The 70,366-nt window shown below is 34.4% G+C and overlaps 7 protein-coding genes across 11 annotated transcripts in view; 4 read left to right on the forward strand and 3 right to left on the reverse strand.

Annotated features, from left to right (window-relative positions):
- Positions 1-7,514: 7,514 nt before the first annotated feature.
- On the forward strand, positions 7,515-18,334 carry LOC121266884 (transcription factor TGA2.3-like). 3 transcript variants are annotated; one of them, XM_041170728.1, is made up of 11 exons: positions 7,515-8,456; positions 9,599-9,696; positions 10,444-10,517; positions 10,674-10,817; positions 11,076-11,153; positions 11,238-11,297; positions 11,452-11,529; positions 11,643-11,694; positions 13,564-13,835; positions 17,346-17,531; positions 17,802-18,334. In XM_041170728.1, exons 1-11 carry the CDS (start codon positions 8,359-8,361, stop codon positions 17,946-17,948), a joined length of 1,287 nt encoding a protein of 428 aa, XP_041026662.1. In that variant the 5' UTR covers positions 7,515-8,358; the 3' UTR covers positions 17,949-18,334. The 3 variants fall into 3 exon arrangements, with proteins under 3 accessions (XP_041026662.1, XP_041026660.1, XP_041026663.1); XM_041170726.1 differs by having other exon boundaries at positions 7,517-8,456; positions 17,283-17,531; XM_041170729.1 differs by having other exon boundaries at positions 8,412-8,456; positions 10,461-10,517; positions 17,283-17,531.
- A 273-nt stretch (positions 18,335-18,607) lies between these two features.
- Positions 18,608-23,438, reverse strand: LOC121266883 (sulfoquinovosidase-like). The gene is made up of 8 exons (XM_041170725.1): positions 21,797-23,438; positions 21,568-21,700; positions 20,952-21,167; positions 20,627-20,782; positions 20,105-20,357; positions 19,503-19,903; positions 19,267-19,383; positions 18,608-19,166 (listed from the first exon to the last, which is right to left on the reverse strand). The coding sequence occupies exons 1-8, from the start codon at positions 22,810-22,812 to the stop codon at positions 18,831-18,833; spliced, it is 2,628 nt and encodes an 875-aa protein (XP_041026659.1). The 5' UTR covers positions 22,813-23,438; the 3' UTR covers positions 18,608-18,830.
- A 13,879-nt stretch (positions 23,439-37,317) lies between these two features.
- Positions 37,318-40,441, forward strand: LOC121268028. 2 transcript variants are annotated; one of them, XM_041172132.1, is made up of 4 exons: positions 37,318-38,929; positions 39,025-39,159; positions 39,274-39,903; positions 40,394-40,441. In XM_041172132.1, exons 1-3 carry the CDS (start codon positions 38,704-38,706, stop codon positions 39,300-39,302), a joined length of 390 nt encoding a protein of 129 aa, XP_041028066.1. In that variant the 5' UTR covers positions 37,318-38,703; the 3' UTR covers positions 39,303-39,903; positions 40,394-40,441. The 2 variants fall into 2 exon arrangements, with proteins under 2 accessions (XP_041028066.1, XP_041028064.1); XM_041172130.1 differs by having other exon boundaries at positions 37,320-38,929; positions 39,730-39,903.
- A 4,761-nt stretch (positions 40,442-45,202) lies between these two features.
- On the forward strand, positions 45,203-47,903 carry LOC121266724 (F-box protein At2g32560-like). Its single transcript, XM_041170526.1, has 5 exons — positions 45,203-46,255; positions 46,432-46,511; positions 46,740-46,912; positions 47,011-47,085; positions 47,398-47,903. Exons 1-5 carry the CDS (start codon positions 45,572-45,574, stop codon positions 47,580-47,582), a joined length of 1,197 nt encoding a protein of 398 aa, XP_041026460.1. The 5' UTR covers positions 45,203-45,571; the 3' UTR covers positions 47,583-47,903.
- Positions 47,904-51,236: 3,333 nt separating this feature from the next.
- On the forward strand, positions 51,237-62,155 carry LOC121268054 (rhomboid-like protein 20). The gene is made up of 8 exons (XM_041172169.1): positions 51,237-51,422; positions 51,546-51,646; positions 56,377-56,517; positions 58,111-58,177; positions 59,246-59,397; positions 59,528-59,629; positions 60,040-60,162; positions 61,689-62,155. Exons 1-8 carry the CDS (start codon positions 51,398-51,400, stop codon positions 61,854-61,856), a joined length of 879 nt encoding a protein of 292 aa, XP_041028103.1. The 5' UTR covers positions 51,237-51,397; the 3' UTR covers positions 61,857-62,155.
- A 1,065-nt stretch (positions 62,156-63,220) lies between these two features.
- Positions 63,221-67,587, reverse strand: LOC121266740 (dual specificity protein phosphatase 12-like). Of its 2 annotated transcripts, none has more exons than XM_041170546.1 (7): positions 67,507-67,586; positions 66,429-66,928; positions 65,519-65,571; positions 65,235-65,299; positions 65,057-65,135; positions 63,831-64,136; positions 63,221-63,523 (listed from the first exon to the last, which is right to left on the reverse strand). In XM_041170546.1, exons 2-7 carry the CDS (start codon positions 66,881-66,883, stop codon positions 63,369-63,371), a joined length of 1,113 nt encoding a protein of 370 aa, XP_041026480.1. In that variant the 5' UTR covers positions 66,884-66,928; positions 67,507-67,586; the 3' UTR covers positions 63,221-63,368. The 2 variants fall into 2 exon arrangements, with proteins under 2 accessions (XP_041026480.1, XP_041026481.1); XM_041170547.1 differs by lacking the exon at positions 63,221-63,523 and adding an exon at positions 63,537-63,734 and having other exon boundaries at positions 67,507-67,587.
- A 1,198-nt stretch (positions 67,588-68,785) lies between these two features.
- LOC121266739 overlaps positions 68,786-70,366 on the reverse strand; it is a 4,741-nt gene continuing 3,160 nt past the window's right edge. Inside the window, exons 5-6 of the mRNA XM_041170545.1 lie at positions 69,750-69,979; positions 68,786-69,120 (exon numbers count right to left, since the gene is read on the reverse strand). Coding sequence (XP_041026479.1) covers positions 68,898-69,120; positions 69,750-69,979 — 453 coding nt within the window. The 3' untranslated portion in view covers positions 68,786-68,897. The remainder of the gene's footprint in view (positions 69,121-69,749; positions 69,980-70,366) is intronic.

A 70,366-nucleotide genomic window follows, 5' to 3' on the forward strand; every position in this document is an offset into this window, starting at 1 on the left:
TGAGTCAGAAAGCCTGACACCTCTACTGGCCGAAAATCCATGTACACAAAGTGAGGGACAACCTTGATCCCTGGACACCAACGGTTGGACAAATCTAGAAAGTGGGCACGCCATGTCGAGATCACGCCGCATTTAATGAAGGTTGGAGACGGACAAGCCACGACTTGAACCCTGGACTATTAGCGGTTGTCCTAATCAAGCATGGATGACATGTTGTGTGGCACAAGGTTGGAAGAGGGCACGACCTAAGTACAGAGTGACATCGCCATGATCGGCTTGCCCAGGGGACCATCCCTACCTGGTATATACATCCCCTTCGCAGGCAGAGGGGGGGGGACTCTCTAAGCACTTTTATTTGAGTTCCTTTAAATCATATACTAAAAATCCAAACTGACTTAGTCATCAGAGTTGTTTCTCACCACCCCAAGCTCTCATTCTTCCATATTAGCAAAAATGGATCAACCTATTGCGGAGTTGCTTGGATTGCGAAACACGACATCAATAATACCTATTATATTTTTCAAGATTCACGAGTGCCAAATTTTCCGGTAATTTTTTAGAATTATTTTTATAAAACTCAAGCAAATCGTTCACATTTTGAAAACAATGATAAGTATTGAAAAATCTATGCACAAGTTTGGAGCTTAAGAAAATTCTCAATTTTTTTCGCTACAAATTTTCTAAAATGTAGTGTCCGCTAAGAATTGCATCTTAATATATATATATATATAACATTAGAATTAAAATTGAATAATTGAAAAATAATTAGAAAGGTAAAAGCAACACCGACAAATCTTGGAAAAAAAAACGTGTTAGAAACGTATAAGCAAGCCAATATGAAGAAATAGTGTATGTCTGAGATTGTGGTGAAAAATATAGCTTATAACTTAAATAATAAATTCTATACTTCAAAAGTTATTTACTGTTTAATAAATATGTATCTAAAATACTTTTAAAGTTACTTACATTAATTTTTTTAAATATACAATTATCTGTAAGAAATTTTCGATAAAAGTTTCAATTTAGTACTTTTTAAAAAAGTATATTTTCAATTTTTTTAGGTGATTAAAGCATTTTATACAAATTTACCAAATATATAATTTTTTCTTTAAATGAAGTTTTAAACAGTTAAAAACATTTTTTAAGCTTCCAAACCCAATCTCAAACATGCTCGTAAAGTGCTCACTTACAAAATTGTCCATGAAAAATAAGCCCTTTGTTTGAAAAAATAAACAATCTCATTTGATTTTAAAATTTCTTTTGTAGATATCATTCAAATATAAATATTTTTTAATTTAAAATATTCAACTTTTTCATCTACTAAGTACCTAATTATTACAATTTTTCTAAACTTTTAAATAAATTACAAAAAATAATACAATTTTTTCAAATTTCAAAATAAAAATTATATTAAAAATTAAAAGGAGAAATAATGTAGTGATGGAGCTTCAAATGCATTATTTTGGTTTATGATATCATGTTTGATAAGGAGACATTTCAGAATGTATCCGGTCATAAATATAAGTTTCTCTTATGAATAAATGATGACATTTTTTTAAAAAAAAAGAAACATTAATTTCCATTAATGCTTCCTCCATATTATATATATATCAGTACTAAACTAGCCAGTTGGCCGTAGCTATATAGGTAGCTTGATCCATGCTCTTAAAGATTATATATGTACAGCTGCACCTATATATGCATATTAATTTGTGGGCTTTAATTCTAATATTGTTACTACTAATTTCGCTACAACAAGCCAATTAAATACTACATATGTTAATAATATATGTCACGCTTTTCTCCACTGAGCTATATATTTTACCCTATTGCTTTCCCTGTTTGCCACTATCTACTAACTAGTGGAATGGTCCATGCTCGCTCTTGTCTAGAGATGTAATGTGGGGAAAGCGACTCCATGAATATGAAGGTTGGAAAAATCATACACATTTAATTCTTTACATAACTATATTATAAGTGATAGGTATTTTTATAAAATAATTTATAAAATAACATCAATTTATAAAAATATCTTAATTTAAAATATGGTTGTATAATAATATGTAAAAAGGATTGCACGTTTATCAATACTATCTGATCTTAAACAAATATACATCAATCATATATAAAGTAATGCTAGATATAATCATTCATGAATCGTACAAATATCGTATACTACTTTTAAAACGGTGTAGAGCTGTCATTAAAAAATTAATTTTTTTATATAGATATTATATTTATATTTTTTTCTTAAAATAAATACGCGACAGTTTTGTATATTATAATTATAAATATTATTTATATATATATATATATAATATCATTTACATATATATAATATATGCAGCTGGTTGTTCGATTGTCTAATGCTGCAACCTGCATTAGTAACAGGCTATAATTGTGATTTGACTCTGTATATATAATGGAAAGTGATTTTTATTTCTTTAAAGTACCATTTCCCATTATCAAATTCCTATTTCCATCCATTTTTGTACAAAAACAGAGAGGAGAACGACCTCCGATCGTGGATCTGCATGATGATTCTTTCCAATTTTAACAATTTGGAATATATATATATATATATATATATAGGCATAATATGTAAACTTATAGTAATTAATCTTGATAGTCACATTTAATTTCATAAGATTACAAAATTATATCTGGGGCCTTTTTAAATCATAAAAAATATTTCAAAAAAAGAGAAATACTTTATCCACAAAGGTGATTATAAAAAATAATCTCATAAACTGAAGTAGATTGTCAGATTGTAAAATTATTTTTATTATAAAATAAATATGAAAGATCACATAAAATTATATTAATTTATAAGATTATTTTTATATAATTTCTGTATCACTCCTCCAATAAAAAAGTTGCAAGAAAATCTTAATCCGTGGGTTTAGAACAAGTGTATAATCTGAAAAGCCCATCCTCAAATTCCCAAGCAAGAAACTGTTGTGGAGGTGAAATGAATGAACATGGCATAGCCTGGGCCAGGCCCAGTTTTGATACTTTCCTCCCTCACCTTTTCTTTTCTTTTTATTTTTCCACCCAATTAATCAACGGCTGGAAACTCAGCCAACCTCTACCGATTCCATCAAATAAAACTGAGTATCATTTTTGGAATAAAAGGGAATAAATAAAGAAATAAAACGGGCTGATTTAGATTTAGAAATGGGATGGAATAGTTTTAGATGAAATATAAAAATTGAAAAAAAAATATTATTTTTTAATATTATTATTATTTTAAAATTTAAAAAAATTAAATTGAGATTTGAAAAAATTGAATTATTTATTATATTTTATATAAAAATTTAAAAAAATTACAATTATAAAATGGAGTGAAATGAAATAGTTCTAAATACTAAACACAAACTGTACCTATAATTACAAAAACAATTATATTTATATATATAGTGAGACCAAACAAAAATTATAAAGATAAAGTGAAAAGAGGACTGGTTGGAGCAAAAGATCAACTGACAAGTTGTCGGGCACCATAATTTATTTATATATTTTTTGTTAAAAAAAAAAAAAAATGCAAAACAGCCAAGAGATTAGTGCCAAATGTGTAATAAGATAAGTAAGCGGGTTTTAGGATGAATTAAAAACTCTATTGATAATTTCTAAGAATTAAAGAATACTTTTCTGAAATATATTTTATAATTTAATGGCTTTTGAAAAAAGTGATTGAGTCTGTTGATTTAACTTATTTTCAAAATACTTTATTATTATTTACTATTTACTATTTATTATTATTTAATATTTTATTATTATTTTTCATTTTTTTTACTATTATTTAAATAATACTTGAAAATACTTCATTACTCAAACGCAATTTTAATGTCGAGAGAAATAAAATTTTGTATTTTTCTAATCACAAGAATTGTTTTTAATTGCTAGACAAAAGTTTTTTTAGAAATTAGAAAGGAAAATTGTCATGGTTTATAAAAAGATTAGATTTAAATAATACTTGAAAATACTTTATTACTCAAACGCAATTTTAATGTCGAGAGAAATAAAATTTTGCATTTTTCTAATCACAAGAATTATTTTTAATTGCTAGACAAAGGTTTTTTTAGAAATTAGAAAGGAAAATTGTCATGGTTTATAAAAAGATTAGATTTTCCTCTAAATCTGTTAATTTGGTCTCAAGTGATCCTTGTTTTGTGAAAATGTTCATGACTGTTTTGATGAGTTTCATGGCCACATGCCCACACCTAATATTTTCTAGACGAATCCAAATACCATCCGATTGATATATATATATATATATATATATATATATATATATATATATATTTATTTTTTGTTGGTTTATTATATTTGATGGGCTCAACAGCTCAATCATTCAATGAGAATCATTGAGAATTGACCATTAAATGAAACAAAAGTGTGATTAGATCAAGTGTTTGATAACATGTCCTTTCATGATTGACCATTGCTTAATCCTTTTTGTTTTTTACTTCTTTTTTCCCCTAGCCTGACCCCCTTATATTAAGGACTAGTTTGACGGTGAAACCATTTTAATTTATTTTATTATTATAATTTTTTTAAAATATAATAAATAATTTAATTTTTTTAATATTATAATAAATAATAATAATAATAAAATATTATAATAATATTTTATTTAACTTTCATTTCATCTCATCTCAATTCATTATCAAAATCAAATTTAATTATTAAGTATTAAATAGAGAATAATATTAAATCTAGTTTTAAGATATATAATATTTTTTAAAATAAAGATACGCCAAATATCAATAGTGTATATAAAGTTACAAGTATGTATAAATACTTTTTAAAAAATATTTAAAATTAAAAAGAGTAGATATACCGTTTTTTAATAAATAAATTCTTCTATAATTATTTTAATAATATCATTCTTTATTTTAAATCTTTCAGTTTTGATCTTATTATATCTTATTTAAATAATTGACGTATTTGAAATTTATTTGAAACTTACTCTATTACGATAACACGACTTTTTAGATCCGGAGTTACCAATTTTGACTTTTGCTCTCAAGGGCCATTAGCGTCATTTCGCTGTTCACATGAAAATGAGTTTCTCCAACCTTCTAAGCGGGCGGTGCTGGCAAAATGAAGGCGGCTATTGGATCGACGACGATGAGCTTGCACGTAAGCTACCGCAAGTGTTCCCATAACAACGAATTCACCCATCTATATGACTGAAATCACAGAGCTGCCATTACGCACCATGAGACAAGGATTGGTGCATGGCTGTCTTGCGCAGTGGTCCATCTTGTAATTCAATTAAAATGAAACGAAGGGTCTATTTGGAAGTGAACGGTTTTACTATAGTAGAATAGTAGAATAAAAGTTAAATTATTTATTATATTTTATGTAAAAATTTGAAAAAATTATTTTAAGATTTAAAAAAATTAAATTGTTTATTACATTTTGTATGAAACTTTGAAAAAATTATAATAATGAATTGATATTAGTTGAGATAGATTTTGAATGTAAACAAGACCTAAAGCTATGTTTGTATGGTTAGTGAGTTCATGGTATCATTTCAGACTACCTCACTATTATTTATAAACTATTTATTAATTATTTATTACTATTTATTAATTTTTTATTACTATTTACTGATCATCTGAGATTATCTCAATATTTAAATGTAACCTAAGTGTTTCTATCGTAATTTTTTTTTTATAAAAATGAATTCATAAATTGATGTAATTTTACGGGAGGTTTGAATAGTGACTTGAGATGAGATGAAAGTTTAAAGCAGGTTTGGAGGGTGGGATGAGACACAAAATTCTCATTTCATCTCATCTCATCATTATACATTTTTCAAATTCTCATACAAAATATAATAAACAATTCAATCTTTTCAAATCTCAATTCAATTTTTTCAAATTTCAATACAATAATAATACTAAAACATAATATTTTAAATACTAAAACAAAATACAAAATTCTCATCTCACCCTCCAACTCGTTTGGCTCCCAAACTCATCTCAACTCATTTTATCTAATCATTACAAATTTCTCAAATTTCAATACAAAATATAATAAACAATTTAACTTTTTCAAATCATAAAATAATAATAATATTAAAAAATAATATTCTAATAATATTTTATTTAATTTCAACTTTCATCTCAATTCAACTCAATTCAATTTAACATCTAAATGCATAAATAAAATATTATTATAATATTATTTTTATTTTTGAATTTAAAAAAGTTAAATTATTTATTATTTTTTGTAAGATAATTTAAAAAAATTATAATAATTATATGAGATGAGTTGAAAAACTCTCTTAATTCAAACAACCTCATATGATTTTACAATCTGTTTTGTAATAAATATAATTTTACAATTTTTGATGTACTATATTAAACTATATCATTATATAATTTTTTTTTAATTTTTAATTTTGTGATTAAATCATTCTTCTAGGCTAAAAACCAGTTGGAAGCTCAATTGCTATCATTGTCGTTGATTTATTTTTCTCTCTTCTAATTTTGTTTTTCAATTCGGTTTTTCCAATCAGGAGGAGTTTGAAAATATCGAAGACACTCCTAGATGTTTCTTTGAAATATCATAAATCCATTCCTAACATTTCGTTGAGTCCTTACCTACCCAAAAGAGAGTTGACTTGACTGCCTTGAAATAATTTATACATTTTTTGCATCATTCCTTTGTGATGGAAGGAGTGAAGTCTTGACAATAATGATAACATTAAAAGCTATTAAGACTGCGTATAGATGTTAAGTTGAATTAAATTAAATTAAGTTGAAATATTAAAATATTATTTTTTAATATTATTATTATTTTAAGATTTAAAAAAATTAAATTATTTATTATATTTTATATTAAAATTTAAAATAATAATAATAATAATTTGAGATGAATTTAATACCTAAACGTTTAATATATTTTGGAGCAGCATTCTCACTCAAGATAAACACCATAATTGTTAATTGTCTTGACAGCCCAAAACTGGGCAGCTTGAAAAAATGTAGCCAAACATGGACACGTTGTTTTGTGAGGTTACTCAATTTTCACAAGCATAATTGAGTAGATCCAACATTTGGTGGCATTTTGGGCATGCATCTTGTTGTATTAAGGAGGGTCTCGTTTGAAATTTGGACAGTTCAGTCTAATTTTAATTTAAATCTAATATCTAAATATCTGACTTTTAAATCATTAAATTTATTTTAATTCAAAATTTATTTATATGTAAAAGTTACAATTTTTTTCAATTCAATACTTTTTTACACATATAATCTATAATTTTTTTTAATTTCTTATAAATATATCTAAATTTATTTTAATATTTAAATATATCTTAAATAGATTTTATAAAACTTATTATATTATATTAATTTTTTAATATTGATAAATAACTCAAATCAACTAATTACGTTCATTGAAGGCCGTGAAATATTACATTCATTGAAAGCCGTGAAAAAGAAAAAAAAAACAAAGGAAAAGTACGTACAAAACGGGTGGCTTTGAAAATGGGAAAAAGTAACCAGAAAGAAAAGCACGGATGGAGCGGATTGGAATGGTCTGAACGTCACGCTTCTTCGTTGAAGTCTTCCTCTGTCTTTACCTTTCAAAGAAATCACCTCCCCAAAAAAAAAATTTAATAAAATAGCTCAATATTCAAGGTCGGTCTGTTGGACTTGGGAACGTCCGAACGAGAGAGAGAGAGAGAGAGAGAGAGAGAGAGAGTACCTGTATAATTGTAGTACAAAATACCGTATTCCACATAATACGATAAAAAGTCAAAGTAATATAGGAGTATTTATCTACATGAGAGACACACTGGTTAGGGTTTTCAGTTCTTCTCTGGCTCCTGTCTCAATTTCAGCTTCCGGGTATTTTGCTTAGAAATTTATAAATCAGGGTCTTTAGCACTGGGTCTTCAGCTATATGTGCTGGGATTCCGTGCGTTCTACTTCAAGTTTGGGATTTTCTACGCAGTTTGTGGTGGTTTTGGAGCTTGAAATTAAAGTTGCTGGTTTCCGGTGAATTTGGTGTTAGAAGGGTTTGTTAAGGTTTAGAGGGTCTTTTTTTGTACTTTTATTTTAACTATTTTGTATTGGTGAATTTTAAGGTTTATTTATCTTTTGGTTCGTATGTTGATTGGATTTGTGTTTTAGCTTATACTTGTTAGGTAAACTTGTAAACTTTCTCTAATTGTACGGAATGGGAGGTGATGAAATAGTAGTTTGTGTTAGCTCGAAAAACTACTAGACTCTTTTGTGATCAGGAGTTTCTGGTTACTTCTGTTTTGTGAAGGGCTTTTAGATTTTGGATTTTGTTTTTTGGGGGAAAAGGAGGCGGTGGTGATGATGATGAGGGTGATTCATGGGTAGTAGAACAGTGAAGATTGGTGCAGAAGATGATAGTAGAGTTATGACCGGGATGCCGAGCTTCGTTCCTGCAATACCCAATTCCAATTCCCTGTATATTCCTTCTTTTCCTCTCTTCACCTTTAATTTGGATTTTGCTTTGAAATTTACTTGGCGTAAATTTTCATTGTTTCCCGACGATATTTCAATATATATATAGTTTCAAAGTAAGTTCTGGGATGGTTCAACAGTTCTGGCTTAATACCTGTTATGTGATGGATGTGCTTTTGTAGTGTAAATTCTATTGGTACATAAGGAAAAGTACTGTATGCTGCGGAAATTTGAATCTTATGCTCCTTCAAGTTGATAGCAAAGTTTGGGAGAGTCGAGACCTTTTGATTTTGATTTTGTTGTTAATTAGGATATGAGCTGAAGAATCCTCCATTAACTGAATGTAATTGTGATATTTAGTTTTGTTGAGATTAGGTTACCATGTTCAGAAGCTCTTTTCTTGATTTTTCTGGAACTTTCTTGGCAACCAAATATAAATGGTTCATCTTGTTATATTGTAGGATGCATTTAGGGTCAATGTTTCTTTCTAACAACATAGGAATGCATCTGATTGCGTTGTGGTTTTAATGCTTTTATTCAGAACAATATTGTGGGGAAGGGGTTTGAATATATAGGTTAACAACTAGCATCTCTATTATTTCACTGGTCTGCAAATACAAGCATTTGAACCGACTCATCCCTTTTAAAGCATTTTATTAGAGCATTCTAATGATCAATCTTCGTCCCCCTGTTTATTTGGTGTATATTTTCACATTCAGATTCTTTTCCTTTCTGGTGGATATTTTCTAAGATGTCTGAACTCAGTCATAAATGATAATTCAACAATGAATGTCAAACTATGTTGATTGTATCATACAAACATTACATTTGAACGTTTATTTATGATTTTGTATGGATAGCTATTTTCTTTGCTACCTTTAGCTTTTAGACCTGGCTGGGTAATATGGATGTGGTATCTTTCTGGGTTATCTAATTTATTTCTCAGTAAAATGATAAAGAACACAACCTCTATTTACAACTATTTTACACCTTTGTTTTAAATGGGAGTTTTTGTAAAAATGAGTTGTAAGCATATTATTATTTTAAGAAAATGCCATTTATTAATAGGGATTTATAAAAAAGTTGTCCCTATCACTATAATTTCTCAGTATTGCTGACGGTTATGACAATCTTGTGGCTTCCAGTGGAACAGAAGGAAACACCATTCGTTCTTCTCAACTGACAGACTTTGGAACATTTGAGCAGTCCCTTGGATTTCGCATAGAGGATGCCGTTGGCCTAAGTATGTAGCTGAAATCTAGGTCTCATTCTGAAGTAGATTTTAATCTTGTCGCTGCTCTTTTTATTGCAACTTATACAAAGTCTCTTTTGTTCTAGTTTTCGAAAATAAGTCTTCTTTTTGTCTGTTTCTTTATCTATTGTTTCTTTAATTTGTACAAGTAAATAACTGGCATTGTCTGATGAAGTTTTGAATTGAAGTATTGTCTACAATATGTACTGTCTTTGCTGTGTAGCACAAGGCATTCAAGTATTTCCCTCAAATGTCCATATTGTATGTGCTGAATAAGCATGCAGATATGAGTTGCCTGATAACTTTCCTCATGAACATGCAATTGTCCAATATCCATGTTTGATAATTTTTATGGGCTTACATTGAGGTGTTGTAGGATGGTACATAACTATATTCTCTGCAATTATTCCCCTGAAGGCTAACAAATATACTCTTTATAATTCATTTGTTCCTTTTGGGTATTTCTCTCACCTTTTCTAATCTTTCTCCTGAAGTATGATCTTCAAAACCATGTAATAATTCAGGGAGTGAGGGAATTGACATTTCAGAAAATTGAGTGATGGTGTTCTGAGTTGCTAAAAATTGCATTTTGCTTATGAATGTAGTATAATTTCTAGTGTATTTCAAGAAATGTGTGAAATAACGTGATTTATGCAGTTCGGGATACATATTTTTGTTCTTGTATGTCAAATGTTTCTTTATCCCTTTTGTCCTATTTGATAATATTACATCCTTTAGATCCTGTATATAACCAGATGAAGTCAAGTAGCCAGGTGCTGGGTACAGACATTCAATTTGCCACTTTAAATAAGGTGATCTTTATATTTTCCATACAGTTGCTTCTTCAAGTTCAATAAAAATAATTCCAAAACTATGGTCTCGTGCTCTCTCTCTCCTCTCTGATTTGTGGAATTTTGTCACCCACATCATCTGATATAAATCTATTTGCTTATATTGTGGGGTCTCAGACATTACAACTACAAAAAGAACCACAAGCAAATCTGGTCTCTACATCTGGTGGCCATCGTGAAAATTGGGGAGAGTCCACTATGGCAGAAGCAAGCCCAAGGACTGATACATCGACAGATGACACAGATGACAAGAATCAAAGGGTATTGGTTATTCATCTTATTCTTCTGTTTAGAGATCAGATCACATATAAATACTTCAGTACTGCTGCTATGTGTAGATACTAAAAGTAACACGTCCTTCCATTAATGTCCTATGATAAATCTGTAACGAGAACTGTATTTGCTTTTGGAGCTGCCATATGAACATAACATTGCATTTATAAGAATATTTTCTTTCTCATTGGCAAGCTTTGCTGCTCCTTAGCAGTGGATTTAAGTTTTGGCATTTTCCTTGTGCAGCATGAAATGGGTCAATTGATTGGTGTTGCAGCCTCTGATTCTAGTGACAAATCGAAGGAGAAATCTGGGGATCAAAAGGTAACATGATTCAACTGATATATGCAGATAAGGTTATATCAACCTGATTGTTTATATATTGTGTATGAAATCAAAAATTTTCAGACCTTGCGCCGGCTTGCTCAAAATCGTGAAGCTGCCAGAAAGAGCCGATTAAGGAAAAAAGTAGGCTCTTTTGTGCCATCAATCCTTTTTTGTTCATGAACATTGTTTTCATTGTCATGTCATTGCCTTCAATGTGTAATTTCTGCATATGCTGGAATGCAACTTGCTCTTTTTTAAGATTAAATTTACGATGTTTGCCTTCTCTGTTTTATAGGCATATGTGCAACAGCTTGAGAGTAGCCGGCTAAAGCTAACCCAACTAGAGCAAGAGCTGCAGCGGGCCCGCCAGCAGGTTTGAATTTGATCCTCTACTGCGTGCACGTTCAATGCTACTTTTATCTTTTGCCTTTTCAATCTGAAGGTTTTTGACGTCTTTCTTATGCGTCTGTTAATGTTTATTTGCAGGGCATATTCATTTCAAGCTCAGGAGACCAATCCCATTCAATGAGTGGAAATGGTATCTAAACTTCTTTTCCATTTTAATTTGTGTCTGATCACTTTAGATCCTGTTTGCTTTTATATTGCATTGAGTTCCTCAAAATTGTTACCATGTCGTTATATAACAGTACTGATTTTATGAGGAAAGTAGATTGCAATTTTAGCTGCACGTGCACAAGACTTTCTATCATTGGTAGTATTTGGCAGACTACAAGAGATGAACTCAAGCCTGAATTGCAGCTTTATTTCCATAATAATTGCTCGAACAGGAGGCTGGCTTCCCCAGTTGAAATCAGTTTGACATGTAGGTTTATTTATCCTAGTTTTGGCCTAAGTGGGTGATGTAGCATAGCATCATCGGATAACACTCTAAACCCCAAAGTTGGCAAGCTTATTCTATCCTTGGCCAAACCACATTGACTGCCATGATTCTCCAAACGTCTCTCTTGATTTCCTTCTGTTCTACTTCCATGACCTTTAGGTCTTGTTCCACTGTGGTCTCTGTCAAAAAGCTCTCTTTCTAGAAATGAATTTAGTTTAGTGGCTTTAAAAAAAGTAAAATAAAAATACTTAAGAAAAGAGAAATCATAGTTAATCAAAATAATTCTACAAAAAGAGAAATCATAGCTGTTAAAGGCTTTTTAGCCAGTATAATGAAGCCTTGATTCGTCTTGCTAGTCATTTATGTTTATTGCATCCTGGACAAACATTCCATATGTTTTGTATGGGTCAGATTTTGTGAGCGAGCAAACTTCAAAAAGTTGCAGTGAAATATATGCACTTTTTCTCCACATGCAGTGCCTTTTCTTATTGTGTTTCGGTCTTCTGACCCAAATTTATAATGTTCTTGATGCTATATACATTCCAAATCTTAAATTTATCTCTGTTCTCTAATGGTGGTGCAGGTTTCTTGCTTATTCTTCTTTTTATGAAATCAAGTATTTTTGAACCTTTTTTTTATTATCCATGCCTTGTTTTATTGTGGACTTTGATACAGTGTGTTTTTATTGGTTTTTGGCTGAAGTTAGCACTTATATGCATAACATCATGTACAAGAGATGGATGCAGCACCCTATATCATTTCAGGATTCCCTTGGAATTGGATAGATCCAAATACATGCATATGATGGTTACCATGTTGTAATAGTAATCATCATGTTACACATAATAGGTTAATAGGTTCAAGTCATTATGTAAAACTTAAGTAATGAGTTCTGTTGTACCCAACTTGAACCAGCCCACCTGCAAAACATTATTGCATAATCCCAATTAGGAGTTATGCATTGTGAGCTGGTCGCTTTATAATATAACTTCAAGATTGTGCCTCAATGCATCTATCCTCCATATTTATTTGCTCTTACTGAGGTGCATATGTGCTTCTTTTGGAATTAGGTTGTTAATTCTCTTTTTGCATTGGCAGAATGCATAGGCAACGCTCTTGTATATGTCCCGGGTACTTGGGCTTTTGTCTATTTCATGATCAATAAAATTTTTGTTTATCGATACAAAAAAAATCTCTATTTGCATTGGCTGTTTTGTGTTATATAAGTTAGCTACATCTTCTGACAGACTTCTGTGGTGCTGTTTTGGATCACTATAGAGTTGTGAAAGTAGTCAGTTTGAGGTTGGGTCTGAACATTTAATGATTCTTGGGTTGTGGGTTGTTAAATGGTTAGTCTTGTGTAAGCCTCATTGTGAAATTTCTTTGGATGATCGTGGAATTTGAATGTCATTATTAGCATGACAGATGGCATATATATCTATTCGTGGTTCATTCTTCCCTGTATGTTTGCTTGTTTTGTTGATGCTAGTAGTGCTAAGTTTGCTTTTCTGTGAAGTATATTTTTAATGGTAAAATATTTTCCATGTTGTTTACATTGGCATATAGGCGCCTTGGCATTTGATGTAGAGTATGCACGGTGGCTAGAAGAGCAAAACAAGCAGATAAATGAGCTGAGGGCCGCAGTCAATTCACATGCAGCCGATGCTGAGCTTCGCACCATTGTTGACAATGTTATGGCACACTTTGATGACATTTTTAGGCTGAAAGGCATTGCAGCCAAAGCTGATGTTTTCCACATATTGTCAGGAATGTGGAAGACACCAGCGGAACGGTGTTTTATGTGGATTGGTGGCTTCCGATCATCTGAACTACTTAAGGTCAGTTTCTTTTTCATGCTCTCTTTGTAAAATAAGGATGCGATACAAATCCATTTTACAAAGTTTTCATCATAACCTGGTAAGAAGTGAGGCATTCTTGTGTGTGTACTAAGTTGGCAATCTGTTTTGGGATTTTCATGCATGCCTTAATCAATTTGGATATATTGATAATAGATGAACATCCGATCCCTCGCCCTTCACCTGCATTGCATGAGGACAACACTACTGTAGATGAAGACCCTTCATTAAAGATTTCACATGGCAGAAATGATAAAGATCCAATGCCATCTTGGCAAGCCAAGAGAAATATACAAGACAATTGGGCACCATAAACTTTCAAATAAAATTATATAGCTTGTTGTCAACTTCAATTGTTTATTAGAAAGTACTACCTATATGAAAAAAAAAAATATTAACAAGTGCTAATATTTATTTATTTTTTAGAAGTAATAAATTTGGGCCTTCCTTTGGGGGCCACTTCAAAGCTAGAGGTATATGGGAAGGGGTTATTGAGAGAGTGGAGAAACGATTGGCAGGGTGGAAATGGCTGTATTTATCGAAGGGAGGGCGACTCACTTTGATCAATAGCACTTTATCCAATCTCCCAACTTATTTCCTATCTCTATTCCCATTGCCGGCAGGGGTGGCGCATCATATCGAGAAATTATTCCGGGAGTTCTTGTGGGGTGGTCTGGGGGAAGAACCAAATTTTCTCTTGCTAGTTGGAATAAAGTTTGCTCTCTAGTTTCGAGTGGTGGTTTAGGTGTGCGCAAGTTGAGGCCTTTCAATAAAGTGCTTTTGGGAAAGTGGTTATGGAGGTATCAAGAAGAAGGGGAGTCATTGTGGAAGGAAGTGGTAGTCTCTAGACATGGAGGTGCTTGGGGGGGATGGTGCACTAATGAAGTAAGAAGAGGGGGGGGGGGGGGGGTATGGTGTGGGTTTGTGGAGATATATAAGGGGGGGATGGCAGTGCTTTGAAAATAATGTTAGATTTGTAGTTGGCCAGGGCACTCGCATCAAGTTTTGGCAGGATGTTTGGTGTGGAGAGCGTTCTTTGGAGAGTGCCTTTCCAGCTCTATATAATATTGCGGCTAATAGGGAGGCTTCGATAGCGGATCTATGCATATGATTGCCCAAGACTCTTATCAGTGGAATATTTTATTCACTCGGGATAATCATGATTGGGAGTTGTCTATTGTTTCAGAATTTTTTAGCGTGATATACTCTTCATAAAGATTAACGGCATAGGATGATAGGTTACAATGGAGGGGCAAGGACAGCAAGAAGTTCTCAGTCAAGACATACTATAAAATTCTGGTATCACAACGTATTGAACATTTCCTGTGGAAAAGTATTTGGAGGTCACGCGTACCTTCCAAAGTGGCCTTTTTTGTGTGGACTGCTGCACTTGGAAAAATTCTAACCACGGATAATTTAAGAAAGAGGAGCCTCATAGTGTTGGACTGATGTTATTTGTGCAAAAAACATGGAGAATCAGTGGACCATCTACTATTGCATTGTGAGGTGACGATAGAGTTGTGGAATGGGATATTTAGTAGGGTGGATGTTGCGTGGGTTATGCCGGCAAAGGTGGTTGACTTGCTTGCTTGTTGGAAGGGTCTACAAGGTTGTTCACAAGTAGCAGCAGCTTGGAAGATGATCCTGTTGTGCATTATGTGGTGTATTTGGATGGAAAGGAATGCACGCTGCTTTGAAGATAGGGAGCGATCGATGGAGGAGCTTCAGAATTTTTTTCTACGCACTTTACTCTTATGGTTCTCAGCCATTGTTCTTAATGGAAACAGTGTACATGAGTTCCTAGCTCTAATTTAGTTTTTTAAGAATGTATTTAGGTGTTTTCTATTGTATACTCCCCCATGCCTATTTTCATTCATATTAATGAAAATTACTTTTTACTGATAAAAAAAAAAAGTAATAAATTTTTTTTATTAAAAAACAAAGAAGGCATTTCCAAGTACACATGACGTATATATACAAGAGGAACACCTATTAGAAATAGGAAAGGATACAAGGAAATAATGAAAACTTAGCCCATTAAAATCTAATAGTGGCTGCCCAAAGTAACAAAGTATTGAAGAGGAAAGTTTTAAGCTCTTCCGTTGTCCGTTCACAATCCTCCAAATGCATCACACTAGGCGGATAGGGACTATCTTGCACATTGTTGCAATTTGTGAGCTGCCATATAACCCTCTCTGAACAAGTGATAATGTTAAAATTAGCTCTTTTGTCCATGTATATTAACAACTCTAAGCATATGATAATCATGTGTTTCACGTATATTCATTAAAAAATGTTTCCACAAGTATGGAGAGTGATTGAAAGAAGGTTGATCTGACATGAACTAGGCTAACTGGACATGAGCCAGAATGGAACGGACTTTAGTTATTTGGTTTGGGTTAAAGTTGACTCATTCATACTCAGAACCTAAAAGCCTGACACATAACCGAATGACCTGACACAAATTGTCACCCTAGTGTACTTAATGTGTTATTTGGATACCATAGATGACTTCCCAGCTTGAGATTCTTTTCTAGGTAAATAACAACTTACACATCTATATAGGATCAAACTGATATCTCACCATCCATCTCTTATTTATGAGGCAAGAGATGCCACTTGTTGCAATTTTTTATTTATTTTCAGCTTGAGTATATCTTTCTTTTTCCTTTTTTGTTATAACTGAAGTTTTAGAAGTCCAGAACTTGAACGCCCAAATTGTGGGAAAATATGGAATAAAAAATCATTAGTTTGTGTGGAAATATTAGGGCATTGAGATCTGCTACTTACAGGCCAGCGTGCGAACACATCGCTTACTGAGACCACTTCAATAAAAAAAAAAAAGATCAAGCAAAATGTTTTTTATGCTAGCTAACACCACATCATTGTGTGTTTGAACTTTGGTACAACATTAAGAAAGCTTGCAAATAGAATTTTTCATGAGCAGATATATGTGAAGCTGTGATTATACTGCTGTAATGTCTTTACTGTTGCCAAATAAAAGAAATGGAAAAATGAAAAAAATTATATGCATGGTGACATGCAAACCCAAATGGCAGTGGAAGGGCGGCCTATATTATATGCTTCCATGCAAACCCAAATGGCAGTGGAAGGGCGGCCTATATTATATGCTTTCTTACATTGTCAATAATGGAACTTTTGATTTTTAAAATTCTAGCCATATAAATTCCAACATGTGTCTTTCCGCTTCAAAATGCCTTTTAGTGAGGATGTGTTGTCGATATCGTGGCCGAAAAAAATGCATTTACATGGGTCATTCTGTTTTAAATATGTGAAGAAAAAATATTAAGATCTTCAATACTGTGTTACCATGTTCTCAGAATTTCCTTTTTATTTACTTTGTTAAATCATTTTATAATCTTTTAAACTGAATTGCTAATTTAAAAAACTGAATTGCTAATGATTCAGCTTCTTGTCAATCAATTGGAGCCTTTAACTGAGCAACAATTGATGGGCATCTACAACTTGCAGCAATCATCCCAGCAGGCTGAAGATGCTCTATCACAGGGCATGGAGGCATTGCAGCAATCTCTGGCTGAGACATTGGCCAATGGCTCACCTAGCCCATCAGGATCATCTGGGAATGTGGCAAACTATATGGGTCAAATGGCCATGGCCATGGGAAAGCTTGGAACACTTGAGGGGTTTCTTCGCCAGGTAAATTTCTTTATTATGGATTCCGCTTGTTTTTTTCCTCTCTAGTTCCTATACTTATCGCAAGGAAGGACAGAAGATGAAGCGAAAGTAATCTTGAAACGGGCAGATTTGAAGTGGCTTCTTCAGTATTTTTTTTTTTTTTTGCTTTAGAACTTGTTAAAAATAGTTTGCATTTACATGTAAGATGCACTGACCACTAATAATTTGCCTTTAGTTAATAATCTCTTTGTATGACACTTTTTTTTCTTCCCCTTTTCTTGAAATTACCAGGCTGATAATCTGCGTCAACAAACACTCCAACAAATGCACCGTATATTAACGACCAGGCAATCAGCCCGTGCACTTCTTGCCATAAATGACTATTTCTCTCGTCTTCGAGCCCTCAGTTCTCTCTGGCTTGCCCGGCCACGGGAATGACAAGCTAAATCCCCTAAATGAAGTTATTCTGAAGATTGATCTTCCTGGCCCCCTATCATACCAAGTCAGCACTAAGCTTTGAGTTTGTAAAGGATCAGCCACATGATTCACCATCAAGTCAACTGCTGCGGTTTTTTATCTTAGAATCCTTTTGGGACCTGGCTGTTGTGCAGTGTCATCACACTTGTTGATATAGTCTTATCTCTAGTTCTAGTGTCACATATGTTCACCTAGGTCTTTTATCCTCATTTCTTATGTTTAAAACTATAGTGCCAATAATCTTATTGTGTTAGATTTTAGGGTTGTATTTGTAATGTAGGTTACGACTCTCAATTTGTATACCAGAACCGATTATATAATGGTGCAAGAGTTCCTTTTTGGGTGTATGGAATCTATGAATATTTTTTCTTTTAACATGTAAAATATGTTTTTGCTCACAGTTACCTTGGGTTAAGGCAGGTTGTCTCTAGAGTTTGGTTTTGTTGGTAAGGGCCACTTTTGAATCCTCGAATACTTCCTGTTTTAGGGGGAAATTTGGCAAATCCGCCCACTTGCTTTTTTGCTCCAACAGCTGAAATACAATTGGGGCAGTTCCTGAAAACAGTTGTATTGCTGTCTATATAGGAAGAGCCTCCAGAATGAAGGTATGAACTTGAAAGAATGCAAGTCATTTGCTTATACTAGTTCCAGTTTCACTCATGCTAACTTAATATTAATTAAATTGGAACTGAGATGTACTTTATCCTCGAGCAAAAACTGTAGCATTCAGCCTGTTATCTGTAGGTATGATATAGGTTACTTGTGGATGAATTGAGTGTGTACAAAACTGGATAAACAGCCAATGATGAATAATTAGTGTCGCCCTCGTTGAGGACTGCTATGCTACAGAATGCTGAAATCTCTCAAATTTTTTACAAAGGTTTCTCCGATGGTGGAGCCAGTCTTTACAAATACAGCAGGGTAACCAATTGGAGCTTCTACCCAAGCTTCACAACCTTGTCCTCTATATAGTTTCCCCGTCCATATATGTTGCCAATCACAACTTTCTCCCACAGGAAAATAGACCTTAACATTCTTCTTGCCTTTGTCTAGGACAGGCGCCACTAGGATCTCAGTGCCAACCAAGAATTGCTGGTAGCTCAAGCTATGCACATGTTCATCTTCTGGGTAGTGGAGAAATAGGTGGCGGCAAACTGGAAGGCCCTTTTGAGCAGCTTCCTGATTTCCAAAAATACTCAGGGTGGGGCAGGGGGAACCTTAGCTTAATTATCTCACCATATCTGAACAGAAATTAGAATCTATAGAGTTCTGAGAATACCTTTACAAGTTGGATTCTGTAAAACTTCCATGCTCTGTACACCTCAGCAAAGCGAGCAAATTGAGATAAAGTTTGGTGGTTTGAGTAGAATTGGCTGTTGCTGGATGGCTTGTTCCCCTGCTCAGAAAAGACACAAATATCAGCTATTCATGAAACTATACCACTTATGGTCTCCATGTGAATAAATCAAAGTTGTGGTGTATGTTATGTATTCATTCAGCAGGTTTTTAACTTACTTCATGGGTCCGGAAGACGGTGGTGAAAGCATTTAGCTCCATCCAACGCAAAAGCAATTCTTCACTTCTTCTGTACTTAATAAAAGGCAAGTTTACTGCACAGTAGCCCCCAATATCACTGTGGTTAAAAGCATATCCTGAAAGTCCACTGCTGAGTAGGCCAGTAACCGCACTCTTTATCCCATCATTAGCCTGCCAACTTACCATTTGGTCTCCTTCCCAAAATAGCATCCCCCATTTGGGACTATTTCTGAACCCAGCTCTCATGAAGAAAACTAGCGCCTCTTGTGGGTCTTCTTTCACCTTACCCACACAGTTACTTTTCCATTCTTCCACAAACTCTCTGTTTATTTGGGCCCATAGCTCAGGGTACCTATTATGTGCAGAAATTGGATCTTCACCTGAAATGGTGAGGCTGATAATTGTCAGTATATTTGAATTCATAGGGAATGATCTGCGTTGGACCTTCTTGCTACTTGGCATTATTGTTCGTTCAGATTTTGATAAGTGAAGAACAGGTGGGTATTCATGCAAAGAGGATATATACATCATTCATTTGTTATGTCACTTGAGTTTATAAAATACAAGTTCAGATGTAAAACCTGAATAGAGGGTGGCATCCACAGGCAGGCCTTCACCAAAATCAGCCATCCATCCTCTAACTCCTTCATCCACCATTTCTTGTAAAATCTGTTTGAACCAACCAGCCGTCTTTGGGTGCGTCAAATCCAACATTCCAACATCAAAAGCTGTATTTGGAACCATGTATGGTTGTCCATGCTTATCTTTGACTAAGATGTCCAAACTCTTTGCCTCCTCAAAAAGGTTTCTCCTTTTGTTTGGTTTCTCATGAGTCTGTCAAAGCAAGTGAAAGCTGATAATAAATGGCACAACCCCTTTAATCTATCACTAATTGCAGCACAGCAATTTTCCCACACAAGAGTAATGCCATCATTTCACTAACAAGAGAAAAAATGTGACTAATTATATAAAAAAATTATAAATCACTTTGGCCTTTTCCTCATGTAATGGCACCACGCTTCTTACACCAATGCAGTGCTCCGTGATTGATTGCAGGAATTTATACTAAAAATTATTATGAATAACAGAAGGGAGATCTTTACTGGAGCTAGACAAGGATTGCAGTATGTCAGCACTTTGATATGCCGAGCACTGAGATCTTGAACCAGTTGCTGCCATCCATAATACCTTTTTGTATCCACTTCCCAGTTCCACCACAGTTGCGATCCAATCAATGTCTCCCTCTGCCCTACCCAATCCTATGTGACAGATCACTACACGTTATAAATGGATGCATGTAACTATATTTACAATCTGCTTAAAATACTGAAAAAAATCTCAGGTGAAGGCCTAGTTTTGATGTTTTAGAAGTTCTGAATCATTACTGACGTGGGTATTTCCGTTGTTGCATGAAGAGATGTGCATTACCTGAAGCCAAAAAGCTGAAATGGGAACATTGTAGGTCTTCAGCTTATTCCAAATATGGCGAACGGTTTCTGTGCCACCTTGCATTCCAACCACCGCACCAGATATTATCCACTCGGGAAGTTCAGGAGGCCTCCCAATGGTTTCTGTAGAATGTTCAATGAGCTCGGAAGGCGAGTTCCCGTGCAAAATCCGTCCTTGAACTGAAGACCCGTGCATCTGCAAGCTCCACCAGACAGAAAATGGGAAACTGCAGGTTTAAAATCTTGATTCATGCATTAAACAACACAATTGCGACTTTTTCCTTGCAGATAAATTACCATTTGTCGTGCGTGCCGATCCCATCTTTTTATTCATACTTGTATTATTTAACAGAACAAAATCATAAAAAATTCATCATTGATTTGGCAGTGAACCGATGCATTAGTCAAAAATAATTTTTAGTATGACATCGTAAGCATGCATCTTCCCTCACTAAAAAGCATTGTTTCGTCCAATTAATTATCTAAGTTACTTTATTACGTACCAATTAAAAAGAAATACCTAATTACTTTTGTCTCAAACACATTTACAGAAGTTGTCTTTGTGGCGCTAAGATCCACTAGTTAATAAAAAGTACCTGAATCTGAACTCTGTCATGCACTGTTAGATCGAAAACGGAATAATGATATCCTTCGAGATAGAGAGATCGCATCTTCGATGTCATATAGAATGGAGAAGGAGCATAAGTTGTACTCCAATCACCCCCAGCCCTGCAACAAGGAAAAATTGTTTCAATTCCATATATACCATACAAGTCATTATTTATAAACATAAAGGTGGTGGAAGAGTTTTTCTTTTTCATCTACCTATAGCTAACCAAGTTAGCTGCAAAAGTAATAGGTTGATCCCCTCTTCCGATGCCTTGTTCTTGAACAAAAATAGGTACCCTTTTGCCTTTGAAATCCAGATGTGAGAACTGCTCCCCAAAACCGTAGAATCTCTCATTTGCTTCACTTGAATAGGTCAAACATACCCTGTTGAATTGCGTGGATTCTTCAACTCTCTTGTCTTGTATTTCCTCCTCTGCTGAGGAAACTGTGACGTACCCTCTCGGCCTTGAAGTGTACCAACAGAAACCAAGCCTCCGTTTCTTTATCCGTCCTAGCCTCCGCCTAAAACCCCGGTATCTTCCTGAAGCTGTTGAAGAGGCTTTTTGGCGTAGCTTAAAGTTTGGTTGCCCAAGCATCACTTGGAAACCAACCTGATTGTTGTTTTTCTGATCGAATAGTAACCAATACCTTGCACGAGTAGAAGGATCCTTTGTCTCAAATTGTATTTCTGCACGAATTCCGTCTTTTTGATACTGCCTTTTCTTTTTCTTCATGCTGAAAACCCAACCAGTTATTAGCAAAATGGGGAATTGGGTACCATTCATATCTTTTTTCTGCTCAAGCCCCAGATGCCCAGATGGAGAATCTTGGCATTTAGGCTCTAAAGAATGATCAAACTGATCAATCAATCTTATTTCCTCTATGGTTTGGTGGTTACAAACCAAATGAACATCTCCATCTTTGACAGCAAAGGAACCCCTGCTTTCCTCCACCTCTGTTTCAACCAAAGCTGCAGACACAAAGGCTTGGCCGGGGATGGTAGACCATATGGGCCTAGAAGGACATGAGTGATGAGAAATGGAGAGAAGACCACCAACTTTGGAGCTCCATAGAAGCTGGAAGTCCTTCCCAATTGAGAAGATCTGGTGTGAAGGCACTTTTTGGGAATTGAAAGATAGAGTTCCTTGAATGGAAGGTAGGACTGTTGGGCTTGACGGAAAAGGGTTATTAAAATGTTTGTGGTGCTTTTTGGTGATTTTGAGGGCTGCCATGTTCGTATTAACGAGAAAGATGGTCCATGCAAATCCTGCTTATAGATTCTCAATCTAAAAACTTTAGGTTTGAAATATTTCCTTGAAGCTGTTGAAAAGTCCCTCTTCTTTTTCAAATACCCTTTTTTCTTAATGCTTCTAGCAATTTGGTTTTGGAGGAGAGATGGGTTTAGAATCTTTGTTGTTGTAGAGAACGTCAGTAAATGGACGTGCCAAACTGATTTGAGCTGCCCTCATTGACTGATACTCATAATGTTAGAATTGTTGTCTTGCACTTGTGAGTCGAGACCTATGTATTGATATATTGTGCTCTGTTTCCTCTTCTGTGAATAAATTGCCTCTTTCCCCAGAAACAGCTTACGATGACTCGAATTTCTCAAATTTTTATTTATTTTTGAAATGAAATGAAGACCATGTCAAAATCGGGAAACATTTGTGCAGCTAAGATTGCATCACTACGTGGGGTTAAGATCAAGACGTAGAAAGTCTTATAACGGTCCTAACTGGCTGGCTACATGGACATGGATATGTTTGACCATTCTATGAAAACTACACAAATCTATGGCGTTTCAGCTGAATTTATGAATCAAGTGTTGTAAAAAGTACTAATGTTACTACTCTCCATGAAAGGCTGCTATTTCTATATCCATTAGGATTCCACTTTCGCTGTAACAACTTTTTCTTTCCTTTAGAATACAAAAAATGCCTTCTTTATGCACATTCATCTGTTCTTCTATGATGGTTCACATGGCAGAGTCGCCAAACTGACATCTTTTGTGTCATTTTCTTGAGTACTAGTTTTGTACTTACCGAAAAAGGTTTGGTAGACGTTGGTGGTTTGCGTGAACACTTTGCACCTAGTTGTGTTTAAGGGATCTATCCCCCCTTTAGAGTACTGTTCCAAAAGATGCATCTGACCTGTTTGTGCTTCTTGGTTCCTTCTTTAGTGCATCTAGACCTGATAACTGGGCATATTCATTTTGTTCATGGAAACGTCTATTTTTTATATGTTTTTTCGGTGTTCTGTTGAAGCCTGAAGGAGTGTTTTATTTTATTTTTTGTCTTTTGAACTTTCTTTCAGTGATGGTATTGTTCCTAATCGTTATCATCAAGACTGCACGCAGCCTTGTTCAGCGGCGAGATTCACTCTGCAAGTAATGCACGTTTCAAGCTTCGTCGGGCTCCTTAATTCAAACTCTGCGGGCTTGAATGTTCAAAGTGGGATAGATTATTAGAAATAAAAATTCTATTCATCATCTCTATACACTATACATCACATTTTTTTCTTTTGTATTTTTTTTTCTTTTACCAAATATGCGATATATGGATTATGAGTAAAAGAATTCAATTAGTTTAAGAAGAATAAAATCATTTAAAAAAAAAAAATATGGTGTGTGATATGTAGAGATGATGAGTAGAAAATCTTGGTCATCATTAAATAGTTATTGGTTTTACTTTACTTGTCTATCTCTACCCTTAAATTTTGATATGATTTTGTCAGATTATAAAATTATTTTTATTATAAAATAAATCTAATAAATCTCGTAAAATCATGTGAATTTATTTTTATATAATTAGTGTGACTTCTAGTTATATGACAATAACATATTATTTCGAATGAATTAATTATATTTTATTATTTTCACGAATGGGATGTGGTTGAGTCGCGTGGTCGCACGAGTCCGATTGCTTTTTAAAATTTCTCTGCAACATGAAGAAGACCAAACCCCAAAGGCAAGAAAACGAGTCCATTTCATTGTGGCTTGTGATTTATTTAAAGAGTTACGAACGAGGCAAGAAAAAGACTCTTTGCCATAGAACAAAGCAAAGCAAGCAACCATTTTACCAACCAATTGAGCTGCGCGAATGCCGCTTCATGTGTTAATGCATTCGTTTTCTGGCTGGAGATTACATGGAATCAATCATTATTACGAAGAGAATCATAGAAATTCATTTTCTTTTAACAAAACTTCACCTTAAGCCACATCTAATACGTGTTTCTGACAAGATTTACACTAACATGGTGCAAGGAGGAGAAGGATAGAGTTTGTCTAAGGCTTGATAGCAGGAAAACAGGAAAAGGAAAAATGAGAAATAAACTGAGAGAAGTAAACATGATTTCTTGCAATTGATTTTTGTGTCTAATTACATGTAGTACTTATGTGCTAGTAAAGTAATATAAATTAATACATGTAACTAAAACTAAGCACGTGTACATGTCTCTTTTCTTGTAAAGATAATACCCTCTAAAGATGTTGTGTAGAGATTAACAACACCCATCTTGGCTAAGAGAAAATGAAACTGTGCAACACTAAGAGGTTTGGTCAAAATATCACTAAGTTGATGAGAACTACAGACATTAAGTGGTTTTATGATTCCAACTTGCAACTTTTCGTGAATAAGGTGACAATCAATCTCAATGTGCTTCATTCTCTCGTGAAACACTGGATTGATAGCGATGTGAAGTGTTGTCTGGTTGTCACAAAACAAAATAGCATAAATATGTAAATAACAAGTAACCAAGTGATCTCACAAGTGGCTGATGACATAGCCCTATACTCGGCTTCGGCTGAAAATTGAGAGATAGTCTGTTGTTTCTTAGACTTCCAAGAAATGAGTGCATCACCAAGAAAAATTAGTTACCCGGTCACTGATCTTCTGGAATCAGGACATCCAGCCCAATTGGAGTCAGTGAATGCCTTAAGGTGAAGTGTATTATTTGTTGGAAATAGCAAACCTTAGCCAGGAGTAGACTTGAGGTACATCAAGATGCAATGTACAACATCTAAATGGGGCTGCCGAGGCTTATCCATGAATTGGCTAAGAACTTGAACTGAATAGGCCAAGTCAGGCCTAGTAATAGTCAAGTAAATCAAATGACCAATAATTTTTTGATATGAAGAATCATGTTGCAAGAGGGGACCATCTTCCTTGCTAAGCCTCAAATTTTGCTGCATTGGAAATTTAAGAGGCTTGTAGTCGAGAAAACCAGAATTCTCAAAGATATCAAGGACATACTTGCGCTGTTTGAGGGCTATACCCTTGGAAGAACAAGCTACTTCCAATCCAAGAAAGAATTTTAAGTCTCCAAGATCTTTGATCTTAAATCTTTGATCAAGGAATGACTTTAAATTCATAATAGAAGGGAGATGATTATCAGCCACAATAGTATCATCAACGTATATCAAAAGAATAGTAAAATGCCCTGAATCATGCAATGTGAACAATGAATAATAAGCACGAGATTGAATAAAACCATAGGAAATGAGAACCGATGACAATTTGGAGACCCATTGTCGAGAGGCCTGCTTGAGTCCATATAAGGACTTGTTCAATTTGCACACTTTATGCTCCCCTCTCGGGTAAAGCCAGGTGATACCTCCATATACACTTCTTCCTCCAAATCACCATGAAGAAATGCATTATTTACATATAATTGGTGTAAAAACTAATTTTGAGAAGCTATGATAGCTAAGAGACACCTCACAGTCACAAGTTCGGCCATAGGAGAAAAGTTTATTGGAAATCAAGGCCCTTAATCTATGTATATCCTTTTGCAACTAGTCTCACTTTGTATCTTTCAATGCTACTATCAAAGTTATATTTTATTTTATACACCTATTTATTGCCCATAAGTTGTTTGCCATTAGGTAAATGGGTAAAAGTCCAAGTGTGGTCAAATTCTAAAGCTTTTATTTCAACTACCATGACATCACGCCAAAGAGGGTATTGGACGGCTTGTTTGAAGGTTTTGGGCTCAAAATGTGTGAAAATAGATAGAACTAAAGATCTGTAAGAAGGGGCCAGCTTTTTGTAAGAAAGGAAATTAGAAAGAGAATGGGAAGTAAGAGACTTGCTAAAACCGTGATCTGAAGGATCTGAGACAGCATGAGCAGTAGCTAATTTACAATGATAATCTTGCAGGTAACTGGGTGCTCTATGAGCTCTAGATGATTGCTTAACAACTACAGAAAGAATCTGTGTAGAAGGGAAAAAAGGAAAAGGATTGCTGATATTTGAAAGGGGGAAATATGAAACAAGAGGCACATTTCAGGGAAGAGAAATATCAGAGATTGGATGTGGTAGAACGATTGAGGAATGATCTGAAACAACAGAGTCCGAGAAGGAATTGAAAAGAAAAACAGTTTCAAAGAAAACTACATCCCGTGAGATAAGGAGATGTTGGTTCTCAAGGTCAAATACCTTGTAACCTTTAATGCTAAAAGACTCTGACTATCCAAGGAAAATATACTTTCTTGCTCGAGGATCAAATTTGTGTCTATTTCTAGAAAGAGTAGATGCAAAACAAAAGCAGACAAAAACTTTGAGGTGAGAATATGTGGAGACTTTGCAAAAAAAAAAAGTCTAATATGGGGGTTTATTGTATAAAAGTGGAGTAGGTGTGTGATTGATTAAATAGGCGGCTGTTAGAATACATTCTTCCCAAAATTTTAAAGGAAGATGAGCTTGGGATCTTAAGGCACAAGCAATATTCAAAAGGTGTTGGTGTTTTCTCTCTACTATACCATTTTGTTGTGGTGTTTCAACACAAGATTTTTGGTGAATGGTACTCTTAGAAGCATAGAAGTCAGGCATATGGAAGTCAATACCATTGTCTGATCTGATGATTTTATCTTTTTGTGAAATGAGTTTCAATTAGAGAGAAAAATGACTGAATCAACTTCTAGTTTTGCTTTTTATCACTCATTAGATAGGGCCAAGTACATTTAGAAAAATCATCCACTATTGTAAGACAAATTTTGGATCCATCTAAAGAAGGCATTGAAAAATGCCCCCAAATGTCACAACATATTATTTCAAAAGGAAACAAAGATACACTTTGGCTTAAAGGAAAAAGAAGTCTGTGCTGTTTAGCTAATTGACAAACAGTACAAGGAGATGCAGTTGAAAGCTTTATGGCATATACATGTTTATTGAGAAGTAACAATCTAGAATGAGATATTTGACCTAACCTATAATTTCATAAGTCAAAAGGACTTTGGCCTGGAAACATTATAGATCACATGAGATAAAGCCGTGACAACCTTAGAGCTTGTTGTGGAACCTGAATCTTGCAGTAGGTAATATCATCCAGCTTGGTGCTCACCCATCCCAATCATCCTCCCAGAGTGTAGGTCTTGGATAAGTCAATAATTGGCTAGAAAAATTAGACAACAATGCATATCTAAAAAAAGTTTACTTGTTGAAATGATGTTAAATGAAAAGCTAGGAACACAAAGAACATCATTTAGGATCAAGAATTGTGAAATTAAGATGCACAGTACCTATATGAGATACGTGTGCAAGTGTGCATTTGGAAAGTTTTACTGTACGATTGACAACTGATGTATTGGAGCTGAGATAGGAAAGTGAATTGACCATGTGAACAGTGGCTCCACTATCTATGATCCATTTTTTTGATGATGGGAATAAGGTTGTTGAATGAAGGAAGTAAAGGCAGAGAAATTATGGGATTTACCTAGCAAACTCATATTATTGTCTGAAATGAGTGTTGGCAATAGTTCAACCCAATTTGCTACTGATGGCAACAACTTAGGTGGATTTATTGTAGATTTTGTCTTTGTGGTAGACTGAAGCAAGGCGAGGAGCTGTCTATACTGATCTTGAATGGTTGCAAGTTGAATTGAATCATCAATATTACTGACTTGATTCATGGCACTGGATGAAACACCTTTCCCTTTTGTGAATTTCCAACTGGGAGGATATCCGTATATCTTGCAGCATTTATCAATGATATGCCCATTATAACCACAATGGCTACACATTACTTTCTCATTTTTAGAAAAAAATTGTTGTGGTTTATCTTTTCCTATTGATGAAGTAGGGCTAGTTTTTTTTTTTTTTTTTTTTTTTTTTTTTTTTTTTTTTTAATATTAAGGCAATAGAGGTATCAACATAATGTTCAACACTGCTCAAAATTCCCCTCTGTCTCTCTTCTTGCAAGGTCAAAGAAAGTATTTTGCTAATAGAAGGAAAATGTTCCATTAGCATAATTTGCCCCCTAAAATGAGAGTATGAGTCATTAAGACCCATCAAGAATTGTGAGACATGCTCCTCCTCTTGATTTTCTATCAACATCTTAGTAGAGCTACACATACATGTCGGTTTACAACCACATGTTGGTATACATTTTAGAGTCAACAACTCATCCCAAAGACCCTTCAATTTCAAATAAAACACACTGACAGAGTTATTGCCTTGTGTTAAAATCGAAATTTCTTTCCTAAGTTGAAATATTCTAGGTTTGTTTCATTGTGCAAACCAGTTATGTAAATCTTTCCAAATCTCTGTTGTTGAATCCATAAACAAGACAGTGGAGGCTATGTCTTTGGAAATTGAATTTACAAGCCAAGAGATTACCATGTCATTGCATCAAAGCCATGAAGAAAAAAGAGGATCATTCTCAGTAGGCCGATGTAAAGTTCCATTCAAGAAAGCGGTTTTGTTCTTCGCACTGATGGCCATGGACATTGGGCGTCTCCAGGTAAGAAAATTGTCGCCATTGAACACTTGTGTAACCAAGATGGTGCTTGGATTCTCACCATGGCGAAGAAAGTAGGGGCTTGAGGGGTTGTCGCATGGATTCGTAGAGGAAAAAAAAAACTCAAAGATTTTCAGAAAGAGAAATAAATTTTCTACTTAGGGTTTCTTTGATAGAAATCTCAATTTCTGCATTTGGGAATAAGGTGCTATCGATCTTAGAGATTAAGAAGAAATTCTAAGAATAGGAATTTCAACTTCTGCATCAGAGGCGGAATGTGTCTCTATGATACCATGACAAGATTTACACTACCATGGTGCAAGGAGGAGAATGATAGAGTTTGTCTCAGGCTCGATAGCAGGAAAACAGAAAAATGAAAAATGAGAATTAAAATGAGAGAAATAAAAATGATTTCTTACAGTTGATTTCTGTTTCTAATTATATGTACTATTTATACGCTAGTAAAGTAATAAAAATTAATACATGTAACTAAAAGTGAGCACGTGTACATATTTATTTCCCTTCCTTAATCTCAAAATTAGGATAAAAGAATTTCATGAAATATAGGAAATGCAATAAGCTCACACAACCTATGTTCCTCTCTGAAGATAATTATGAATGAATCTCCAACTATAATATTGTAGTCCTGTAGGATAAATAACAAGAACAATAGTTAATGAGTCTAAGAAGAGAGACAAAAAGTTAAATAAAAATATTCTAGTTTGAGTGAAATGTTCTATTGAGTGAAATGTTAATAAGTTTGAGATGAGATGAGATGGTTTTTAAACCAATACTCTAGTTAAGCACAATAGTTAATGAGTCTAGTTTGAGTGAAATGTTCTATTGGATTTTTGAAGATGAGAGATAAAAAGTTGAACAAAAATATTTTTTAAACATAAGTATTGGTTTAAAAATCATCACATCTAATCTCAACATCCAAACATTAAACATAAACATTTTTCAATTTCAAATTTTTAAAATTTTAAATTAATCATTACCTAATTATTATAACTTTTTCAAACTTTTAAATAAAATACAAAAAATAATTCAAAACTTTCAAATCCCAAAATAAAATTATATTTTAACTCTCTTTTAACTTTATAATTTTTTTATTCAACATTTTCTCTCTCATTTTCTAAAAATCTTAACTCAAATTATTTCACTATTATTCTTAAACTATCTCAGTAGTATTAACATATTCCTCATCTCATCTCATCTGCATAACCAAACGAGGCCTTAAACATTGTACATTTTAGTCATATTCATGTTAACTCATATTTTGATATTTTTGAAAAAATAATTAAATTATTTTATTTTCAAATCGGTGTAGAACACACAATCTACATTACTTAAATGATAAGATTCAAATTTTAATATTTATTTTTTAAATCAAATTATGTTATGCAAATACTTTATACAAATAATATAATTTTTCAATAGTAATAAACAGTAACGAAGAACCAATCGCAGAAGCAAAATCAGTTTAACCTATTTGGATAGTGAGATAAAGTTTTAGATGAAAGTTGAAAGTTAAATAAAATATTGTTAGAATATTATTTATTAATATTATTATTATTTTGAAATTTGAAAAAATTGAATTATTTATTATATTTTATGTGAAAATTTGAGAAAGTTGTAATGATAAGATGAGATGAGATGAAAATGTTTCTGTATCTAAACGGACCCAAGTCTAGCGCCCGAGAAACAAAAATCACATGCACACAACCCTACCCACACGGAAACAAATTCAGTAAAATGCAGTTTGGATAGTGAAATGAGATGAAATAATTTTAGATAAAAATTGAATAAAATATTATTAAAATATTATTTTTTAATATGATTATTATTATATAGTATTTAAAAAATATAAATTATTTATTATATTTTGTGTAAGAATGTGAGAAAATTATAATGATAAAATGAGATGAAACACTTCGGTTGCGTTGGGATATTGAACTGAGTTGAGTTGAGTTGAGTTGAGTTAAGATAATAAAATATTGTTAGAATATTATTTTTTAATATTATTATTATTTTAAAATTTGAAAAAGTTAAATTATTTATATATTTTATGTTAAAATTTAAAAAATTATAATGATGAGTTGAGAGGAGTTAAGCATTCAAATGAAACGAGTCCTTCAATTGAATGCCAAACCGCTTAGTTACGAGTCCTTCAATCTATTTTTCAATTTTTTGGATTCAAATTGTTTGATTACCGCTTTACTATGTTTCATTTTCGAAACCCTAGTTTCAGCGTTGGTTTGAGCTTTATTTTTTCTTCAGAGCTTTATTTTATTTTTTTTATCATTTAATTAAGAAAGTTGTCTCGTCCTTTGGTCTCAAACGTTTGTCGGGGGGCATTGGGGGAGGGAGGAGTTGGTTGTCAATTGGCAACCAAGATTTATGTTTTAGGTTTCTTATTTGGTTTTTCTTTTTTTCTTTTTGATCAGTAAATAAGAATCTTATTTGGTTTTCTACTGTTTTTGATTTTCTCGGCAGTCAGACGCGGCTTATTCTGCAGATGATAAACTTTGACAAGAAATCCAAAATACATGGGATCGTAATGCCTTGGGGTTGTTCTTGTGTTAAGGGAATGATTAAAATTACTTGAAATTTTGATCTAATTGTTTGCTTTTTAAGCAGAAAATGCACAAAAATTTAGTTATTAGATTTATAAACTGTTACGGGTCAGGTCCCGTAATTGGGACTGTTATGGTGGGCCACCTATGAGGGAACATGATGATTTTATGGTTATTAGGCCCATGGACCCACGAAAATAAATTCTTGTTTCTTAGTTGAATGAGTCAATTGCAAATAATCAATCTGATACCAGAAATTATTGGTCTACAGATTAATGCGTGAAGTTGTTGAGACGTGTCTTTAATTTCGGTCTGTTATTTAATTTCAAGTAATTCGGCAGCATGTGCCAATCAGTTATTTAATTCCCTGTAAGTAGGCAAATATTTTGCCAAGTCAGTAGAGTCACTTGTCTATAAATATTGTTTGCATCAATAAAAATAGACAGATTATTCAAGTCAACTAATATCTCTGGAGAGTGATCTTCTTGAACAGATCAAGTCCTATCCAATCCATCAATATCCTATTATTTTATCCTAACATTGGTATCAAGAGTCGGTGCATCCATGGCTGAGGGTAATGTCACTACTCGTTATTCCCAGTTAGCCGACTCATTAGCCACTTTAAAGCAGGTCTAAGAGACGCATGAAAGACAACAAGCACACCTGCAACAAATTGTGGAAGGATTAGCAAAACAAGTGCAAGTTGTAGCTTCTAATTTAGAACTACTTTTGAAGCATGAAGGAAAGAAAGTGGACGCTGAAAACAATGCCGTGCTTACACACTCTTTTAATCCTCTATTTGAAGATACTTGTGGCATTCAAACCAAGACAATTCGCTTGGAGTTTCCCACATTTGATGGAGCTGACCCTAACGGTTGGTTGTATCGAGCTAATCAATTTTTAAAATACCATCAACCACACCCATAGCACCGTGTTTTATTAGTTAGCTTCCATTCATATGGAAGGCAAAGCCTTGACGTGGTTCCAAGAACTAGAAGCGGCTGGTGCATTCACAAATTGGGAAGTATTTGAACGTGTCTTGCTTACTCGTTTTGGGCCATCCGTTTATGAAGATGCCATGGAGGGCCTCACAAAGCTGCGACAAACAACGACGGTAGAAGCTTACAAATCTGACTTTGAGCATCTTTCAAATCAACTCCATGGATTAGCTGAATCTTACAAACTTAGCTGTTTCTTGGGTGGATTACGTGAAGATATTCGATATATGGTGTGCATGATGAGGCCAACTTCATTATTGACTGCTTTTGGCATCGCTAAGATGCAAGAAGAAAATGTGGCAGCACTAAAGCGAATTGTTCGCATTCCAATGGGCTCTCCTAAACCCCAATGGGCTCTTCCCGAGCCAACAACCAAGATGTCCGTTCCTATTCAACGTTCATCTCCAGCCCAAATGAAAGAAAGAAGAGACAAGGGATTGTGCTATAATTGTGATGACAAGTGGGGTCCTGGCCACCGATGCAAATCAGCCAAGCTTTTTATTATGGAATGTGCAGATTCCGATGAAGAAGATGTGGTTTCATGCCCTACTAATCTTCTCGAAGCAAGAGAGTCGAGTTCAAAGCTTATAAGCCTTGAACCCGATGCCAAAGAACCTGAACCAACAATCTCCATCCATGCTCTTGTTGGTTCTCCAAATCCAAGAACCATGAGGCTAATTAGCTCTATTGGTGGTGTATGAATTGTCGTGTTGATCGACACCGAAAGCACCCACAATTTTGTAGATCCCTCAATTGTAACAAAGGCACAATTACCTCTATGCCATACACCGGGGTTGACAGTCAAGATAGCAAATGGTGAAGATGTCCGCAGCGAAGGACTTACGCAATCTAAAGTTTTTCAGATGCAAGGTATTCACTTTCGTACATAATTTTTTGTCCTCACCTTGGGTGGTTGTGATGTGGTCTTAGGTGTTCAATGGCTGAAAACTCTTGGGCCAATTCTCTGGGATTTTTCGAAGTTATCTATGGCTTTTACTTACAAGGGCAGCAAGGTGACACTTCAAGGCCTTACTCCTTCTGCATTCACAATGGTGGAAGGTGACGACTTCAGGAGGGCAGCTAAAATGGACAAAAGAGGTATAGTGTTACACTTAATTGAGAGTCCTGAATTCCCCACCACTACTCCTCAAATTCACCCCAAACTCCAGCCTCTTTTAGACACTTTTCAATTTGTTTTTCAGACTCCTACTGGTTTACCACCGACCCGTACTCATGATCACCATATTGATCTCAATGAAGGAACCAAAACAGTTTTCACTAGGCCTTATCATTACCTATATTTTCAAAAAACTGAAATTGAAAAGTTAATCACAGAAATGCTCACTACCGGGGTTATTCGACCTAGCCAAAGTCCATTTGCATCACCAGTTTTATTGGTACATAAATAAGATGGAAGTTGGAGATTGTGTGTTGATTATAGGGCTCTAAATAAAGAGACTATTAAAACCAAATTTCCAATTCTTATTGTCGACGAACTACTTGATGAATTACACGGGGCCATTATTTTTTCCAAACTTGACCTTCGTTCGGGATACCATCAAATCAGAGTTTTTCCTAGTGATGTTCCAAAAATAGCTTTCCACACCCATGATGGCCATTATGAATTCCTAGTTATGCCATTCGGCTTGACTAATGCCCCCGCTACCTTTTAGAGTTTAATGAATGAAATATTCCGCCCCTATCTCCGTAAGTTCCTTTTGGTTTTTTTTTTTATGATATTTTAGTCTATAGTAAATCTATGGATGAACATATTCATCACTTGAAACTAGTGCTTGAGACTTTGCGCCAAAATCAACTCTATGCTAAACTTTCAAAGTGTAGTTTTGGTTGCAATGAAATTAATTATCTTGGTCATCTCATATCTAAAGAAGGCGTGCAAGCCTATCCCTCCAAAATAGAGTCTATGCTCAAATGGCCTTTTCCTAGTACTCTAAAGTCACTTCGTGGTTTCCTAGGCCTTATGGGATATTATCGGAAGTTCATTAAAAATTATGGCATCATTGCAGCCCCATTGACAGCCTTACTTCGTAAGAACAATTTCAATTGGTCCGATAAAGCCATGGTCTCATTTCAGGACCTCAAAAGGGCTGTAACATCACCTCCTGTTTTAGTACTTCTTGATTTTTCTAAACCTTTTACAATTCAGTGTGATGCATCAGGTTATGGCATTGGAGCAGTTCTCTTACAGTAAGGCAAACCAATTGCTTTTATGAGTCAAGCATTGAAATGAAAGGCTCTTGCACTTTTCACTTATGAAAATGAATTGCTCGCTTTAGTCTTGGCAATCAAAAAGTGGCGACCCTATGTCTTGGGACATAATTTGTGGTTCAAACTGACCAACAAAGTCTCAAATATTTGTTGGATCAACGTGTGGGTACTCCCGCTCAACAACGATGGCTCACTAAACTTTTGAGATATGACTTTGAAGTGCACTACAAGAAGGGCAAAGAAAATTCTGTTGCAGATGCATTATCCAGGAAGGATCATGGAGAACTCTCAGCTATTACACTTCTCTTAGCTTCTTGGTTATCTACTTTACGTTCTGAATATGCCACTACTCCGGAACTAATTAAATTGCAAGATCAATTTCATAAAGGGAATCTCGATACTTCTATTTATTCCGTGAAGGATGGACTTATTTTTTACAAAAATAAAATTTTGGTTGCTGCACAATCTCCTATGCGAGATATGCTTATGGAACTCATGCACTCCAGCCCTCTTGGAGGACACTCTGGGTTCCACAAGACCTACCACAGATTGAAATCTGAATTTTATTGGAAAGACATGCGTCGAGACATACGCACCTTCATTCGGGAGTGTGAAAATTGTCAAAGGAATAAATCTGAAAATATTCCTACACCTGGTTTGCTTCATCCTCTCCCAATTCCTGCTAAGGTATGGACTGATATTTCTATGGATTTTATCGAAGGTCTACCTCTCTCTCATGGGTGTAGTGTTATTATGGTCGTTGTGGATCGACTCTCCAAGTATGCATATTTCATTGCCATATCTCATCCCTATATAGCTTCAAAAATAGCTACTATTTTTCTGGAGCACATATTTAAATTACATGGCATGCCTGCATCAATAGTCACAGACCGTGACCCCACTTTTACAAGCCTATTTTGGAAAGAAATGTTTAAGTTGCAAGGAACCACCTTGCAATTCTCTTCGGCTTATCATCCACAATCTGATGGCCAGACTGAGATCGTGAATAAAAGTGTGGAACAATATCTACGAAGTTTTTCAGGTGCTAAACCCAGGGATTGGAAAAATTGGTTGGCTTTGGCTGAATGGTGGTACAACACAAACATTCATACTTCTACAAAGCTAACACCTTTTGAGGTCGTCTATGGATACCTACCCCCCAAGCTTCTTCCATTTTCTCCAGTTACAACAAAACTACAAGCTGTTGAGGACACCTTGCACTCTAGGGATGAGATACTACAATTATTACATCATAATCTTCACTTTGCACAAGCTAGAATGAAGAAATATGCCGATATGAGAAGAACAGAGTGTGTATTTCAGATTGGGGATTTTGTCTATTTACGTTTACAACCCTATCAACAACAATTTGTAGTCACTCGGTGCAATTAGAAATTATCCCTTAATTTCTATGGTCCTTATAAGATTCTCGAGAAAATAAGGACAGTAGCTTACCGATTGAAGCTTCCAGGTGACTCTAGGGTCCATCCCACCTTCCATGTCTCCAGCTTGAAGCCAAAATTGGGTCGTCGCAACCTCCTCTCCACAAAGCTGCCACCAACTATTGCAGATGGTTCACTTCAACTTGAGCCAGAGAAGCTTCTTCAACCCAGAATGGTGAAACAAAATAATAAGGTTGGCATTGAAGTACTGGTTCAATGGAGAGGTCTCGCTCCTGAAGATGCTTCGTGGATAGATTATTACAAATTGAAGAAGGACTTTCCAGACCTTGTGGACAAGGTCGCCCAAGGGGGGGGATTGTTACGGGTCAGGTCTCATAATTGGGACTGCTATGGTGGGCCACCTATGAGGGAACATGATGATTTCATGGTTATTAGGCCCATGGACCCACGACAATAAATTCTTGTTTCTTAGTTGAATGAGTCAATTGCAAATAATGATCAATCTGATACCAGAAATTGTTGGTCTACAGATTAATGTGTGAAGTTGTTGAGACGTGTCTTTAATTTCGGTATGTTATTTAATTTCAAGTAATTCGGCAGCATGTGCCAGTCAATTATTTAATTCCCTGTAAGTAGGCAAATATTTTGCCAAGTCAGTAGAGTCATTTGTCTATAAATATTGTTTGTATCAATAAAAATAGACAGATTATTCAAGTCAACTAATATCTCTGGAGAGTGATTTTCTCGAACAGATCAAGTCCTATCCAATCCATCAATATCCTATTATTTTATCCTAACATAAACCCATGTAGTATTTGACTGTACACGTATATGTATATGCGCGTGTTTATTTCTTTTGCTTCCATTTTTTTCCTCCGCTGCAACTAAATGTAGGGATGGGAATGCAAACTGTGACGTGGTTTTATTTTCCACCCAGTGTGGAACTTATTCTATTTTTTTTCAATAGACTGTTCAAAAACCGTAATTGTGTCATATGTACTGTGGACAATGTTAGATGATGATTTAGCCTGTATATTAAAACTAATGTTCAACCATATTACTTCTCATGAATGTTTCATTCCTTTATTTCAATCTTTACAATTTACTAATTTTTTTGATAAGTAAATGATATTATTGAAAAGAATAGGCAAAACTCAAGTACACAAGATGTTATACAAGAGACAAAGACCTATATAAGTCGCAGAAGTGAGAACAAGAAAATCATGTAAATTAAGGCCATTGCAATTTACTAATTAGCCATCCACTCAGTGCTCTCTTTTCTCGAACATATCTCTGCCCCTTGGATCTTTACAGAACGTATCAACCGTAGTTATAGATACTTTCATCATTGGTTAACTCATTTTGTTAGTTTGAAGTATCATACTGCTTCTGAATATGATGGTGTGAATATGATGGTGTTAGCATCATCGTATAAGATCTCGGAGTAGTTTACAGGTCATTGGTTAGTCAGTTTTCTGATTGCTTATTTTGATGCTTAATATCAACTTTATATACTCACAGAAATTCTTAAGCGGGACCCAAGCTCTAGCCCAAATATCTCAAGGGATGACCCTGTGAAAGTCTCTGAACATTGATCAAGAAGGAAGGATGATGGGAGGGAATTAGAAAGGAATTCTAGGAGAAGCTACAGTAGAAGTGGCGAATCTTATAGACACTCTGATAGACAGTCCTCTAGTCCCATGGATACTCTAGGCATGATAACTACGTACATGTCAAGCATGCGAACGAAGAGGAGAGAAACTATAAAAGGTTATCCTCCGGTTCTGGTCGAGAGGCAAAGGGTGTCAGTAATTCTGAGCACACAGTAAAAGAAAGCGAGCAGAGTAGGTTGAGAGATTATTTGAGAAAGTTGGACAAATATTCCCGAGATAAATATGATGGGCATAGGAGCAATGACAAGGATAGAGAAGCCTCATCCCTAGAACACCAGAAATATAGAGAGGATTCATCACCTGATAGAGCTGGATCTGGTTGGAGACATGCTCCTTCTGAAGGGTTTGAGAGGGGTAGGTATATGAGGGGGAGTGATGGTCGAGATGAGAAGCGGGATTATCATAGAAGTTCAGGAGATTACAGAGGTGACAGACATTCCTATGAAGAGACCTGGGTGCATTGAAATGGCTCGACTTCAGGAGGGAATAGTGGTAACCATCATCTGAGAGATGCTTATAAGAGTGACTCAAATGGATTTGGTTGGTCAGAGGCTTTCTAAAGAAGAAAAGAAGAAAAATGTTGACCGAGAAACTAAGAGATATAAGGGTCAGTGCATTAGTGAATCAACAAAGCTTGTTGAAGATAAGTTTGCTTCTGTGACTGAAAAGCAAGAATTTCCAGCAAAAAAACCGAAGCTGCATAGTCTAGACGAGGACGTGGAATACGGGAAAGATGGTACCTTTGCTTTAAGTTTGTTGTTTGACTTTATCATTTCATAATATTTTCCTGCGCTGTTTCTAATTGCTTGATACTTTATGGTTACATTGCAGTCAATCCAGTTTCAAAGTTTTTGTCTGTAGCTGAGGATGCTGCAGTGACTCCTGGACAGGGCCAGGCCAGTGACTCCAATACTGCTAATGATCTAAATGCTGCAAAAGTTGCTGCAATGAAAGCTGCTGTATTAGGTATTTAATATGTTGACATTAATGATATTCTCTTCTCAGCGCCTGTGTTGAAATCTCTTGTTCTTTTATCCTTGAAGCAAATGCCTGCTTCTCACTAAATTATCTGCTGTGCAGCCTCTGTAAGCAGAATATTGTTTATCTGAGAAGGATATCAAAGGAAGAGAGAGAGAGAGAGAGAGAGAGAGAGAACCAAATGGAGCTTTTGGCAATTAGACAATTTTTTAAATGGTGTATTGAATTGTAGCCGTATAGTTTTTTTTTTTTTTTTTTTTTTTTTAATGTATTGGCATGCTTGCCAATGTGATGCAAAGAGGATGTCACTATAAAGTGGAAGATGCTTCTAGAGATCTGCTAAAATATCATGTTTAGAATATAGCTTAGTTAGCATCTAGGACAATTACTAGTTAAACTAGGCGAGTCGTAAAGGCTGCCTTAGCTATAATATGTTCTCTGAATGAACGTAATTGCTTTGGTCAGTTCTGAGTCTAACTGGTTGCATTCTTTCTTGTGATTGTTGGACTTCTATAACAACTACCCTGTTCAATCTACTACCAGTTAATTGGCAGTTAGACATGATTTCATCTCAATTCTGGATTGGAATAAGCTGAGCGTTCTGCATACTCATTTGGGAGCTTTCTAGCATGTGACAGTGAATAGGAACTGGTTGGAGTTGGAAGTTGCATGATTACTGACCAAAAGAAGAAGCTGCTGTGGGGAAACAAAAAGAATACAACTGCTGAAGAGGTTTGTCTGATGATTTTCTGCCATTTCATGCATTTAACACATTATTGGATTTTCGATTATGGTACTCATGCCCTCAGCACCATAGAGTAGAAACCAAATTAATATGAAAAATTGTACTCATCATCCTCACACTACACATTTGATAAGACACAATTTTTTCTCTTATCAAATGTTTGGCGTATGGATGATGAGTAGAAGAACTCAATTAGTTTAGGAAGAATAAAACTCAAAATAAATAAATAAATAAAAATAAGTGTGGTGTGTGGGGGATGATAAGTAGTAAAGCTCAATTAATATTGGGTTATCTAAGATTTTTACAGCAATGGAAATCCTTCAGGAGAATGGTTTTTACGTACTTTAGACCATCTTTTTTTCTAAACTATCTTTACAGTGACAATTTTTGTGGAGGCAATGTTTCATGATCTGTGGTTTTTTCTCATTTTTATTATTTATTTAATTCTAGTTTTTGGCAAATATTCTTCTTCTACAGTCTGGGCACCATTGAGATACAGCACTATTTTCTGATCGTGAAAGACAATTAAAATTCAACAAACTCATGGTAAATGTCCATTGCTTCTACTTTCTCTGTTGCATTTATGCATTCTATACAGAATTTTTTTTTTCATGAGCATCATATAGAACTTTTCATTGCTTAGTCTGAATGGCTCACTCATTCCATTGGTGTTTCTTCTTCACGTACTAACACAAGTTTAGAGTCTGAGGTTGCATTGGTACCTATGGCCAATTGTAGGGTGTGAAGGGCGACTTGACGTTGGAGCACAAACCCAACAACCAGGATGGGGGAGACCTTCAAGCCGAGAAGCAGAAAGAACTCCAGCTGGATTTAGAAAAGCAATACATTGCTGGACTCCGACGAAGGGACAGTCGTACTGTTGGATTAGGTCTTTAAGCATTTGCTATTGATTTTTCTGCACTCGTATATGGTGCAGTCCTACAATGCTTTGCATCATTTCATTGTAATATTGCAGAAGAGTTATGTTCCTTATAATTCTATACTTATGGGAGGATATGCATTGTTGTTGGGATTTTTCAGATCTTGGCAAAAGAATGGTCTCATATGACATTTCCAACCTTGAAGCATGTGAGTTTCCTTCTCAGGTCTTTCACAAACCTTACCTCATTTCTTCAGGTGGCTGTTATACCTTCAAGTTCGAAATCTGGTGGGTTGACCAGTACAAATGTAAAGGTGATCGTACTTGTGTTTTTCCATGTTCAATTTCTATTTCTGACTGCCCTAGAGATTTGCAGTGGGGACTTGTTGAAACCAACTTGGGGAACAAACTCTGATTCCCCAAGGGGCGTTGCCAAGAATGCCAAGTAAAGAACATGCTAAGAATGCAAATGGACAAAGCGATCCCCTGGTATATTAGACGATGACACATCCAAAATTTTGGATTAGTCGGACAAATCCGTTGTGCACTTTGGGAAGTTCCGTAAAAATGGTCGGTGGCTCATATTCTAAGGAAATGATCCAACTGAAGTCTTCTACTTGGATTCTGCAATTGACACCAATGGAAAGGGTAGGAAGGGAAAGGAAAAGCAAAGTGAACCAAAAGAGATTGGGAGTGGTTTAGGACTCCCACTAAGTTTGATGTCCAACTACATTAACCACATTTATTGGCAGTTCTTCATTATTTCCTTGCAGCCATACAAGACACAAAAAGAGGAGCACCTCTTCCCCTTGATGTCATGCCCCAATAAACGGGTAGCATTTTTTACGAGACGGTGCTTTTGTTGACAATAGGTGAGACTCTTTGTCCAACACAATTTAAGTGGATTGGAGATTTGGAAAGATAATTGCAGGAACACTTTTGCTAGATCATGATTCCATTAGTGGCTTACAACCACGGATTAATCACTTTTTTTGGTCGAAAGGGACATTTTTCATTGTGTGTGTATCATATTTAGAGATTAGAAGCTAAAAACTTGCTCAGATAATCCCAAAACACGGTATTTCTCTACCATTTTCCCTGAAAAGGTGCTGAACTCACTTGGATTTGAGAAAATAGCATGCAAAGGGGAAAAACATACAGGTGGACCGAGCTCCACCTGTATCATGAGAACCCTAAAAGCTTTTATTCCACATATCTCTAAACTAAAATCTCATTGCTTAGACTATTTATCTACTCCTACCATATGCTTCTTTATGGATACTGATTGATTCTGAGTGTCCACCTCAGTGTTTTCATAAGAAACCGTGAATTTTGAGGCTTCTCTTTTGAAGTTTCTCTTTATTCCATTTAGTTGCAGTGACATCAGACCCATCTTGAGCCTAAAATAATGATGGGTTCCTTATAAGAGATGGTGGTCTACTTGAGTTTGCTCTTTTACAGGTCATATACCATACAAATGAATCTAAGATTTTGGGTCTCCTACCCACCTCCCAATTTTCATATTACAAAAATCAACAACATAAACTAAACTAGATACTAGTTTTTCATGTTAAAATACTTCCCACGCCTGAGGCTAATGTTCCCAACTGACAAACTAAAGGATTAGTTTTTCATTAGCACAGCTATTAGCCCATTATATTTCTGCTTTGACTACTGCAGAAGTAGGTAACCTAGATGATTATGGAGATATGCAGCAGACTACTGGTTTGAGTTTCAAAAGGGTCTCTTGCCTTCAAGAATATTTCATGTATGAATAATTCTTTTCATAAGTTACTATTCATTATTTCACATCCCACACCCAACACTCAATTAGTGTGGAAATGAATAGTAGCTTATGTATAGAAAAACTCAATCTTAAATATATACCATATTACACAATTTTGTTGCGTGTTGTGTTTAGTATTTTTGTTAATTTTCTCTCTTTATTGATGCCTTTTGGATATTAATCAATGGTTCTGTATTGAAGTGATCAATGCAAAGCAGCATGGGTAGGTGACAATCTCACATGAAATTCTCTTTCTCAATCAATGCAAGACTAATGGCCATATGCAAGGATGCCGTCGAAACCTAAATGCCCATAAATGTTGGAAGAATTCGGCGGGGTGGTAGTCTGTAAATTCTACATCCATGTGACAAACCAACAGGAAAAACTATGAATAAATGAGTTTTCAAAAGCCAAAACCAGCACTCAAGTCTTGTGGTTTCATTTTAGGCACTATGCAGGGGCATGATTACAACATCTATTGGTATAAGATATATTGTAGCATTCTATAAGATTAAGGAGGTGTTACGAAGGTAGAGTAGTACTATACAAATTTACAACTTTACTTATATTTTTATTTATAAGATTTAATTTATTAGTTTTTTTTAAATTTTAAATTTTATAATTTTCAGTATATCAATCATTAATAAGTGAAGAAGTAAATTTTTTATAAATTTTAGTTAATTAATTAAATTTAACATTTTTCACGAAAGTATGAACGCGAATACTTTTGGTTACCATTTAAAAAACTCACTTTGCACTTTTCCCATCATACATTGGATCGTTAAAACCAAGGTTCTACATCAATTAATATGTGTTCACTGCTTTCGAGGTTCAATATCTCTCGTATTTTGGCACTGCCTCCACTTGTTCAGCATGTCCATATTGTTTTTTTCAATAATATATATTATCTACGACCTTTCTTGAGAGCCTAAATAAAATCGCCACAAACTACTCCTACCCCCATTTACATAAAAGTTATACAACAATGTAAGACTGCATGGCAACCTTATATACATTTGTCGTCATCATTTTTTTTTGTAAAATTATTCTCATCAATTACTATTTATTATTTTATATTCTATAAAAAGTATTTTTAAATTTTATAAAAACAAAAAGTATAAATATAAAATATGAGAATAAATAGTAACTGATACATAATATTCTTATTTATTTTTTGGTAATTAAAAAAACCATTTAATTAATTGTAGCTCTAAAATAAGATTTTAATGATCAAGAAAAACAAGAAAGAACATCGGAGCCCCCTACGATCGACAATGAACAGTCAGATACGCGCTTCTAAAGTTTGACCAATAGTCATGAATACTTTCTAAACTAGTCACATAAATCATAAAATTAAATTATCTCATCTTATATAATTATTATAATTTTTTTAAAATTTTTATATAAAATATAATAAATAATTTAATTTTTTTAAATTTTAAAATAAAAATAAAAAATATTTCATATCATTTTATTTAAACTGTGCAGTCAAATAAGACCTGAGTTTTCTTTTTCCTGTTATTTTTTTTTATATATTTTCAAAAAGGTGGCATTTTGTTTCCTTGGTTTGGTTGGGCATTGATTTGTCCAGCAATATGTGGTTGTGGTACATGGGTATTGGAGTTGGGTGGAAGTTGGAGATAGGCAGCATTAATTTCAGCAGAGTATTAATGGAGGCTCCAAAATCCTTTCTTCATTTATCCTCGCGCCGTGTCCTCCGGTTTCGTCCCTGTCACATGTGTTTATAAGCTTTTTTATATATCTTAGTTTTTTCTCCTTTAGCCTTTGATTTATTGTTTTCTGGTGATCAAATGCTCACACGTGCCACCCCATGCAATTTTTCACTCACCATCTCTCAATACCAAGAAGAATCACAGCAAAATTGATCACACGAGCTTGCTTGTGTGCTTTACATTTTCCGTCTTTATTAATGATTTTTCTATTTAAAGTGAGATTTTTCATCAGTTAGTCATTGTTGCGCAACTATTCAGTCTCCAACTATGGTACCATAGTATAGTCCGACTTAAAAAGCTCCATTCAAAGGTGACTTCTTAATTATTCAAAAATTATGGAAATGATTAACTACTCGTTTGGTTACACAATTTAAATAAGATGAAATATTTTATTAAAAGTTGAATAAAATATTGTTATAATATAAATTTTTAATATTATTTTTATTTTAAAATTTAAAAAAAATTAACTTTTATTATATTTTGTATGAGAGTTTTAAAAAATTGTAATGATAAGATAAGATGAGATAATTTTATATAACCAAACTAGCCTATTAAAATAGTTGTTTATAAAAAGAAGAAAATTTTTAAATATAAGTCTTACACTCCTATATATCATTTAAAAAATATGTGATTTTATTTTTTTACTCTCGTATAATAAAAAGATAAAATTACATATTTTTTAAATAACGTATAAAATAGGAAATTTTTGTGTTGTGCGAATCTAAAAAGAAAGAAGCTCTTGAGATACTGTTGACACTGGTCTTTTTTTTATTTTTATCTCCCGGCCTGGATGTTGCTTATAACTCAGGAACTACACCAATCTTGTCAGTTGCGGTGCGTACAGCCTCTCATTTAAAACGCATTAGTTGAGGCCTGCTTTACAACTCCGTTGGTTCCACCGAACTAGAACACACTTTCACTTTCATTGGTTGATGTTTCTCAGTCGGAACCGAGGGGGGAGAACAATTTTTTTTTTTTTTTTTTCCTTTTCAATTTGGTATTAAATCAGAACCATTTTTTATGTAAATATTTCTTACAATTTTAAACAAGATATATATAATATGTGGGCAATGAGATGTACGTATTGTTTTTATTATCTCCACGACAGTGAAAAGTGCCTGGACAGAAAATTAGAGGAAAATGCAAGTTACTTTTCTCACATCTATTAGTACCAGTCACGGTTGCTTCATTTGCGACTGGTTCCTCTGTCCGACTGTCCCATTTGATCCAATCATTGGCAGCTTCAACTCTGTACAATGTTTTACTTCATAATTTCTTGTGTTTCCTTCATCCTCCTTTCCAAGTCATTCACTCACAAACCACAATGTCCATGGATGGAAGAGATGAAGCTGTTGTTACCTTGGTTTTGGAGGGAGTTATCATCAAGTTTTCTTGTGTCCTGGGTCAAGGAAATAAGGCTTAATGCTACTAGTCTCCTTCACGTACCTATACTATTCATGCCATTTAAGAAGATGGGTCTTAGCTCAAAGGTAGAGAATGTAGAGGAGGAAGAGGACATTTCTCTTTTGGATTTGCCTGACTTGGCCTTGGAATGCATTCTTGACCGGCTTTTGCCTTCTGGGTTATGCAGTATGGCGGCAGTTTGTAGCTCTTTGAGGGATAGATGCAGAACTGATCATTTCTGGGACAAGCACATGAAACACAAATGGGGTAGACTGATTGGTGATGCTGCTTATAGAGAATGGCAAAGGCATGTAGCCTCAAGAAAAAGACTAATCTTCTTGGATCAAAGCAAGAAAAAAGGGTTTTTTCAGTCGACCGGCTTTCAAGGGGTTTGGACTTTTCCATGGTTTAGACCCAAGTTAGAAAGCAGCAGCAGCAGGTCAAGGAGTTCTTTACCGGTTGATTCGATCATGGCTTGGTATCTCTCCCTTGAAAGTGGCAAGATTTGGTTTCCGGCTCAGGTCTATAATCGTGAGGTAAGTTGCTAAGACTTAACTACCTAACTTATTCCGATGATTAATCTGCGTGTTCTTCCGTGACCACGTTTTTTGAAATATTAGTTTGTAATCCTCATCTTTATTTGTCTGTGGCAATATTATTGCTTTTTTGGACGCTGAACAGTTCAATGAATCCTTTGTACTTTTTACTGCAGAATGGTAATGCTGGCTTTATGCTGTCATGTTATGATGCCCTACTCAGATATGATTCGCAAACCGACACCTTTCAGGCAAGGTATTGGAAAAGTGGCTTTCCTAGAAAATTACTTAACGAACTTCAATCAAGTTACTTGTCTATGTTTATGTACTTGGAGATTTGAGGAAAGTAGATGTTGCTATGTCAATTTAGATGAAGTCTCAAATCTTCAAAACTATAACAGAGGGCAACCTTTCCTTACATTTAAATGTGCTAAGTTCACCTTTACTGCAGAGCCTTGTAACTGAAAATGGATGTTTATCGCAGATACTCACCTCATGGGCGGCGCACACAAGAGGAAAATATAGAATGGGATAGAGTAAGAGCACCACCGGTTGATACTCCTCCACATGTTCTTCATGTCTCCGATTGTTTGAATGAGTTGAAGCCCGGAGATCATATTGAAATTCAGTGGAGAAGAAGAAAAGAATTCCCTCATGGTTTGTTTCTGAACCCAGTTATGCCTTTTATAAATTGTTCATGATTATTCCATTACTTGCATATTACAATGTAACAACTTGTTCTGCATCAATTGCAGGTTGGTGGTATGCTGTCATTAGTCATTTGGAACAGTGCGACCGCAATGAGAATCACTGCTGCTGTCATCATAGTGGTGAGAAGATCATCTTAGATTCTGCAGTTATGAAGTTTTCTTTTATGAGTTTGTATTGCAAAGGGTATAATATGTTGGCTGTGTTCTTTTTATTAAGGTAGCAGCCTCCCTCAAGTACAAGCATTTGTCTGATCAAATTTCTTTTAAAATACTGACCCTCAGCTGTGCTTGTTAAATCAATAGATTGTAGAGTAAGGATTGAATTGGGGATTGTTATTCTAATACCATGTTAAATTACAACTTGTCTTAGAAATTATAAGTTGATGGGAAGGAAATTTAATTATTTAAATTATATCTTATCACGGTTGACAGACATGGTGATATTGGAGTTCAACCAGTATACTCCTGGCTCGAGATGGAGACGAATGGTGATAAACAGGAAGGAACACCGGGAAGAAGGCAATGGAGTAGATGGCTTCTATGGCGGAATTAGGAAGCTTAACAAGGAGGAGATTGCAAGGTGGAAGCGCCTTTGGCCAACTCAAATCTTGGAATAGAATCAAGAGGACTTTGCACCCATATTTTCATGACTCCATTGTACATCAGCTCCTTCTTGCTTTTTCTCTAGAGCTGTGAATGAAAAGAGCTCATTGCCATAGAATTAGTATTCAAAGGGGATGATTCATGAAGATTAGGCTCCATTATTTTGGTTCTGCAAATACAGTGTACCGTGATATCATAATTTCAAACAAATTTTGCCAATATCCACTCCAGGAAATTCAGAACATATCAGGATGAAATATCACTCAAATAACTCATAAGTTATGTTTATATGTGACTGAAGTGCATCTACTGGAAAGAGTAGAGAATTTCGGTGATTTTTTGAGATAATTGACACTTTTTCTTCTTCAACATGCATAATCTGCACAGAAATGAAAATATGACTTCCAGACTTTTTCTGTCAAGATGATTGTCAGATCAGAGGCAGAGTCCTTGATCAGCATAATCCATCTGCAGGAAGATGAATTTCTGTTTGGTGGATTACTTCTATAGATACTGGGCCTTGAATATATAAGGTAAGCTGGGAAAATATATGTAACAGAACTCGGGCCTGGCTTATTCCTAAAAGAAAGCAAAGCATGCTTACAATATATAATCTTGGGAGCAATGATACGTACAATCTTCATTTGGAGATTGTATTACAATTTGTAAGTGTAGATAATTTTATCTTTAAAATATTTTAAAATTACTAAAACATCCTTCCTAAAATGATGATTTTTCTCATTTAATAAAAGGTCTGCACATACAGTCCTTAAGTGAGGATTGCAAATAAAATTTCTCTAATCTTAGAATGTGCAGTCTCCGCATATTATTTTTCAAAAAAAATAAGAGTCATCTTTAAAAAAAAAATTTTTTTCATGTAAGTTCAAAATTTATTCACATTTTTTAAATAGAGTACAAGAGGACTTCACACTCCACTGCAAATATCATTTCTAAATATTTATTGTCGTGATCCTGGATCATAATAAAAAAAAAAGGTCTATATATTTCTCGAATTTAATGGTACCATTTTATCAAAGTTGTTTAGTCTATATTTGGATGATAATGTGATTTCAGATGATCTGTAAATAGTAATGAAAAATTAATTAATAGTTTTGTAAATAATAATGAATATAGTGACTTAAACTATTTCACTTACCATACACATCCTTAATCTTCCATTTGTGGGCCAGGATTTTTTGTTGCTTACAACGTGGCAGCTTTCAATTGGGTCACTCTTCGAATTTCAAATTTGAAAAAAGAAATTGGACTTGTAATTTTGCGAAATTAACAATCCGCAAAACCTCAACAATCCAAAACCAATAAAATTCGGTATCATGAAACAAGAAAGACCTGTAAATGATAATTCAGCAACAATAGTTATAAAAACCACCAAGCAATGATAATTTAGTGTTAATAAATATCAAAATGATCAGTAGTGATAATTAGCTAAAATAATCAATCATGGCTATCAACAACAATGTAGAAAGCATGAAATGACAATGCTAATTGGGCAATGCTAAATGTACTCACAAAAATACTTACATATCTAAATAACTTTATCATCTGCATACCGCTTTCATTCAAAAAATAAAATATTAAAAAAAGAAGAAAAAAACTGTGAATATATAAATTTTTTGTGCATTTAGTGGTGACCCTAAATAACAACAATGAGATTAGTACAAAAGATGTCAAACTTAACAGTAGTAATCACAACTACAATGTATGAAATGATTGAAGATGTCAAGTAATCACATGCAATCTTAAAACAACGTTTGTAATAGAGTAGTCTGCTTTAATTGACCGACAGTTACTTTTTGTAACTGTTTTTTTTTTTTTTATTATTCATATTTTTTAATATATTTAAATAATTTTAAAAAATAAAAAAAATATCAATACATTTAAAATCACTTCCTTAATTTTTAAATAAAAAAAAAATTTCCGAACAATTAAGTAGAGTGAGCAAACTAACTTTTTCCTAAGTGATATTAGATTTAAAATTATAAATCATCAACGTTGTACTTTCTCATTTTCTCTCCTACTTATCCACATTATTATTGCTTCACTAGGAGCATCTTCATTGACTTAGTTAAATTTATCTTTAAAATTTAGTCAATATTATACTTTTTGACATTTGGCTATTCAATTTAAATTCAACTCCTATATTAGATTATCTATTCACTCTCTATATAATAATAAAATATTATTAATTTAATAATTTTTTTATTTAATTTATTTTTATCATATTTTGTATCTCTACCAATTAAATGTTAAAAATAATTATATTCTAATTAAATTAATATTAAAAAATCATATTTTCAAAATTCATTTAATGCTAATAATAAAAAATATTTGATTAAACTCATCTAAATTTATATCTAAATTTCTTAATTACAAATCAAATAATATTTTTGCTTGAGTGAGAAATTAATATTTTAATTATTGTTTGGAGTGAGAAATTAATATTTTAATGTTTGGTGAACCAATTATGGTTATCTATATTTGGCCAATCACTATAACAGAAATTCAAATTATTTTAGAGATGATCAATCTAATGTAAAATCTTTTTAGTATAAATTATCTAAATTTTAACTAACTTCCTCATTTGATCAAGTCAAGGAGAATACTCTAAAATCAAGAGTTGATGCACTTATCTGTGTATGAAAACAAGTTAAAAGTCTAATATATTGTCTGCTGCAAATTACTACCACCCTCGTGATTTTAATGGTGGTAACTGTTCATTGCATGATAAATCCACCCTCTCCTCATAAAATTTGTTTGGAAACCTTCCTAAAAAGCTACAACACATTTACAATCAATATACTTATAAGGCATCTTAAAATATTTATGAATAGTAGTGAAATAGTTTGAGTTAAGATATTTTATTTAGTTTTAGAAAATGAAAGATAAAAAATTGAATAAAAATATTATAAAATTAAAAAAAATGAATATTATTTTTGTTTTAAAATTTGAAAAAGTTGTATTATTTTTTGTATTTTATTTAAAAGTTGGGAAAATTATGATAACTAGATGAAAAAGTTAAAAGATTTGAAATTGAAAATATTTTATGTTTTAGTGATTTTTAAAAATATTTGAAAATATTTGTGTTCCCAAGCGCACCTCTACATGTTTGCCAGCAACAACTACTCTCGAAGTAGTCTCTCTTAATTTATATAACAGTCTATTAATCAAGCGAACATGAAATTAAGATTACTTTGTTACCTCTATTCTTTATTTTTCGTTTTTTCATTTATTTGATTACTTAATATTAGATCTTAATGTTTTAGGGGAATTGCAGACTTCTTCATCTCTCACTTTTTTCTACCTTAGAATCTTGTAAAAAAAGTTAAAACTACTTGGCTATAAAAAATAAAAAAAAAATGATAATTACAGTTATGATTGTTCAAGAGTCGTGTAATTACTTTTAAAAAAAATAAATAAATATGAGATTCATATAAAAAGAAATTAATTTTTTAATAATATATTTTATTTTTTTTCAAAACAACTACATATCACTTACATACTTTATAATTATATATAATATTATTTTTTAAAAAAACAAACACTAATGATGTTTGATTATTTATCTATTATTATTTTTAGTGGGAGACTTGTATTATGTTGTCAACCATATTTTCTAGAATATAGTCTTTTATGTAATAAATTAGACCAACCTTCTCAAGATTGGGGGAAAAAAAGGTAACAGGGAGAAAAAGTAAGAAGAAAGAGAAACAGTGTAGAGATTTCCTTACAGAAAGAAATCAAAAGGACAAAAAAAAAAAAAAAACGGTTCTTGAGTTTCGTCTTTCTCCGCTCCGTCACTGAGAAGAAGATGAACGGTGGTCCATCGGGCTTCAGTGCGTACAATACATTTTTTTCGCTTAGACAATAATCCCATAGTCTTCTTATATTATACTTTTGTACCCTTTTATCTATTATTCTCTAATTTTCCGGACACTTATGTTATTTTCTTTTGACAGATAATGCTCCTGTTACCAGAGCCTTCATTATTGCCTCTGCCCTCTTCACCGTGTTCTTTGGGATTCAAGGCCGTTCTAGTAAACTCGGATTGTCATATCTGGTATTTTTCTTTTCCTTTAGATATTTCTTTTTAACTTGTTTTGTTAATTTATTTTTGTGTTCATTTAAGTTGTGACTCATTTATTTCCTTTTTAGATGTTGTGGTTATTTATTTTCTTTTCACCTATTTTTTTTCTTCTTCATCAAAAGCTCCAATTGGGGAGTATAAATTATGGATCTTTTTCTGATATTGTTATATGTACTTAATGGCGATCTTTTATTCATAAACGTGTTGTTTAATTTTACTCTTTAGTTTGTTTTCGATGAGGTCCATATTTATCTTTCATCACCATCGTAAATTGGTGATGTTGTAAATTGGTTTTCTGCTTTTCTGTATGAATAGCTAAAACGAAGTTGACTTACTGTTTTTTAAACTTGTTCTTAATCTGGGTTGTGATTACATTTGTCATCACTGGAGAGCAGCTTTAACTAATGTACCGGTGCTTTTGACATGTAATTGGAGATGGGGTTTATGCTGTTGTGTAGGGATAGCTCGGACTCACGTTTTAACTCCAGTTTTTTTATTATCAATTCTAGTGATGCATTGTTGCTTTTCAAATTTAATTCAATATCACTAATGCATTATGGTCGCTAGAGTGGAGGGTTTTTGGTGCATGTGCAGGAATAGCTACAACTAAATTGCATCTTTATTTCCCAATTATGGTTTTAAGGTGAGGAGTGGGATTACCCTGGACGTGTTATTAGTAAAGTACGAGAAAACTAGAGTTCAATGTACTTCCACAGTGCTGAAAGACTCTCGTGGGTCAATTTTGTGGTAATGCATTTGGAGGAGCTTTTTTAAGTCTGTTGAGTTTGTGTTAGGGGATAGTTAGTGAGTTTGTTTTTGGTATGGCATATTTGGAGAGAATATTTTGAAGGATTTATTTCTTCAACTGTTTCTCTCATTTTAGGATAAAGAAAGCTTTTGTAGCTTTGTTTATGGGGGTATGGTGAGAGTTTAACACTATCCCAGATTTGTGTGTTTAATTCAAGATTGAGAATTATTCCATACGTCCTGTGTATTTGAGTTATGCCTATTTTCAATTGTATTAATAAAATTTCTTACCTATAAAAGAAAAAGACTCAGAATTATTGTATCTCGGTAACTAACTCATGCAACCAGAGAAACTTGAACCTGTTACCTCACTCAGCACCCCACTAAGCCCAAAGCTCATTGGCTTCAAGCTTGAGAATTAGAGGTAATTGATTTTCTATACAATCATCTTCAAGCAGAGGAGATATCGAGTAGTGGGAACTTTGGCGGTTGCAATTTTCAAGAGACTTTCTGAGGGACTACTAATGGATTGTTTTGTTGGACAAGTATTTAATGGGTAAAGGTCCTAATTTTTTTTTTATCAGTAAATAGGAATTTTATTAAATATAGGTAAAGTTCCTAAAAATCTTATCATTTTTGTTTCATTTTTTGGATGGATAGCTGCTTTGATTTAGATCCAAGTGGTTGAAAGCCTCATATAGAGTCAAAAGACTTGTGTTGCATATGCAAGACTGGTGAGTAAGACAGGGAATCGTCTCTTGCTACGAGGACCTTAGTGTGATGGTGGGACATATGCTTGTTGGTATTCTTTTCTTGTGGCTCATTAGTCTATTTCTTGGATGGCGGTTGATGAGCTTGCTGTATCTTCTAAGTGGATCTTACACTCCCATTCACATGAGTTGTTTTGTCTTCCTCCACAAAGTTATACTGCACTAAAAAAGATTGAGATCGATGAAGTCAAACCATATAAATAATCTTTTGATTGCCTTCCAAAGTTTGCTTTTTTCATTTGGCCTGCCTCTCTTGGGAAAATTTTGATGTTGGATAACTTAAGGAAGCGGGGTATTATAGTTATGGATTGATGTTTCATGAGTAAAAAGAATGGGGAAACTATGGTTCATCTACTCTTGCATTGTGAGGTGGCAATGGCTTTGTGGGATGGCATTTTTAGTAGAATCGGCTTGGCTTGGGTGATGCCTTTGAGAGTGGTTGATCTTCTTGCGCGTTGGAATGGGCTTCATGGTTGCTCTCAAGTGGATGCGGTTTGGAAGATGGTTCATTTCTGTCTTATGTGGTGCATCATACTTTGGAGCAACTCTGGAATTTCTTTGTGCACTCTTTGCTGTTTTGGTTTTCTGCTTTAGTGATTAACGGAACTTCCGTTCATGATTTTCTGATGTCGCTTTCTATTTCCTAGAATATATTGAGGTGTTTTCTTTTGTATTCTTCTTGTGTACAAGGGCTTCGCCTATACATTCTTTTCTAATAAATTGCTTTTTACTTATAAAAAAAAAAAAAAATCTTTTGATTGGATTCCGATTGGGCAACAATGATGTAGTAGTTTTCAAGCGTTAGGAAGCAATATCTTTCTAGTTTGAGTGCTTTGCCTTGTATACACATTGTATACATTGGTTGCTCCCCCTTTACTCTTCAGCAATAAAAATGACTTAGAAATGTTAATTAAGCAGTTCTTTTTGTTAATTAGTAATGAAAAGGTTAGTTGATGAATAATGATAGGCATAGCCTGTGTACACAGGACGTATACAAGACACTTGCCCCATCACAAGATACTGTGAAAATTTCTGAACAACTTCTCTTGTACACTACCTATGTAATTGGGCTATGCCTATTATTCGTATTAATAAAATTTCTTTTACTGACCAAAAAAAGAATTGAACTTGACATTAGTGGATCATGAATGTGTTAAGGATCATGACTGAGTATGTGTATCACAGTCAGTTATAAGTGTGCTTTTGGTCCAATTGTGGAACTGTGCACACCCTCTTCACAATTAATAATTAATTTTTTTTTATCAGTAAAAAGAGTGATATTATATATATAAATGAAAAAGGCAAAGTCCTTGTACACAGGACGTATACATAAGAACTCCTAAATGCATTCTAAAAGCGATAAAATTAAAGACAAGAAATCCTGAACATTGTCCCCATGTAATACAATAGTGGAAAATCAACACATTAGAGTGTGGAGAAAAAAATTCTTCAACTCAATCATTGTGCGTTCCTTATCTTCAAAGTATCGCGCATTCCTTTCTGTCCAAATGCACTACGTAATATACAACGGAATCATCTTCCACACTGCTGCCACTTGCTGGCAACCTTGCAACTTTTACCAACATCCCAACAAATCCACCACCCTCATAGGCATAACCCAGGCAATATCAACCTTTAGAAAGATCTCATCCCCCAGCACCCTTGTTACCTCAAAGTGTAATAATAAATGGTCCACAGATTTTTCATTCTTATTACACATGTAGCACTAATCCAACACTACACATCCTCTCTTCTTCAAGTTGTTCGTAGTCAATATCTTCCCAAGAGCTGCACTCCAAACAAAAAAAGCTACTCTATAGGACACACGAGACCTCCAAATATTCTTCGAAGGGAATGGAGCAATATCAAGTTGTGTTGTCAAGATGCTATAATATGCCTTAACTATACATAACTTGTGGTTATTAGACCTCCACTTCAAACTATCTCGCTGTGTCAATGGGATCTCCCTGGAATATAATAAGCTGAAAAATTCTGAAACAATAGGTAATTCCCAATCATGGAAATCCCTATTAAAAAGGATATTCCACAGGTGCGCACCATGAGAGAATATACGCACATCAGCCACTGAGACCTCCCTATTAACAGCAATACAAAATAAGGCCGGAAAAACCCTTTCCAAAGCCTAGACTCCACACCATACGTCCCGCCGAAATCTAATACAACTGCCATCCCCAACTACAAAGCGAACTTGATTTGCAAAACATGGCCACCCCTTCCTTATATACTTCCATAAACCCACCCCATAACCCTCGCTTACTTCCTTAGAGCACCAACCACCCCAAGCAACACCATATCTAGCGTCAATAATATCCTTCCACAATAATCCTCCCTCCAAATGATATCTCCATAGCCATTTTCCCGATAAAGCTTTATTGAAAGTTCTCAAGTTACATACACCCAACCCTCCATTCACAATTGAGGCACATACAGTCTTCCATCTAACCAAATGGAATTTCTTCTCCTCCCCCATGCCTCCCTATAAGAACGCCCTAAAGAGTTTCTCCATTCTATTCACCACTCCTACAGGCATAGGAAACAAAGATAACAAATAAGTAGGGAGGTTAATGAGAGTGCTCTTGATAAGAGTGAGGCGGCCCCATTTTGATAAATACATCCGTTTCCAGACAGCCAACCTTTTCTCTATCTTCTCCACAACCCCATCCCATATAGCTCTATTCTTGAATGTTGCTCCCAGCGGGAGACACAGATATTTCATTGGGAAAGAGGACACCTTACAATCCAGAACAAATTTTAATTTTTCTTCCAAAGAATTAGTTTTCTGTTTGAGGAGATATATCTATGGATATTTTTTTTTCATGAAAAGTTGCAGATGTAAAGAAATAATATTGTAGATGATAAATGAAGTGGAATTTCCCATTCTTCACTGCAAAAAATCTTTTAATATAATAACTCCCATAAAGCTGTTCAAGTTACTGACTCTCGGAAGCTGAAGGTTGGAAACTTGGAAATGATAATTTTGCTGACTGTTTTGCTAGTGACTCATGATAAACGCGTATTTGTAATGGAGGGCTGTATGTCAATGTTGATATAGCCAAATATGCTTACATTTCTTCTTCTTTTTTTCCCTCTCTAGAAAGGTGCTGTAAACTCTTAAAAGTTGCAATTTGTGTGCATTAATATCAAACCATTTTATTGCTGTGACAGGATATTTTTGGGAATCTCCGACATTGGAAGCTAATTGTGTCAGTTTTTGCCTTTTCTTCTACACCAGAATTGATGTTTGGGCTCTACTTGTTATACTACTTCAGGGTCTTTGAGAGACAGATAGGTTCCAATAAGTACTCAGTGAGTAATCATCTAGCTTGAACTACTTATGAGTTCGACTTTGATATCTTTCATGTATCAGATGTGCCTTTTGTAGTCGTATCAAAGTATCTTATTCCTAATTAAAGGCATAGTATTGATGGAATATGTACTAAATAATCACTATGATGCAAATTTCTAAGATGCATGTGAAGGGAAAGGATTTTAAAGCATCTTTGTGAAGATCACTGATTTTTCTGTGTTTATCTTTCTTGTACCTCCCCAAGCTGGTTGGCCTCTGAAACCTGTAATATGAGTATTCTGTTGGATGGGTCTACATCACTACATTATATTGCTCTTCATTTGGTATGGTGATAGTTGTTTTTTTCCCCTGGTAAGTCATAAAAACTTCATTAATAAGCGCAAAAGGCCCATTGGCTAGTGGCCATTTTGGTTGGTCAGATTTACTCATAGGATTGATAGTTTTAGAAGATTTGTTAAAGAAAATATACGGAACTAAGATAACTCATGACTTAAGAATTTTTATTTTACTTTTTTTTTTTAATAAGTAAACGATTTTATTAAATAATGATAGGCATTGCCCAAGTACACAATAATTTTTACTTTACTTATAAAAAAAATAACTCATGACTAAGAAGAAAGCATGTGGCATAAACATTTGTTGTTGAGAAGTGTTTTCTTCCAGTTACACTCAAGTACTGCCTTCTTTTAGGGAATTTCATTTTGAAAATACTAGACTCAATCATATGAAACTCCCATAACTAAGAATGTGTTAAATGGTGTGATCAATCTTCCATTGACGAAAAAACCACACAGAATAACTAATATAGAAAAGTGGTTCAAATTGGAATGTTACATTTAAATGCATTTTGCATCCTTAATTAGAATAATTGGTTTTGATCAAATAGGATTCTGAATTATATAATTTTATGCCTTCAGATGCCATATACATTCTGTTTGGAGAAAAAAGCTAAAAGAGTACAGGCTCTCTCTCTAGGATGAAAAAGAGGGACTTGTTTTTTGGGTTGGATGACTGGGACTTCTGACCATGACTAGTTTTTTCTGTCACAATGAATTGAGGGGAAAAACCTAACCCTTGCTTGAAATGAATTGAATGCCCAAAGGTGCCCAATCAGTCATCTGCATGGACACTGTTCTGTTAGTCATTTCACAGGGATCTAATTAATTAATTAGTTTTGAGAATTTAAACTTGCAGCAGCATTATAGCTTTGGCTTTCCTTCTTGTGGTTTGGGACTTGCAGTAAAAAAAGGACTCTTTGCTTATAATTACAGTGTTAACATTATTTGTTACTCTGTGCTTAGAGATTCAATGCTTCTATTCTTTTTTATTGATAAACAAAATTTTTTTGAGCAATGCTTCTATTTTAAATCCTATGGGGTTGCGTGTTCTTATAATCTGGGAATCAAGGTTCAGGAAATTATAACAATTTTTGTTGCTTTGGTTATTTATATTCATACGTTCTTTGATATTTGGTATTTCTTAGCATGATTGGCATGTCTTAATCCTTCTGTTAATCAGATATCAAACATGGGAGAAAGGAGGTTTGATTATTTTTTGCCTCTGTTTTACAATTGGTCTACCTCATTCTGCAGGTTTTTATCTTGTTCTCTGTAATAGATTCATTGCTTTTTGAGATCCTTGCTCTAGCACTCCTTAAAGGTATGCATTGCTCCGAATTTGCTTTTCATTACTCTATGAATTTGCAACCATCTTAAATATCCAAAATATTATCATTGATATACTTCTTCACTTTTATATCAATAAAAAAAATACTTCAATTTTATACACACATTGAGATGGAAGAGAAAAATCCCAAATTATGGTCTTTAAAATTTCACTTGATATTTTTCAAAACATGATTTTCTTCCCAAAATGTTTCTTATTTGGAATGAGTTGCTTTTAAGTTTTTATTTTATTTTTCTTACTATGAAATTAACGGTTTGGTTGGGAATTACTTCCTAAATTATACTAAAAGGTTCCATACTGTTACTCCTACCACCAAAAATATGGAAAAATGTGGTGTGGCTATCAATTTCCTACAAACTTATATGTTGCATGGTTAAGTTGGTTTTTCATTTTTAATTGGCATGTTTGAGAGCCTTGTGAGTTTGTGACAGCCTTGTGGAATGACATATTTGCCAGGGTTGGCATTGTTTGGGTTATGCCATTGCGAGTGGTGGATTTTTTGGCTAGTTGGCATGGTACATTGGGCTGTGGAGGCAGTGAAGAATTTTGGAGGATGATCCCCTTGTGTTTGTTTTGGTGTTTATGGTTAGAGAGAAATGGGAGGTGTTTCGATGATTGCGAACATACTATGGGGGAATTTAGGGATTTTTTCTTTAGCTCTTTTAAGTTTTTGGGTGAAGAACATTGTATTTAGGTATAATCACTTGTATACTTACTGTGTACTTGGCTATGCCTATTTACTTGGAATAAAATTTCTTATTACCTATAAAAAAGAAAAAGAAAAAATGGCACGTTTGAGGAAAATCCTGGCTCTACTATTGCATGTGAATGCTAGAGTTTACTTGCATATATATATATATATATATTCAGTATCAAGGATAAATAGGTTAAGCACTTATTATACTACAAGTGGATGCTAGAGTTTACCGTCTCATCTCATAGTTACCTGCATTTGTTTTTTGCTTTTTTACCAAAGCTCTGTTTTGCATACTGCATTTATAATATTAAATTTAAAAATAGCATTTATTAATTTTTTTGCAGATCCTGCAGTGAACCTGGTCACATCGGGACCTTATGGTCTTATTTTTGCTTCATTTGTACCATTTTTCTTCGATATTCCAGTTTCAACATGGTTTCGTGTAGTTGGTGTGCGCTTCTCTGATAAGTCTTTCATTTATCTAGCTGGTCTTCAGGTAAAAATTGACTATGGTTTAGATGTACAGTTTATGGTGCAAGCTGTACCAAAGTTGAAGTTCTGTTAGCATATTGGGTTCTCCATCTCTCTCAAGCCGGTAAAATCTAATTTTAGTTTCTGTCTTGCAGCTTCTTTTATCATCCTGGAAAAGATCTATTTTACCAGGGTTATGTGGCATCCTAGCTGGTTCCTTGTACCGTTTGAATGTCTTTTATATCCGCAAGGCAAAGGTTTTTATCAGTTACCTTTGGACAGAAAGATACTTATTCTTCTTATCCCTTTCTGCTGTTTTTGATGAAAAGTATTCTGTTCAAATATTTATTAGTGCTTACAGCTGTGAGCTTCCTCTGAGGCACATTACTGAAGCTTACAACTTGAGAATGAGTGAGTTATGAGTGAAATTATATGCAGTAGTGACTTAGATGGAACACTTCATGGACACATTTTACTCACGACTAGTGCTGGGTATAAAATACTTTGACCACTCCTCCTCTGAAAATATTTCTTTTAACTTGAAGAAAGAACTATTCAAATTGTTTATGGGGGTTCATATCTTATTCGCATCTGTTGCTATTGCTACAGCTTGTGTTGAAGTTAATTGAAATAACATGTGATTGTGCATGTCTGTCTCATATTGCAGTTCCCAGAGTTTGTTACTTCATTATTGACGCGGATTTCTTGGCCAACCATGGGGAGATCACCTTCAGCGGCACCTAGGAATATTGTAGGAAACATGCCATCCTATGCAGGTCGCCAAGTGGAGGCAAGTGTTTTGCTTAATGCTTTCAATCAAACTTACATTTCCTCATAACAGGTGTTATGCTGAGTTTTAATTTTAGTAACTCAAATTAACGCCCTACAAAGTAATTTACCCCATGTATAGGGTTTGATTCCAAGCTGTTGCATAAAGCTTAGGAAGTAGGAACCAAAATGAGGATGGGGATATTCATTTACATAGATCCAATATGTGCTTATAACACGTTTTGCATGGAGTACCTTTTCAAACATAGGCATAAATAATGTCTATTTGTTTATGTCGTATTTGATTGCTTTCTCAGTATGATCTCATGTTTACTTCCATAGATGCATATCTCTTTTGCTTTTACGTAGGATCCAAATTCCCTAGACCTTTCATTTTAGGTTGACATGGCTGAAGTTGAATGAAATCATCTGCCCTATTTTTCATACCCCCAAAAATGCACTGGTTGATTTATAAATAGGTTTCTAGGCTTGTCAGAATGATTTGAACATGTTTTGCATAATATTTAGAAGTTTTGAAATATAACATGGTAATAATCTCCAGTCAACTTAATGCAACATATTTTACATTTTACTAAATTACAAAAGTTTTTGGTCTTAGATGTCCATACATGGTGATTTAAAGGCCATTTTCTTCTAAAACCATTTTGACTCTTAAGTTTTTTTCTTTGTTGTCGGTGCATTTATCAAGCATTTAATTAAGTACAATTACAAAGATGGACTTCTCTGCCATGGCATCATTGATATTATGGGGGATCGGTTGGGAGTATCATGAAGTGGGCGAGGCAGGTTTAGAATCACCTACAATGGGCTATTGCAAGTAAAAAACCAGCTCAAATGTTGGTTCCAATTTTCTAGAGAAACTTTTCCGTCCATAAGATGATGTATGTTTTACCCAATTGGTGGCTTTGAACTGTTAGAAGTGAAACCACGTTGGGGTAGCAAATTGACAGGCATCATAGATAAGGAGATTATCATAATTCTGTGAAGTTGTGGCTAAATAACAATTAGGCCTCGTTTGGTTACGCAGTTCAGATGAAATGAGATGAGATGTTTTGTTGAAAGTTGAATAAAATATTATTAAAATATAATTTTTTAATATAATTTTTATTTTAGGATTTGAAAAAATTGAATTGTTTATTATATTTTGTGTGAGAGTTTGAAAAAGTTGTAATGATGAGATGGTTTTGTATATCCAAACCGGGCTCTTTAACAGAACCACAATATGACCATTATCATAATTTTGTGGAAGCTATTAGGGGCAAATATCAATATGAATTATGTCCATCTCTTACTCTTAGGCTTAACTCGCGCTCATACATCCTACTCTTAAGGGCCTAAACAACACAAGCTTAGACAGGGTCAGGTAGAGAGTGGTCAGCCCTAGTACTTTAGAGGAGTATGTCTAAGGTAATTGTTTGGTTGATTGATCTGATTGAGTCTTGCTCACATATTTTTCTTTTCAAGAGTACAAGTAACTTTAGCATCATCCGTTGATCTATATGAACTTTTATCCTCTTTTTGTTTCAGAGAAACTACCCTTCCTCCATGCCGTCTGCCACAGAACCACCAGAGGACTCTATTTCAACACTTGTATCCATGGGCTTTGACAGGAGCTCAGCCCGACAGGCACTTGTGCAGGCTAGAAATGACGTCAATGTGGCTACAAACATTCTTCTTGAAGCGCAGTCTCACTGATTCTGTTAACATTGCTCTGTAGAATGGAACTAGATTGTTTCAGATTCAGAGATAGAATATTATCTGATGCAGACATGCTGCCCCGAACCGGTGACGAGATTGATATGCTTAGAGAGACCCAGCCAAGGTTTTTGCAGTATCATTTTAAAGGAAAAGGTTCTCTCCTTTTCGGTTTTTTCGTCTTGTAACTTTCTAGTTTTTCTTAACTCCTCTTTCATTTTGAATGTAATTATCAGTTTAAGGATAAATACGCATACACCAACGACAGAAAATTAAGAGAACTTGCAAACTATTCACTAGCGTGCGTGTTTAATGTATGATCCATGTATGCTGTGCTTACATACAAATGGGTTCTCTCATCTCTCTCTCTCTCTCTCTCTCTCTCTCTCTCTCACACACACACACACACACACACACACCTGTGGGTGAGCAAAGATGGTGAGGTTTATCTTCAGCATGAGCACGAGCTGACATTGAAGAGTAGATGATGCTTAGAGTTGGGGGCCGTTGAGGCATGAGAAGTCTTGTATACTTTGCGCATCTGACAAAAATGTCTTTTATTCGGGCGGGGCTATCCAAAAATAGATAATTATTACTTTGTAAGTAAAAGTATTTTATCCATTTATATATCTTTTTTATATGTTTACCTTGATCTATCCTTTTCTTTTTCAAATTTGAATTCAGTTTTTGTATTTTTTTTTTTTTGTCTATTTACTGTTCTTGATTTGGCATGCTTGTCATTTGGTACACTAATCATCTATGATAGAGCCGAGAAATTTAGGTCTCGTTTGAATACATAAACAATCTCATCTCACTTTATCTTATCTCATCATTACAATTTTTCTAAATTTCTATACAAAATATAATAAATAATTCAATTTTTTCAAATCTCAAAATAATAATAATATTTAAAAATAATATTTTATTCAATCCATCTAAAATCATCTCATCTTATCTCACTGTCCAAACGAAATTGACTCAATTAGGAAAATAAAAATAAAAGCTTATGCGATGGCAAAGTTGTACTGGGTTTCACACCTGAAAACAAAGACGATTACTCGGTCGTCTATTTGCTAAAATCTGAGTGAGAGAGAGAGAGAGAGAGAGAGAGCAATTTTTTTACTTTTTTGATGAATTGGCAAAAATTCTTTTGAAAAAACTCGGCTTCGTAATGTCTCTCTCAGATCTTGGAGCCAATAGTTTGGCCCAAAATATGAATTTCTCTAACATATGACAACATGATATTTGAACAATCAAGCAAACATGAAATGCATGACAGCGTTTACTCATGCTCGAATCTCCTGCAGTTCTTGTATTTGGTGGAAGCAATCAAATACAAAAAAAAACATACGAAAAAGCTTAGAGAGGACTCCGTTTCTCCTGTACTTCAGGTTGAGTTGGAAGGTATATACTTTATTTTGAGCGATAGCTGAGTTTCAAAGATTATTGCTGGGAAGATGCTGGGCACTTTGTTGGTTGGAGAATTAGCTGAAAGGCTTTGCCTGACAAATATTAGACAGTGCTGATGTCCACACGGCTTTTATGGAGCTGAAAGGCTGGAGTGATCCAGCTCCCACAACTGCATTGGATGCCCGACCAGTTGAAGTAACCCAACCGGGCTCCACAATGAGCACAAGACAACTTGCCCTCCAGTGCACCTTCTTCAACTGGATGACAAGATACATATAAGTATCCATCAAAATTTCAATTATCACAAACATGTCTGTGCACATAACAGTAATTGGGATCTATACTCAAGATACAGGTGGCTTTTGGCTACCAGGGGTAAATAACCAGAATGGTGGATATAATTCTACAACGCTGTCGATTTGAGGCAATTTCTGACAGGCTCCAAGAAGTCCCTACTTTATCTCATAGCTGGAGTAGGTAATACAATTATAGCTGCCACAGAATTCGTCTATATATACAGCTCAAAAGTAATCCAAATCAGAAACTTCAAAAATGAAAACTTACCTGCTGTCATCCATCGCAGAGGCTCAACAAAAATGGATGAACATTCAGACTCATCAGATTTGATAAATGGGTTTCCACTTTTGCGCTTGTGCCACTCGAAGGATGTCTCGCCTTCACCTGGAATGTGATCTACAACATTCTCCTGCAAGGCAACAACTCTTCGGCATTTCTTGCAGCGGTATGAAGAAGTACAATTATTTCCTACATCTGAAGGTACTTTCCCTTCTGAAGAAACTTCGGTAGACAAGCCAGGATCTGCCCCAAATTTAGAAGTGTCTATCTTCTCCCCACGGTGGTAAGATTCACCTGAAACCATTAAGGAATACCTGCTAAGATTCACCTGAAACCATTGAGGAATACCTTTTAAGAATCACATTTGAAAACAGGTGAAAACCTTCTCTTTTCATTCTCAAGTCATAACAGTCAAGAGAAGTAATCAGACTGAAAAATACAAATGGGAAATACCAAGCATTATATTAAACTAGACCAATTATAGTGATCACTAACAAAAGAATTTTAAAGACAACTCACAATTAAGTTGTAAGACAGTTTCAAATATGGATTATGCGCTCATGTTACACTTGCACCGAGTGGATCTTAAATCAATGACTTCACATGACCGTCCACTCCATCCTTATGCAGGCAGGAGGTTTTGAATACTTATTTCTTGATATTTTTTTTTTCTCAGGAATAATAAGTATTCCTGAGAAAAAGTATTCTTAAGAAATAAGTATTATTATTTCTTAAGAATTTATTAATTATTATTTCTTAAGAAATAATTAAGTAATAAGTATTCTTAAGAAATTTATTAAGAATACTTATTTCTTAATAAATTATGCATCTAAATTGACAGTTTTCATTTCTGGTTGTCCCTTAGGTGTCCATCCTCTGAATTAAACAACTTGAGTATTCTGAAGTTTTGCTTTTCACATAGTTGTCATTATTTCCCATGAGCTTGGTCTCTTTCTTGTAGTATTTTCAGAAATACCACTAATAAGTATGCTCTCTATTTGCACACCCACGCACACGCAAAAAGCAAGTGACATAATTATTCCTGATTCCATTGTTCCATAAATCGTGTAAAATCTCACACCTATACAAGGTTAAACCTCAGAGCCCCCTCCCTATTAAGAAGTGGAACATCACTAGGTTACAAAGCCATTGTCTAAAGAGACCATAAAGCTTCACGAAGGAAAAGAGAGGGGTAGGGGGGAAGGAATTTGTACCCAATACTTTCAAACAAAAGCGCTTGTATATGGGGCTTGTGTGATCAACCTTGAAGCCCATCTCCTCATACATTTTTAACTGCCATGGGAATTAAAAAAAGCCATAAATTTTGGATAAGGTAGACACATTGGAAATCGCACCTCAGTCACCATGTGATATAGCATTTGATTGCATTACCTGATCTAGAAAACCATCATTGGGGCAAACGAACTCACAGCTTTGCCGTAAGGAAACAAGTGCAGCTGCAGGGATGTGCCGACAGAGAAAAATGAAAAGAAAAGGTGAATACTTGTTGAATAAAAAAGAAAAGAAAATGTTAATGATAAGTTAAGAAACGTCTAAAATATTCTCAATCTCATCATAAAAAGGGTCATTGAAAGTATTGTAAACAAAAATACAAGCCAGCATATACCAATTGGTAGACCTAAAGAACTTCAAACAAACAATGGATTTGTTCACACCTTCTTGAGATAGATGCTCCGTTCTCATGATATACGCCATAATGATAGCTGCACTGCAACAAACAGATGCAAAGAAGGATGTAAACCCTCAAAACTTGAAATTTCAGAAAACCAAAAAACCTCTTCTCAACAATTTCTGACATTCATTAGCTGGCTGAAATATAACAAAATAAAATGTAGTAGGAAGCAAACCCTTTTTAACAAATAACACAACCTTCAAATCTGTGATGTAGAAATGAGGCACCAAACTACATTGTTTTGAAGCTGGTTGTAGAGTAGCACTAGTAAATAACATTTGAAGAAGTTCAGTCTGCTTACCTGCTATAATGTGCTTATAAATTTTTTATAAGTGATATGTTTATAATAAAAATCTTCTGACTCTAAAACAGGAAAAAAAATGTGTCAAACAATCGTTTTTTATGACATGCAAAGTAAATGCCATTCCAGCATTAGTAACTTCATTTAGCTAGGTCGCAAATCCTACATTCGAGAACCTTCTGTTGTTTTAGTATTGTAATTATATTGTAACTTATATATTTTTCAAAGCTTTATCACTCATGGAGGAATCCATAAACAGCTTTTGTACCATTTTCTAATCGAAATTTTCTGTTGTTCTCATTTTTCTTACTCGTGCACAGATTTTCCATCAATTTTCTCTCTATCTTGTTCGAGAGCTTGATTGGATGTCAAAGAATTATACCATTATGTTTTGCAGAGTACAGAAAGTAGTAAGTACCAGTTTGATCCTTATATACCACCAACCACAACTAGAAAAATAATGTAGTCACTCATAACAGAAAAAATCTGTAGCGGTGGGCTTTATTTCCAAATTACAGGGTATCCCTAAAACCATCAGCCTAAAATCAGCTCAAACAACAATATTTATAACCAAAAAAAAAAAAAATTATACCTTCTCGATACGCCCGCAAAGCAATGCACCAAAACGGACCCCTCTTGTCGACTCTGATCAATGAAATCAAAACAAACATCTAAATGATCCAACAAATCCTCACTCTCCATATCTCTCACCGGCACAGCCATCCTCACCAACTTCAAATCCTTGCCTGCATATTCCATCGAGTACAGAAGCTTTCCAGGCGACAAGGAACTCTTCAAAATCCCATCGCCACCGGAAGCGTCCTCTGAAAGCGAACCTCCACTGCTGTCATCGAAGCCACCAACATGAACCTTCTTGATTTCCTTAGTGGGGATAACAAGAGCGCTACGCCATTCAGAGAAAAACGATATCGACACCGTCCTGAGTACGGATAGTATGTGTGTGATCTCAGTGCTACCCTTTTGGAGAATCTCCGCCGCGTCTGTGATGTTGCCGATGAATAGATTCTCGCGCACACGGTACGGCATGACCAAACAAACACTGAATTCCTCCTTAAACCTTAAAACCTTTTCCTACAGAAAGTACAAAAATTTTTAGAACCCAGCGTCTGTTATGCTATTTAACTGATCATGTAGCAATACTAACTGAGCTGGAAACTGAACTTCTCTCCGAAAAAAAGTAGTGTCTAGTTTGGTTGCAGAGAAAATGATAAAATTAAAAAAAAAAACCAAAAACAAAAACCATATTATTAACACAAAACCATTTTGTTCCTAATCATAGCTAGAAAATTCAGTTGATCCTATTTTTAGACTGAATTAAAATCTAGTAAGAGGGGGTAATGAGCAAAAACTTGAAACTTTTGAATTTGGCGCAGTGAAAGTGAAGTTGATCAATATGTTTCAGAAACCACAACAACATAAACCATAAAAGATGTGGTTCAAATCTAATCTTGTCACAATTCTCCCTTGTTTCCTCACCACCCAAACAGGATTCGTCTAAAAGAATCGCAGTCAATCAGTTTTCCAGGTAAACATACGGCCAAAATTCAAATAATCGAAAACAAAACTAAAATTAAGTAGTACATAAAAAATGGAAGGAAATCAAAGTTCATTTTCAATTGAAATTTTTAATTAAAAAGAAAATCCCGAACCTGAAAACTCGGAATATTCCGAACACACACTCTCTCTCTCTGGTTATCGATTTCTATCAAGCAGGCTGCAACTCTGTTTATGACATGTAGTGCCCCTCACGTGGGAGAAACTGTCACGTGGGGGCGTACGCACGTGTGGGGATTGCGCGCCGAATTAGATCGTCCACGTGGTTAATAGAAAGAGATGGCTTCTACGCAGTAGTGGACCCACCCATTACTTTCCAGCAAGGGTGGCGAGGTCGTGTGATGACGTGGAAAGATCAGGACCTTTAAAAGAGTGATTGGTTTGCTTTACATACCTAGGGAGTGGCTTGCGTGTTCCAAGTTCCAACGCTGCATTAGATTCCTGTACGAGAAATGCTTTGGTCCCGAATTCGTCATCTAAAATGTGTCTCGAACGATTTTTTTTTTTTTTTTTTCGAACTTAGTGAAAGATAGTATTTTTTTAATGATGTTATAAATTTTTTTTATTTTTTTAAAAATATTTATGATAATTAAAAAAATATATAAAATAAATAAATAAATAAAATGTGCTTTTCGGACACCTATTCGGGACTTTTTTTGGGTAACACTATGACTAGGGGCAACTCTCTCTGTCAAGTCTGGTTCCTTTTTCATGGAAGTGGGTTCGAAAGAATAATTATATAAACGCAGGGTAATTATTTTAAAATAAAATAAAATTTATTATTAAAAAGTCAATATTTTTCACGTGTATCTTATATTTTATTTATTTTTTTAAAAATAATTACATGGTAATTACATAATTCACGATTGTAAATATCTTTTCTCTCAATAAAAATCGATAAAAATATTATATTTTTTATAATTATTTAAATAGATTTTAATTAAACTTTATAAATCAAAAAGAAATGCTAGGGAATGTAATTAAACAGCTATAATATAAAGAAATTATATAAAATAAACTCACAAACTAACGTGATTTCATAAAATCCATTAAATTTATTTTATAATAAAAATAATTTTACAACCTGACGTATCATATAAAATTATATCAGTTTGTGAATTTATTTTTGTATAATCTCTTTATAATTAAAATATTTTTCAGTATTAAATGATATATTTATAAATAAATAAAGGGCAAAAATATGGCAAAAGGAAACAAGAAAAAAAGGGCAGCATGCCGATTTTCCGCAGAGAGATGTACATATTTGTAAAGTTACACACAAAATCCTGTAAATAATTAGCATCACAATTTTTACAACAACAAATTTTATGGGGTCGGCCTCTGATTTCCTCCCATAGTTGTCTTGATTTTTTCAATGTCAAGAGATTTCTATTTGAGTTTCTGTCCGTATCATAAAAGAATTGAGTGGAAAGAATGAACTGAGGTGTGGAGAAAACAGAGAACCACCCCATTTATGAACCCCATGTCAGCTTCCCTCTTCATCCATGGTATAAACAGGTATCTGCCACGTCTTAGTGTTCTTCTTTGGGTCGTCAGTAAGGCTAAGATCTGTTTCATCTTCCTTGTATGTTCTAATGAATGTTTTCGCACCCCGCATGATTAGCCTCTCGATCATGAACAACTGATAGTTGTTCTCAATCAAGGGATCCAACATCTGGCTATAGTTTGATGAATATGCCAATTTGTACCTATAAACACGGATCACCAACAATATAGGTCAGCAGGTCTTCACATGACAAATTGAATCCTCCCCAAGACACCTGGTTTTGAGGCCAAAAGTACCACAAAATGACAATTTCTGACCAAAAGTGAACGCAGGAAGATGGCATGCAAAAAATCATTTTCGTTTTTTGAATTTTTTCATTTCCATGACAAAAAGGTAAACACATATGGCCAAGTGAGATTTAACTGAACTGGAAATGCTAAGAAAATTCCTACGTCGTAGAATACTGTAGGGTATCATTTGATGGAAAATGGTCACATCGACTGACCACGTTGGAAAAACAGAGAACTCCCAAGACAAATTTATGATGAAAGATGCATTGATATATGGCTTCTAGTACACGGACAAAAGGTCGAAGGTTTATCTAGCAGAATGGTGCAGTAATGAAAGTCTAGTCAATTTTCCTATGAAGGCAACACTGTGATCTAGTTTTCACTGCACCATTCTGCTAAATACTTCCAGATGGACTGCCATGTAGCTCTCATATAATTGACATAGAAATTATTGGATGTGTTTGTGACCGAGTATACACTCTGCAACGAACACTTTTTGAGACCTCAACTGCACGAGAGGAGGCGATTGTGGGCTGTTTACCTTACAGAGAGAGGTGAAAAAAATCCAGGTGTCCTTTCATTTGAAGCAATAAAAATAGTTCTTCCAGGTGGAACCCATTTTGCAATCCTTTGAAGGATAAACTCAGGACGTGTATCCCTATCCAGATGGGGATGCAGAGTCCTATCAACTCCAAATCTGTCCTTCCTCGTCTTTATCTTGTCGCCACGACGAACATGGATGGCATCATAATCACCAAGGAGTGCCTTTATCTGTGGACACAAATTTGTCTTAGATCTAATATTGAAATGTGATTTTCAGATAAACCATCCTGAGACTCATAATCCAAACAAAATTTAGTTACTATAGTCTCAGATTGATCCTTCTTTAAATATATTTGAGGAAAGCACAGATTTACTCCCCCCCCCCAACAAAATATTTTTTACTCTTCATTAAGCTGTATTAGATGGTAATATCAAACCAAATGCTGCAAAATACTTTTATTTTCATACAGGCCCAAATATCACTGTTAAGGAACATAAGCCAAGCTGAAGAATCCATTTAAGCGGTACTTCAATTAATGTAAGAAGAATTCACCGACCACTGAAAATCATGGAGAACAAATAAAAAATTTCAGTGAAAATCTGATGTAATTGACA

This window comes from Juglans microcarpa x Juglans regia, chromosome 5S (assembly GCF_004785595.1).
Source record: "Juglans microcarpa x Juglans regia isolate MS1-56 chromosome 5S, Jm3101_v1.0, whole genome shotgun sequence".
In the NCBI taxonomy this organism is placed as follows: domain Eukaryota; kingdom Viridiplantae; phylum Streptophyta; class Magnoliopsida; order Fagales; family Juglandaceae; genus Juglans; species Juglans microcarpa x Juglans regia.

Coding starts and splice junctions, on each gene's coding strand:
- LOC121266884 (XM_041170726.1), top strand. CDS start 8,359: ATGGGTAGTAGAACAGTGAAGATTGGTGCAGAAGATGATAGTAGAGTT. Junction 8,457..9,598: donor ATACCCAATTCCAATTCCCT/GTATATTCCTTC, acceptor TGTGGCTTCCAG/TGGAACAGAAGGAAACACCA. Junction 11,530..11,642: donor TGCAGCGGGCCCGCCAGCAG/GTTTGAATTTGA, acceptor GTTTATTTGCAG/GGCATATTCATTTCAAGCTC.
- LOC121266883 (XM_041170725.1), bottom strand. CDS start 22,812: ATGGCAGCCCTCAAAATCACCAAAAAGCACCACAAACATTTTAATAAC. Junction 20,783..20,951: donor TTTCAGCTTTTTGGCTTCAG/GTAATGCACATC, acceptor TCTGTCACATAG/GATTGGGTAGGGCAGAGGGA. Junction 20,358..20,626: donor GCAATCCTTGTCTAGCTCCA/GTAAAGATCTCC, acceptor TTGCTTTGACAG/ACTCATGAGAAACCAAACAA.
- LOC121268028 (XM_041172130.1), top strand. CDS start 38,704: ATGCTTATAAGAGTGACTCAAATGGATTTGGTTGGTCAGAGGCTTTCT. Junction 38,930..39,024: donor CGTGGAATACGGGAAAGATG/GTACCTTTGCTT, acceptor GTTACATTGCAG/TCAATCCAGTTTCAAAGTTT. Junction 39,160..39,729: donor AATGAAAGCTGCTGTATTAG/GTATTTAATATG, acceptor ATTGGCAGTTAG/ACATGATTTCATCTCAATTC.
- LOC121266724 (XM_041170526.1), top strand. CDS start 45,572: ATGTTTTACTTCATAATTTCTTGTGTTTCCTTCATCCTCCTTTCCAAG. Junction 46,913..47,010: donor AAGAAAAGAATTCCCTCATG/GTTTGTTTCTGA, acceptor CATCAATTGCAG/GTTGGTGGTATGCTGTCATT. Junction 47,086..47,397: donor CTGCTGCTGTCATCATAGTG/GTGAGAAGATCA, acceptor CACGGTTGACAG/ACATGGTGATATTGGAGTTC.
- LOC121268054 (XM_041172169.1), top strand. CDS start 51,398: ATGAACGGTGGTCCATCGGGCTTCA. Junction 51,423..51,545: donor CGGTGGTCCATCGGGCTTCA/GTGCGTACAATA, acceptor TTCTTTTGACAG/ATAATGCTCCTGTTACCAGA. Junction 56,518..58,110: donor TAGGTTCCAATAAGTACTCA/GTGAGTAATCAT, acceptor CTCATTCTGCAG/GTTTTTATCTTGTTCTCTGT.
- LOC121266740 (XM_041170546.1), bottom strand. CDS start 66,883: ATGCCGTACCGTGTGCGCGAGAATCTATTCATCGGCAACATCACAGAC. Junction 65,572..66,428: donor TTTGCGGGCGTATCGAGAAG/GTATAATTTTTT, acceptor TGTTTGTTGCAG/TGCAGCTATCATTATGGCGT. Junction 65,300..65,518: donor GGAGCATCTATCTCAAGAAG/GTGTGAACAAAT, acceptor ACATCCCTGCAG/CTGCACTTGTTTCCTTACGG.